Below are 60,948 nucleotides of genomic sequence, written 5' to 3'. Positions count from 1 at the left end.
AATTTTATTGTAATTTATATGTAATGATGTGAGCTATTGCTGCTCGGAAACCGAGTAGTTTTTTAGCCGGATTGTGTTTTATAAATTATATACCGATACTTTCACTAGTGGAAAGTAGTTGTGTATTGAAGTTTCTATATGTTTTTTTTTATTGTGCCTATGTTGAGCATCTCTCTGATTAGTTTTTTTTTCTGTTAAGTTAAATATCCTGTTGTTTTGTCAATTTCTTAAATGAGGTCTTCGGACTTGGAATTGGAAAGAATAAATAAATATTAAATATTAAATCAGATGTTTTATCAGAAATACAGACCATGTTTGTGGATTTGATGTAAATACGTCAATAATTAACTTCTTCATTTATTTGTGGAACTTTATAATGTGGATTTAATAGTATTCATTGATGCTGTTCGCTGACATTGTATATCTACAAAATTATAAAACATAGCTCTTCCAAACGTAGTTTCCGTATGCCATCACGCTGTTGTTTTTATTAGACTTATCTAAAAGAGAATTAACAATATTAATTGTTATAAACGACTTATTAAAAAATGTGTATCCATTTTCTCTTGTCATTTGTTTTTGAACACAAAATTTCCCTTCAGAGTATGCGTAGATTACTTGGAAAATTATCGGAAAAACGTTAGAGAATCTCGGAAAAAATCTGATATCAGAGACCTCGGCAAAAATTGATAGCTGGGTACTGTGCTTTAATTTTCTGTTGAAGTATAGGTTCATACCTGGCCGGTCGAATCATTTGTATATGCGTGCTATGAACTGCATGTGCTTGGGACATAGTATTCACTCAATCACGTCGCATTTCTTTAAACCAACGCGACATAGATTGCTGTGATAATCCTAAAATATGGTCTTGGCCAATTTGGTGTTAATAACCAGCTCGCCCAAGTAATTTCAAAGCAGCGGCCACTTTTATTGGGGTTGGAATTGCAGTGGACCTATTTGAACGATGAAGGTGTCTTTAATAGCGTTTAATACATGCATTAACGCATCCTTATTGAGACGAAAACTTTGTATAAATCTATAAAAAATGAAATGTTTGAAACAATTGTGCACAAAACTTGTCCTATTTTCTTATCCGTGGTCATTCAGGGAGAGTATATTTGATCGATCTCTTAGAATTATTCTCGTAATCCGTTCATCATGGTCAATTTTGTCCTCAACCCATAAAGCCCCGAATCCACAATTATTTATTTTTTGTTAATAAATGTTAAAAAGTTTAGCTTTCGCATCGAACTTGCATTCGCATCGTAATACAGAGTAACCCCCCAGAAGAGGCGAATCGAGAATGCCGTTTCTTTTTTCTGTCGGCAGTACCGAAGATCCTACTACACTACTCCTCCCCATGATGAGAAGCAGTTTTCAGTATCCAGCATCAACTCGTATTTCGAAAATGCCCAGTACCATAACATCATTACACGCCATACCCATATATATCAGTCTAGGGCTCAGTCATGGTGGATCTTGATCTATCGAAAACCTTCAATAACATCGACGCTCACCTGTTTGAAGGCATAGAGAAGACTTTCATCCTGTATTTCAGAGGCAGTTGCCGTTAATGTAGGCAGCCACTTCACTCGAATACTAGTGGCATATTGTACATATCCGGATATCCTGAAAACAGAAAAAGGAGAGGGAAAATCAGTTGTGTAGTAAATTACCGGTATTGGAAACTCCAACTCCACACCCCCAGACGTCATAGATATCGTGATATATGCGGATGATTGTACAATCTTGGTGTAGGACCCTATCGTTGATGACTCAAAATTAGAAATTTTCACTTTTCATAAAAAACTATACATAAAATCTTCAATTTTTTTCGATCGCTCTTCATGTCTTCAGAGTAAGTGCTATGTATCAATCAATAAAAGAGATTTATTTCTAGTTGCGCCCACGAGTTTCATGTATTTAGATCTCGAATTTTTCCCTTTTTATGTTATCAATCGCCGTCCGTTTTTTCAGTTAAGCGGGAATAAGTCAAAATAATATATTTACTAAAGCAAATAATTTTCAACAAAATGGTAGTAACTCGAAAATTGGTAAGAAATATAACCTGAATCTTCTGAAACTGTGATTATTGCACTTCATGATTAATATTATAGATTTTGTCTGTAATAAATATAATACCCAAAAATGTGAAATATATTTTAGGGTTATTTTATAACCTTAGGCGTTAATGACAATACCAAAAATATTTGTTCTTATTTCAATTTTGTAAGTTTTAATTTATTTTGTTTAAATAATTCCAGACATTAGGTTACATGAATTATTTGATTCTATATAGTATTATTAATATTTATGAATACAAAACACAAAACTAAAAATTTCAAATTCATATAATAATAAAAAACGACAGGTGCAGCAATATTTTCCCAAAGAAAAAACAAATCGACATCGATGTTTCCCTTAAATAACTTATAACTGTTTAATTTCTTCTGTACTGCGATGACTTGTGCTAATTTTAAGACCAGCTTTTCTTTTGCGGGGAAACATGTTTTCATAATAAAGGTAATTGCATATTCTCGAAAAAAGGGACATTGACATCATGGTGATGGTTATTGCATTGGGAACACTGCGCACTCATTTTATCTGCCGACGACAATTGGGTGTTATATTACTGACAATGTTTTCGATTTATAATTTGTCGATCGTTTTTTTTTTTAAATCAATACATTAGGATTATTAACTTAAAAAACAATAAAAGTCATCCACACATACACACTGATAAACACAACGCCAATAAAAATAATGTGGAAAACTGCTTTCAACAGTAATCCATCCCATTCTTGCAAATTGTGATTTTAAGATTAAATATGCGTGTGTGTAGAGCATGTGGTTGTGGGTACGAATATAGTGACTAAGTTTATGTTATGTTTCCATATTGTTTTCTAGGTTTCGCTTCAGCATTTTTTTAACAAGAGGTGATGATGGGTTTACAAAGTATAAATTGATTTAACATTTGAACCCGTTTTCACCATGGTATCCTTGTGTAGTTGATAATGCAAATTTTGACGACCCAAACGCAAAGATTCTCTCAGCTTATGGCCAATTTCAATGGCAGCTTCTTCATTATTGCCATTGGCAGTCCAAATAGCTAAAAACAAATAAACATCGTTAAGGAATCGGCTTTTGTGTTGTCATTAAACCATTGCCACAACTTACAAATTTTGTTCGCCTTTTGACGAATATTTACTACGGCACCACAAATTTGATCTGAATGATCGAATGCTTCACCAATCAAGCATAAAATCTAGTAAACAACAAGAAGAGATTTTATAAAATAAAAAACAGACAAATATTTGTTAATGGAAAAACCAAACAATAATAGAATACTCACCACATCCAACCACAGATTATCCAACTCGGCTTTGGGACAACGATTTAATGTTATAACCCAACGACCACCTTGTTTGTTGGCAGCATCTTCCCACATTGGCCGAATTCCTTTTTTGAAAAGTGAATAATCACTGCCCATTTTAATCTCAGATGGAGGCTTAATGTGATTATATAGGCTGTAAACGAATCGAAATGAAATTTACAAATTAAAAAGATGTCGATAAACTTAGTAAAGGTATTTAGGTATTAAATATGGATTATTTTAAAATTTTATTTATTTATTATTGTCTTTTTAGGACGAAGGCCATTATTTATGACGTTTTTAATTAATTAATTGGATTAATCGAGCTAACATGGCCTAAGGAGTTTTGTATTGAAAAATGAATTCTAGCGAAATATCACACACACAACCATTACGATACGATCGTTTCGCCCGGTGGTTTAAGCCAGGCTCATCAGGCGTATTTGAATGCTAATGGCTAGAAGACAAAGGCTGATTTTGATAACTTCTATTTATACAAACATTTTTACAAATTTGTAATTATGAAGTATTTATTGAAGTCTTTTTTCTTTATCAAGTCACCCTAGTGTCTTGTCTAGGAATAATTTTCTCAATACATACACATATACAATCGAAGGGGGGTCTCCTTCATGAATTGTAATGCCTTCAGTTTTTGAAGTTTTGGATATCATGTCGACTAGTTTGTTGATATGATACATTGGCATCATTATTGTAAAATAATTCAGCATAAAACTGCCAAAAGGGGATTATTTTAAAAAATAAAAAGGTTACCCACAAACTAAAAAACGGCGACAACTTTGTGAAATTTTTTAAACCTGACATTAATCTTTTACAAATTTAAAAATATATAGAAACATTGTGATGACCAGAATATTCAGATTTTTTAATTAGAAATGGCAAAGAAATGAGTAGTTGAATTTTATGAAATTTATAATGAAATAATTGGAAATTAATTTATTAAACATTATAAAAAGAGGAGATAATAATTTTTGTAACTATTCTGAGAATCAGAGTAGTTGTCATCCAATTTTATACATTTTATACTGTTAGATAATATTTAAACTGTTGAAGTTTTAGAAATGCAGTTGCATTTGAATTCGAAATTTGTAACTATATTACACATAAGTTATTTAAAATGGAATTCGAACTATGTAGTATACTAGCCATATATAGCCATTTGGCTTGGCTTTGAAATCAATGAAAATTGAAAAAAAAAAACAGGTTAAGGACTACATTATCATGTATTTAAGAAACTGCAAACTTTAAAGTAGATCGGTTCATAATATATTTTCGTCTTCAGAAATCCCAATTACAAGACAAATTTTCAGATAGTTCGGAACTCTTAACAAAAAATGTTGCATGTAAAGAAAACCTCATAAATGTTAAGATCCAGAAGTTTATACTTGGGGATATATAGATATATCGCGCGTACCCTTTTAGTGAATATGTTTAAACTTTTGTAGGATGGATCGGAAGGTGTACCGATGATAAGCACCATCTTTGCACTTTATCTATGATTTGCAGATATATTACGATACGTAAATATTAGGGCGGCCCAAAAAATGACAATTTCGTTCTTTTACTTTTCGTTCTTACATTTTTATTGTCCAATCGATGAAAAAATTTACCAGTTCAATGTTGTGGCTCAATAACTAATCCTACCGAAAATTGTGAGCCACAACAATGAACTGGTAATTTTTTCATCGACTGGATTTAATTTGAGATTGTACGTCAGTCACGTTTTCGTATAGATCCGGTTAACGGTTACAGCCAAATAAGTTCCAATTTTCCGCTTGGGGTGCTTACTGATGTACCAAAAAATGTATCATTGGGGCCCAATAGCCAAAATTTTAACTTTTTGGAGGGGTGCGGCCCCCAGCCTATTTTTTTTTTTTTGTACTTCTACCCTCTATTTTTTCATTTAATCCAAAAGTCTTACTTTAAAAATAATAAACAAACGTCTTATATGTGCAATTTTATGGCGATCGGTTAACGTTAAACAGTGCCAACCTAGCGATCTTTGTTTTCATAGTAATTTGTACTGCAGGCTCTGTGAGGACGAGGAAGAGACGGAGACGATTGAGCATCTCCTATGTCGCTGTCTAATGCTGGCCCGTAGACGGCATCCATTTTCCACCAAGTCTGACCACAACATAATCAGAAATCTAAAGTGGCTGGGACAGCACAACATTTTTTCAACCACCACTACGCAAATTTATTTAGAAAATTCTCCTTTTAAAGCGTTTCATTATAATAATTAAAGAGAGATTCCGAAAACATAACATTTCCAAATCTTTCAATATTTGAACTGGGTTGGATCAGACTTTGCCGGTTCCATGATCAGCCTTTATTTATTTTTTATTTATTTATTTCAATTCATATTTGCCTAGTCTTTCGACCTTAAGCTGTATACTACATTATAATGTTTATATAACAAAATTAATATAAAATAAAGTAATAAGTAAGGAATATTTAAACTACTCAAACTTTCATAAATATTTTATGGTGAACCATTCCAACTGATGAAAGGAGCTATTTTAAAGGAGGAATATAGCCCATCCGACATATCAAGTTTTTAAATCTTTATGGATATGCCCCATCGAAATAATGATTCAGACCAGACATCTATTTGGATCAAATGTTGTAATTAAGGAAGATTTAAGCATAACCTGCCCAGCTTTCTGTTGTTTCTTAAGATTTATAAAACCAGGTGATGAATCTTTTTTTAAATATTTTCCGCATTTCACTTGATTTTTCCTGTAGTCCCAAAAAGTTGCGTAGATTTCATTTAAATGTCATTCCGATGAAGTAGGATATATTTTTAAATTTCTTACTTTTTTCTTCTTACTCATTAAAAAACTTTTGCTTTAACTTATGTCTTATTGCTGTAACCTATGTATCTTTGGAAAATGGCATTGACCGATATCAATGACATTCATTCAGACGGTTAACCCCGCTAGCGGTGCATGCTAGAGATACAATCGTTTTTTCCATCAAAAGATGAACTGTAGTGCGATTCTGTAACTCTCTACCGATGTAATTAACGACAAATGTCGGTAGTTAGCTATATTTTTTCGGTAAGTGCTACTCTGTCGGTATTTTATGTCGGTAATTATCGAAAATCATGGGTCAGCAGTTATCGACGAAAAAAAAAGAGTCGTTAAGTCGACCGACATAAAACAATTGTCATATTTTAAACCAAAAAATCAATGAAAATCACATTTTTAAAAAATGGCGTTAGAATATATTTCATTGCAAATAAAAAGCTAAGAGGTACAATTCTTTACACATAAAAATAGAAAATTCTGCGACGTATGGAGGATCCTTTCGATCTAAGTGATAGAAAGCTTATGGCACTTTACAAATTGGAGATGGATACATTTTATGAAATAATTGATGAAACTGGGGGTCATTTGGAAACCTCCAGAATTGCGGAAAAGCCTTCGGAAAATAATAACTATTATATTTCGTAACATTCGCTGCCCATATAAAATGTATTGGTGGTATCGCATCAACAATAAAAGAAGGAAGAATATCACCATGGTCGCCATATTCCCTGATAATACGTAATTCTGAAATAACTGTTCAATATACAAATTCCTGTTCAACATACATATATGAAATGTTAGGGTTCTACATGTTCCGTTTCACTCTATATTTGATCGGAATAAAAATACCCCTCCACATCATAAAAAAACAATTCAACCAATTTGTCGAATATTGCACCATGTTTACATTAGAGATTGTCGGGTTAACAACCTTTATGAGAATTTATACGTATACGCAATGGATTGACAATGAAAATCCACTGGATTTAATAAATATGATTATATGCAAAAGGAACATTTATAGTTTTAACTACGATTTTTTAATTTTTAGGTTGAATTTTTCTACATGTAATTTGAAACATCATTTTATATACAATAGTAATTTAAATAATTTCATTAGAAATTTGAAGTGTGATTTTTCCATTTCTACTAAAAATAACAAGAAACGTTTAAAAAATTAGAATAATTTATGTACTTCTTATTGGCTTTTCATTTTGAAACGAAGTGCATCTTCCTTAAAATTCCTCAATTCTACCGATATTCGTCCCTAAATTGTTTGTATCGATAATTTTGATTTACAAAATAGCACTTTCGGCATTTCAACCGAACATGTTCGTTAATTAACGATATCGGTTCGGTAGAAAAAAAGTTACAGAATCCCACTACTGTTCTGTTACCTTCATGTTTTGCATTACATGTGAACTGAAAACATTATCGTTAATGAATTGCTTTCACTTTTCACAATTTCTTTCGGTTTCTTTTATTTTTACTAATTAACGTTGCATGGCACTCTCAACAATAATATAAATTAAATGTAACTTTCCTTTTTCCCAACCAAATATATCAACATTTGCTCGAATCACATTCACAATATCGGATCTTACCTCCAGAAATCTTCGACTGTATCGAAACTGGTGATTTCGTTTTGCATGTCTTCCCATGATTTTGAGCGGTCGTTCTCCAAGTACCACAATGTCCAGGTATTCTGTAGTGGATGTTTAATCAAGTGTTCTGTGCGAACTTCCTCGGTTTCTTTGTTATTTTCTTCCTTGGACTCAGGCCGTCCAGCAGCGGGTGTTGGCTGTGCAGCAGGAGCAGGGGAGTTTTCCTTTGGAGTTGCTGAAGTCTGCAAACAAAAAGCAAGGGGGGAAATAAAAATTGTGTCAGTGTCACTTCAACACAAGGCAAAAATGTCAAAAGCTGACAACCACCAACAACAACAGACCACAGGTGTGGCCGTCATCGATGGAAGATATGCCAATAAGATGAATGCATTTTCTTCTTACTTTGAAAAAATGTGGATTTGCAAAATTTTTCTTTCTATGAAAGTCGTTTTGGAACATCATGACACAGATATTATACCAAATATGCCGTCTGGGAGAACAATATTTACTTTGTTAAGCTAAATGAAATACAAACGCTCTTCAATACAACAAAATTCAAGGTGGGGTGGTTGTGTGCTTCTGAGTTCCAACCGAATACCCAAGAGAACCAGTTACTCTTTAATTACAGCAAATGAAGAAGAACTGATGCAGAGTGGTGACCAACAATGGCAGAGCATGAATTGCCAGCCAGCATACAATAATACACACAGTCAACTCACCCAAGTAGAGAGGGAGAGAATGAATACAAGACAATCAACGTAAACAACGGCAATGGAATAAATTGATATAGCAATAGCAGCTAGCTAAGCAAGAGTGGAAGCGAGAGAATCTGGGTGAGGGTGATTATTCACACAAATACATGTGTTTTCGCTTTGTTTTTGTGGATGATTTGTTGAATTTCTCTTATCCAGACAACAAATAAGTATGTGGGTATCCTTGATTAGTGAGATCGATGAAGTCACTCTCGCCGCTATTTCCGTTAACGCTCTCCTTTTTTTAAAGATGCTACTTCTTTTTGATCTTGGCTTCTTGCTGGCTTAACTTTGGTAAGGGGCATTAACGATTGAACAACCTTTGAAGATTCCGTTGGCAAAGGTACACAGAGTTTAGACTTTGTTTCGAGTAGCTTGTTTTTTTCGAAAGATGAAGATTAACACAATTTTTTTTGGTTAGGGAGAAGAAATTTTTTAAATGCTGGAACTATGGAAAATATGACCGTAGTTTAGGCGAAATTTTTAATAAATAAAAATAAATTTTCTGAAGTTTTTATTTCTTTCATTTGCATTTGTCACAAAGTTATTCCAAGGTAGACTTGATTTCATTCGACAAGTGTTGTGCTTTTTATTAATAATTTTCCAAAATCGACCGTTTGTTTGTCTTATTGTTTCGACGAATAACAAGAATACTGAATGTGTAAAAAAAAGAAAACAAAAATTACAAATCTGCTGATTTGAGAGTTAAAACAACTCAACACACGCTACCGTCCACCCGGTTTGGCGATGTGGAAAGTATGATGTGTGCTTTCCAACTGATACTGACTACTGTGAGTGAGCGCAAAACAACACAGATTTGGCAATACACATACCGTGAGTAAAGAACGTACGCAGCGGCACCAGCCCGTAACAATACCACACGAAGATGACGATTTCGGTGACTGACTAAATGGCAAAGAAGACCAATAACAACAACAAAAGCAGACCGACACAAAAAAATTACAAAAATAAAATGCCATAAACAAAAGAGCGAGGTTCAATCCAACAAAGTACTGAGTACTGTGCATATACGACGTAAGCCTATCTGACTGTTTTCCTGCGGTCGGACGGACTGTCTGCCATGTTGGTTTGTTGGTTGACTACTCTTTGTTGCTTGGTTTCTGTCTATCATGGCCGTCTGTCGTCTCTGGTTGGTTATATGTGCATATTGTAAATTTGTCGTTCTGCCTTTGCGAGTTGTTTGACTAGAGTTGAAATGAAAGTAAGTTGTTGTGCCGTTGTTGTATTCCTTTGGTTTTACTGTTAGTAACCGTTGTTTTACATTCGTCTTGTTGTAAAATATCTGGCATGTCCAATAGTATACCCCCTCTTAATGACAATTAGAATACGTCATATGTTCCACAATTTAAATTACGAGGAAGACATTTTTCCCTCACACACACAATAATCTAAAGGGCAATTGATTTGACTTGATGATGCCTAAGATCCACAATTGCTCCAAGTCGAACTTTTGGGGGAGGTGTATGTGAAACCGGCTCCAAATATAAATAAGGCTAAGGGTATAACACAATATTGATTGGTGCATATAGGGGTATATATATATATATATATATATATATATAAATGGAATATAGTCTTTATAAAAAGGCATATGAATATTCCACAGGCAAACCTAATGCCTACTAAGCGTATAAAGTGAAAAAAAATTGTTGTTGAAACCTAGAAGGATAGGTTTGATGCTGGATTGGCAGCCGCTAGCCGAAAAACTATGGTTTCGGGTCAACCCGGTACGTAAGAACCCGCTGCCGTGGGATTTGCAAAAAAGTTCCGATATAAAAAAGCTTTGTGGCTGTATGGTCTTTGGTATTTTGAAGTTAAATTGGATAATTAGTTTCCATCACGTGAAGGCTTATTTCTAAGAGGAGCAGAATGTGTTAATTTTTCCAATTAAAATTAAGTTTCAAAATACCTAAAAACAAGGGTTACATTTTATGAGGCCATATTAAGACGTGGACTTAAACATCTAGCGAGGAGTATATACCACATTTCAGAGACTTTGCTCCATCTGTAGGAATGTTTTACACCCTGAAACTGACTACCAGATATCTACCATTTTTTGATAATATGGCTAAAACTTTCAAAATACCGAAAATCGGATGGTACCATTATATGGACGTTATATGACAATGTTAACCTGTACCGACGAACACGAACATTTTATACACCAAACGAAGACTATATTCCAATTTTAGCCATTTCGATAATAGTTTCCGAGAAATTAATGTTCTTTCTCCAGATATTTACTAAAATATTTAAAAAAGGCGAAAAGTTCGACACGGTCGAACTTTATATATATATATATATATATATATATATATATATATATACATATATATATATATCCCCTCCACCACGAATTGTATTGAAGTAAAATGGAACAATTAGTTTCATTTCGGCTATGAAAGAACTAAACTCATTTGCCACGTCAATGCTTATTCGAGAACAATACAATGATTTATATCAATGAGACCTCGATGTTCATACCTAGTGAGAATTCGAAGTGCCAAAACTTGCAAATTCGTTAAATCGGGAGGTACCGTCATATTCAGAATTTAACAGCCCCACAACAATATGAATTCACCGCAATTTCAGTCCAAAACTAATGCACTTAAAAATTATTGTGAAGTGTAGAGTTTATTTTATCCTAGAAATGTCATTATAAATACATATTTCTACCTGAATGTTGCATCAAATTCTAATAACGTAAATAAGTTGAATGGCCGAGATTATTGTGGCTTCAAGGGGCCGTGAAATTTGGACATATCTGCCATAGTATTACTCCATAAAATGTTGTTTTTCTCATTGTATTATTTTGGGGGTTTCTTTGTTTTTTGCTTGCTTTCTTTGTTTTTTTATTGTCGTATAAAGTTTTGTTTGTTTTCTTTTTTCGATTAAAATTGATTTTTGATTTTATCTTTGCTTGACTGAGCAAATGCAATCTTTGTTCTCTCTGCTAGTTCTCGTGTTTCTTTTTTTATTTCGCATGGCCAAGTACAATGCACTTAGTCATTTGTGGAGTACAAACGATGTGATACAACAAAAACGTAGTCGATATATTTTTGAGTGATCTTTCAAAGTCTCAGTGAGAATAAGTTTGAATAAAAAATAAGTTGAAAAAAAAATAAAAAGAGTGTTAAGACCAGAGTTACCATTAGTTATCTGGGGATTTGATGGTAATATTCACTCGTTGGTTTGAAAAGTTTACAATAACAATATTTTTAGAACTATTAAAGAGTTATTGTGGAAAATCACTTGATTTGCTTTAGTTATTATTCGGGAAAATATTTCTTATTTACTTTACTGTTATCCTTTACTTCCCTTTAAAGACAGAAGGATAAAAAATATCTATGGGAAAATTTTTCTATGAAAAATAGGAGGAACAAGTAAAAAGTATCAGTCGGCTTTGCCGGCAGAAATAGTATATCCTCAGCTTGTGTAAGTCCCAATTTACATTAGGCGAGTTTACTTGCGGCAATTGTCAGTTTGATGGAGAGAGAGGTGAGGCATATGGTAACCCTTTGCCTCTCAACACCCTATCTCACCAACAAACTGACAATTGCCGCAAGTAAACTCGCCTAATGTAAATTGGGACTAAGTTGAAACTCGTTTTTCTGTTCCAGAATTGGTCTGTTCCAGAACTGCAAGAATCTACCTATTTTTACTATTTTTTCCGATAACATTTTTCCTATCGTAGTAAAAAAATAGTAGCTTCTTGCAGGTTCTGGAACAAAGCATAGAAAAATTTTCATGAAATATGGCGTTCCTAGGTCGAGTTCCCCACTACAGTAATTTTATCAAATTACTTTACTCTATATAAAAACGCATGGAATAATTTCATTAAAATCACTCTAGTGTGGACCGGGACTAAGAAAGTATCAGTCAGCCTATGATAAAAAAGAAGTAAACACAATAATTATGACCTATATAAAATATATTGATTTTGTATCACGAGTTTGTTTCAAAATACGTGGAATCTGTAGGTTCCGTGAGGTGGGTCGGGGCTATACAAATCATGGATATGTATCAACAATTTTTAGTATGCTAACTTATCACTATAACTTATTGAAATCAACGAACAATTAGTTTTATTTGATAGACAAGAAGGTTGTCTTCCGTAATAACAATTAAAAGTGCGCAATATTTGCATACATTAGCAAATGTACGGTTCGAATCCAAAAAAGACCAAAATTTATGTCGCAAAAGTTAGTATACAACGGAGAATCCTCGTGGAACTGTGTAAAAAGTTCTTGATATTTTTGAACAAAATGAAACTAAATCTCTACCTAAGCTCATAAAGAGTATATTAATTGGTTTTAACGGCAGTTATAGTACTTATAGTGACAAGTCCAACGTACACTGGATCGTAAAATCCACAAAAATTTGTCATCTACAAATACAACAACTGTAGCGACAAAATTCCGGGTGTTACTTCCTGTTTATGAATTCTAAAGCCGTGAAATGCTCAGAAAAGCTCTAAAGTTTCAATATGGGGTGATTTTGATCGAGTTTCGACTTGTCTTGTTTGAAAAGCCGGGAATTTCTTACAGGAAACCCATACTTTTGAGGCCATTGTCCTTCTAAAACATGCGATAATCCTTAATCCTTACAAATAAGGAGTTTCCTTTTGAGTTAATTCTCTCACAAATGTTGCCCCTTTTCGTATTCCCACCAAAAGTAAATAGTAGGAGAACCTCAAGATCCGTTGTAAGCCCTACAGTTATACTGTCCTACCGGCCTTTCAGCAGTATCGGACATGCTTCTCGTGTCCATAGTGTCTAATGTCTAATGAACTACTTCTAACTGATCCATTTAGTTGTATTTTGGTCCTAAGTGAAGCGAACACAGTTTTTCAGAACGTTTTTGCACAATCCATGCGTTATAACACCAGAGAAAACTCTATATTAAAATTTTAAATTAGCTATCATATCCTTCTGTGGTGGTGGAGTATCACTGTAGGGCTTACACCGGAACTCGAGGTTCTCCTACTATTTACTTTTGATGGGAATACGAAAAGGGGCAACATTTGTGAGAAAATTAACTCAAAAGGAAAGTCCTTATGCGTAAGGATTAAGGATTATCAAATGTTTCAAAATGACAATGGCCCCAAAAGTATGGGTATCCTTCAAGAAATTCCAGTTTTTTCAAACAGGACAAGTCGAAACTCGATCAAAATCACCCCATATTGAAACTTTAGAGCTTTTCTGAGCATTTCATGGCTTCAGGATTCATAAACAGGACATAACACCCGGAATTTTGTCGCTACAGTTGTTGTATTTGTAGATTACTAATTTTTGTAGATTTCACGATCCAGTGTACGTTGGACTTGTCACTATAAGTACTATAACTGCCATTAGAACCAATTAATATACTCTTTATGATCTTAAGTACAGATTTAGTTTCATTTTGTTCAAAAATATCAAGAATTGTTTACACAGTTCCACGAGGATTCTCCGTTGTATACTAACTTTTGCGATATAAATTTTGGTCTTTTTTGGATTCGAACCGTACATTTGCTAATGTATGCAAATATTGCGCACTTTTAATTGTTATTACGGAAGACGACCTTCGTGTCTCTCAAATTAAACTAATTGTTTGTTGTTTTCAATAAGTTATTGTGCTTTTTATCCTAATACATTTTGGTTTCAACGGTGTATACTAACTTTTGCGACAGACTGTATATAATACGAACATCTTTTTATTTTAAAGCATCTCACATTCATACAATATCGAAAGAAACACATTCATCATTCCCAGGACGGATTTCTTGGGTTATAAATAACATTATTGTTATGATACGACAAATCGGTATCAGGTATGGCGTTGAAATACGAGAAGAGTCGTGGCCGATTTTTTTTTAACGATAGCATATAAAAATAAAAACAAATTAATTTCAAAAGATTTTTTGGCAATGATTAATGTATTGGAAAATAGCTAAAATAAATAAAAAGTTTACTACTTTTATTCATTTTTGTATGACAAATTTCGTGTTTTTATCAGATGACAAATTTTCTATTGAAACTCTGTTAGAGTCCTCTTATAACGATTGAAGCAATGCCAATTTCTTAGTTCTTGTTGAAAAGATGATTTCAAACGAATTATTTTACAATTAAAAATATATACATATTTCTTTAATATTATAATTTTAATTTTATGCGCCAAACAATTATTTTGGTTGTAAAAACTGTAGGGTTGGTTTTTCTCCTGGATTAAAAGTTTAAACATGACTACTAGCACTCGTCCACAAGAAGGGTGATAAGACTGTGTGCTCCAATTATAGGGGCATAAGTCTGCTCCCTATTGCATATAAGATAGTATCTGGCATATTGTGTGAGAGACTAAAGCCTATGGTCAATGAAATTATTGGACCCTATCAGTGCGGCTTTAGACCTGGCAAATCCACCATTGACCAGATATTTACCTTGAGACAAATCCTGGAAAAGACCCAAGAAATGCAGATCGACACCTTCCATCTTTTCGTCGATTATAAAGCAGCATTCGACAGCCCTATACGTTCAAAGGTGTTCCAAGCCATGTCTGATTTTGGTATTCCTGCAAAGCTCATTCGACTTTGTAGAATGACATTAACTGAGACGAGATCCTCAGTTAAAATTGGAAAGAACCTCTCCGAAGAGTTTACTACCAAAAGAGGTTTCAGACAAGGAGACGGCCTGTCGTGTGATCTATTTAACATCCTACTGGAAAAGGTCATACGAGACGCGAAGGTCAAAAGAAATGGAACAATATACACGAACAGCCACATGTTACTGGCTTATGCCGACGACATTGACATCATGGGTCGATCGGTAAAGGAAGTAACTGACACCTTTGCAAAAGTCGAAAGAGAATCTGCTAAAGTTGGTCTGGCAGTAAACGGCGTAAAAACCAAGTTGATGGTATCGACGCGTAATATGTCCATAAACACCGCACCATCTGTGAATGTTGGTACCTATAATTTTGAGGTAGTAAAGGACTTCGTCTACCTCGGCACCGCCATAAACACAACAAATAACATCAGTTGTGAAATACGAAGAAGAATAGTGTTGGCTAACAGATGCTACTTTGGGCTGAGTAAGCAGTTTAGGAATAAAGCCACCTCTCGTCAAACAAAAATAACACTGTACAAAACACTGATACTACCCGTGCTAATGTATGGTTCCGAAGCATGGGTACTTGCTCAAGCAGATAAGGCAGTGCTTTGTGTGTTTGAGAGAAAAATTCTACGAAAGATCTATGGGCCAATCTGTGTTGACGGCGAATATCGGCGTCGTATGAACATCGAGCTGTATCAACTATACAATGACATCAATATAGTTGAACGAATCGAGATACAACGATTGCGATGGCTAGGCCATGTTATAAGAATGAGTGATGATTAGACAGCGGAATTTTATGCAACCCCTATTCTTGGTCCGATTCATGCCAAATTTTGGGACTGGGCATATTTTTGGCTTCTGATTACATTGCAATCGAAACATATGACATATGCAAAATTATGCAAAATGCATAAATTTTTGCATATGCAAAATTAATGCATTTTACATATTTTCTTATGCAACAAATATTTCAATAATAGGTACAAAAATGTCTATGTGTACAATTTTTCTGTTTAAAATTCTCTTCAGACAAGTCAATAAAATAGAGAAATGTATAACCACAGCCACAACCTTCAAAATACCGAAAATCGGGAGGTATCGTTCTATGGGGGCTATATGAAGGCCTGAACCTAAGCCGACAAATTTTAGGTGGAAAGTTTTATACCCCCAACGAAGACTTAGTACCGAATTTCAGTCATTTTGGAGGGATTTTGAGGGCACATCCTTCAAAATACCAGAAATCGGGAGGTACCGTTCTATGGGGGCTATATGAAGACGTGGACCTATACCAACAAATTTCAGGTGAAAAGTTTTATACCCACAACGAAGACAAAATGACAAATTTCAGCAATTTCGGTGGGATATTGAGACCACAACCTTCAAAATACCGAAAATCGGGCGGTACCATTCTATGGGGGCTATATGAAGACGTGGACCAATACCGATAAATTTCAGTTGGAAAGTTTTATACCCCCAACGAAGACTTAATACCGAATTTCAGCCATTTCGGGTGGATATTGAGGGCACATCCTTCAAAATACCAGAAATCCTGAGGTGCCGTTCTATGGGGGCTATATGAAGACGTGGACCTATACCGAAAAAATTCTGGGAGAAAGTTTAATACTGCAAATGAAGACTAAGTACTAAATTTCAGCCATTTCGGTGTAATATTAAGACCACAACCTTCAAAATGCCGAAAATCGGGAGGTACCGTTCTATGGGGGCTATATGAAGACGTGGACCTATACCGACAAATTTCAGGTGGAAAGTTTTATACCCCCAACGAAACTCAAATACCAAATTTTAATCATTTCGGTGGGATATTGAGGCCACAACCTTCAAAATACCGAAAATCGGGAGGTCCCATTCTATGGGGGCTATATGAAGACGTGGACCTATGCCGACAAATTTCAGGTGGAGTGTTTTATACCCCCAACGAAGACTAAATACCAATTTTCAGTCATTTCGGTGGCATATTGAGGCCACAACTTTCAAAATACCGAATATCGGTAGTTACCGTTCTATGGGGCCTATATGAAGACGTGGACCTATGCGGACAGATTTCAGTTGTAAAGTTGCATACCCCTAACGAAGACTTAATACCAAATTTCAGCCATTTTGGTAGGATATTTAGACCACAAATCCTTGAATATATTTGTGCATATGGTTTTGCATATGCTCTTTTTATGCAGATATGTACAAATATGTCAAAATATGCACGATATGCAGAATATGCAAAATATGCAAAAATTTCTGGGCCTAATTCGTTTTATTTTGTAATAAAACGAGTTTCTGTCTAATCAGATTTTCTCTGCGACCATCCTAACCATATATGCATTTGCATAGGATTCCGCAGTCTAGTGATGATGAACCCGCTAAAAAGGCGTATAAATACGGGCCGCATGGAGGTTCTCGCAGATCTGGAAGGCCAAAGCTTCGTTGGAGCGAACAAGTGAAACGAGATATCACAAAGCTACATATCCCAGATTGGGAAAATACAGCAGCAAACAGAGAGGATTGGAGATTTTTTCTTAGTTCGGCTTATGGAACAAATGTTCTGTAAAAGGCCAGCTAAGTAAGTAAGTAAGTACTAGCACTTCTATTAATTTTTGTCACCAAAAGAATTCTTTCAAATTTAATAATTTTGCTTTTAGGTACGAATACATTCATAGTACCAATCAGTCGTTTCGGTACGTCAACTTGCAATTTTGGATACGACTACGCCAACCGTAATAAGGCTGAATAAGATGATATGAAACGTTTGGACCAGTCTCGTTAGCCTAAAGCCTGACATTACAAAAATTGTGTATTTAGGGGGTTTTCAGAATTTTGGACGTGTGAACTTGCCTTCAAAACTGTGGATTTGGATTAAAGCTCAAAAGTGTTGCGGAGGAGGTACCTGAAGGAATGGACCGAAATAGTACATTTTAGATGTTTTTATTGTACACACCCAGAAAGTTGGAAAGACGAAAAGATCTATGAGCCAAATTGTGCTGACTGCGAATATTTGTATTGTACGAGCTAATTCACCGGCAATTAGTTTTTGTTGTTGTTGGAACATCACGAAACCTACGTTGAAGCATAGGTTTGATGCTGGGTTGGCAGCCGCTGGCCGAAACACTATGGTTTCGGGTCAATCCGGTACGTAAGAACCCGCTGCCGTGGGATTGACCGGCAATTAGTAGGATTGAATTGCAACGATTATGTCATGTCATGAGAAGGAATGATTAACAAAACAAAAAAAAAAGGTATGTGAACACTTTTGCTAAAACAAGTAAACGACGGGGCTTCTTGGATGTTTTGACAGATACCAGGGATCATGTTAACAACGACATCATTTTGTTTTCTTATTTGTTTCTTATTTTAAAGTTCCGTGAATTCACTTGAACATATGTCATTATTTTGGAAGACATTTACAAACTATGGGAAGATCCTGATCACGATGATATAATAATTATTCGTGACTAAGTCATGTTACGATAACAAATGAAAAGGTATGTGAACACATTCCTAGAACAATTGTATTTTTCTCTAGATATTGGACTTTATAGTACTGTAATTATTTTATTTTGGAAGACATGTATACAATTTCGGGAAATACTGATTACGACGACATTATTTATTTACAGATTCAAACACATCCGACGCAATAAGATAAAACATGGATAATATGAAATTCCTTTTGAAATAAAATTAAAGCAATAAAATAAAATTGTTGTTCATTAATCTAAGATGTTACTTTGTAATATTGCTCATTTACTCAAAGAGTGGCATAAGTAAAAAAATGCGTCTTCTGAGTTAGCAATTTCGACTTTTTCTATGACTTCTACTTTATCTTGTGTCAAATTTTCATGCTGATATCTCTAAAACTCGACGAGTTACAGCTCATTTACTACGAGAATCGCATAATTCAACACAAAAGTTTTTTGAGTTTATGAAACACTAAAACAAATCATGCTTGGTCTTGCACAGAAACATAGCACTGGTATCTGGCTAGCTGTTTGCAAAATATGGTTCAAATACAGTTGAACCTCGATTATCCGTGAATCGATTATCCGGGAACCTCCATTATCCGTGATAGAAAAGAAATGTTGGAATTTTTACATTTCTTCTATTTTTCGTTATAAACTTCATTGCCCGGGAGTAAAAACACACTTTCCAATTAATTTGATTAAGCAAACAATAGGTAAACAAACGAAAACTGGAAATTCTCCCGTATTACACAATTTGTGTATTTATGGTATCACAAAAACCATGGGACAAAGTCAATTCAGATGAATCTGATGTTGATGATATTATGTATCCTTCTAAAATTTGGTGGATTACCTTAACAAATTTAATAAAAATTGCAGATTTTCACATTATTGTACAAAATTATGCCATTTTTACTTAAAAATATGTTTAAAAACTGCATAAAAGCATTGCCTCCATTATCCGGGAAAATCGATTATCCGTAATGCCTTCGGTCCCGACCATCACGGATAATCGAGGTCCGACTGTAGTTATTTTACATTTTGTGTAATCCGGTTAAGTGCAAACGGGGTATGTGAAGCACTAAAACACTTCAAATCATGCTTGATCTTGGACATAAATCTAGTACTGATATCTGGCTAGCTCCTTACAAAATACGGTCCAAGTAGTTATTTAACGTTTTGTGTAATAATCTTTGTAAGTTAGGAAGTAAAATTTCAATCACCAACTTAAAACGTTTTTTTCTCGAAACTGTATTTTTTGAGATGTGTCACTCTTTGGGTAAATGAACGACACTTTTGGTTTTAATGTTACGCATCAATATTCAGTTGCAAACGGTTTATATGAACACAACAATCTTTTCCGTCATATATTTTTAAATATATCAAAATATAAAGACAAAGCGTGACGTAGACAACTTTTTATTGGAATTCACTTACTATTTATTATTCTACTTTGGTATTAAGTCGATGTGCAGTGGAATGTCAATATGTTGATGGCAAATGAGATTCCAATAAGAATGGGTTCTAATGAGGATATGAATGGTTATTTGTCGTAGAGCACACTATTATTGCAATTTCCAAATGTGATTCATTGAAAGATGAATATTAAAATAACAAGAAATCAACGCCTAAAGCAACACATTGAAATTACTGACCTATAAGGAAGTACTTCGAATAGAACAATTATCGTCTGCAGATACTTCTCAGTACTGCTTTCAACAGAAAAGTAAAAAATGTCAACCTTCTCTTCGGATATCAGGCAGATGATATGAGCTAAGAAGCTAGAGAAGATCCAAGGGGGCAGGTGAACACGCATCGCATTGCTTATGTATAGAAAAATTCCACGACGTCTAGGTTTCAGAACAGCCAGCCCATAAACACACTTTTCTCCAATAAAATCTTACCTTTTCGCTTTCGGTTACAACCATGATGTCAATGGGATTTGTCGCTTTACTTTATTCTGGAATTATTATATTTCGTTAAGCACAATAATCGTAATTATTGTATAAATTTCAATAAATTTTGCTTTTTTCTATTAACAAATTTTAATAGACGACAGTTTGACACATGGTATCAGAGCACCAAGCCAAACAAAGAAGGGTTGCTGACGGCGACGGTGTCGTTGGTATTGGGAGGCGGCTGATGCTGTTTGATAAAATTTTTTTTATATTTGATAAAATTGATAACGTGTTTACATCGTACTGGATTTAGTACTTGCTACACATAAGCTGTGTTCCTTTACTTACATGAGGTTACCATTTCTTACCATTTTTAACCTGTAAAGTGTTCCCTTACTTTTAATAGCATATAATTTATAGCTTCGTTCCCGTACTTTTTAATAGTAAAACTCGTAAAAGAGAGAAAGAGAGAAAAATTGTTGTCACAAAAAAGTTTTTTCAAAAAGTTCGGGAACGGAAAAATGGAAAATACGTCAAAAAAACTGGAACAAATGTCAAAGTCGGCGTATCAGCCAATCAGACGCCGGCAACCATGATACTATTTTTTTACTCGCCCAAATTTGTCGTGTAAAAAGTTTTTAAAGAGAGCGTCATTCAGCGCCATTTTTGTTTAAAGAGAAGTGAACATTTTACAACTTTTTTGGATACGGGAACGCTTTTTCGAGTAAAATGTGTAAAAGTCGTAAAAATTGTAAAAACTTTTTAGTTCTGGAACACAGCTTATATGATAGCAGTTTACCACTTTTACCATTTTCTGCCACTAAAAGTAAAGGAACAAACCAAATTCAATTTTGCTGCACGCAATTACGATTTTTATCGGTTTTGCAAAAAAGGGATAAGGGGAAGGAAATAACACAACTTTTAAGCACAAAAAAGGGAAGGAAATTGTACGATAAAAAACTTTTACTATGAAATCGTAAATTAATGTCTGTTGCAGAACCTGTAAAGGCCAGAACAGAATCAATCGTCGCTTGCTTTGCTTGCTTTCCAAATGTCAAATTATAAAGGAATGCCAGAGCCTCCTAAAGGAGAACGCAGGCGGATTTGACAAAAAGGCTCTGGAATTCCTTTATAATTTGACATTTGGGGAAGCAAGCAAAGCAAGCGACGATTGATTCTGTTCTGGCCTTAGACTATGTTTACATTTACGAAATCCACTCGACTTCATCTGTCAATTCCTTTGTGTATACGTCAAATGAAAACTCATCTGATGGATTTCATTTAACGTTTGAGCAATGGAATTGACAGTTGAAATCGAGTGGATTTCGTAAATGTAAACATAGTATTAATGTCATGTTCATACTTTACCCTGCGTTTACACATGACAGGACAGTTGAGTTCATGTATTGATTGTCAAAAACCCAAACTTACCCGTGTGACGTAGGAGTCCAGACAACTGCAAAAACAGTTGTAAAGTTATGAATTAAAATCGTCAATTTCTGTTTTGTTTTTCGTTCACATATTTTGTTTTTGCTCATGTTCTTTTGTTTTGAACACATTTCAATTATTATCTCATTTATTTTTACGAAAATGCCAAAAATTTGTTAACCCGACTGTCTGTGAAAAAATGATGGACAGCTGGAAGACAGACGACGAATGTATGTATGTGTTAGTAAATCAGAGTTGTATTTCGAGACAAACTATCTGGTGTAAACGCCTAGTTAATTACTTTCATGGCAGAATAATACAGGTACAATTGAAAACAGCTGATTTTCACGCTAGTTTTCAAAACGCATTATTGTGAATAAAATCACATACAAAATGTAAACAAGCAATTCACAGTAATGCGTTATTTTGAACAAATTTGACGTTTGGTTTGGTAAGGCCGCCATCAGACCATCTGCTTTTTCACATGTATAAATCAGCTGTTCTGTATATTAGTATACCCAAAGTGACAACATACATATGAAAAAGCAGATGGTCTGATGGCCGCCTAAATGGCACAATTATTGTTATTTATAGCTCTGTTCCTTTACGCGCAAGAATCTTAAAGTTTCACCACTTTTTACTCGAAAAGCGTTCCTTTACTTCAGACACCATATAATTCATATGGAAGCAGTTTACAATTTTTACTATTTTTGCCGGTTTTACCATTTTTCAAAAGTAAAGGAACAGACCAGATGTAACGCCTTATTATCCCACCATGATTACTTTGGCAACAAATCAAGACATCAGTTGGTATTATGCGGGGCATACATTGGGATCGTTTCGTTATTTCAAAGTCGTTTCGTGATTCCGCGCGGAATCAAGCAAAAGTTATCATGATTTCGCATACAAAAATGAAATCATCTCATTTCGTGATTTCAGCGAATTCAACGGCATAAGTCGGGAATACGAGCGCATATCCGATTTCTTTCAAATTTTTACCACAGGTAGGTCTCGCCGTCCTGAACACAAAAATATATATACCATCTCTGGGAAGTAAAAATTTAAAAAAATCGGGTGTGCGCTCGTATTCCCGTCTTGTTCCAAATCCACATCGAAATCACGGAACTAAAACCCTAAACACATCCAACGTTTGAGTAAATTTTATGCCATTTCTGGTAGATGAATAAAAAACAAAGTGCTGTCAAATTTCAAATTTTCTTTATTCTTCTACCTGAAATGACACAAAACTTTACTCAAACGCTGGATGTGTTTTCAGCTTAATGATATACAATCCTGTTTTTGCCTGGTACTTTTTCACCATTTGTAGATCGATTTACTCGCCTTAACGCAAATATAGAGCGCTGAGTTTTAAATGAGGAATTCTTAACGGTATGTATGTCTTCTGGGTTCTACGCTATGGATGCCTAAATTATTACGAATAAAGACGAACGAACAACAAAAGCTTTGTTCCTTTATGGCCCCGACACATATGGCCCGTTGTACGTCGCGTCGCGCGTTGAGAACAACAACCACATGAAAAAAAGTGTAAGTGATGCCAAGTGTGTTCTTAAAGTTTTCATGTGGTTGATGTAACGCGACGCTCTAGGCGCCGTATGTGCCGGGGCCATTACTTTTTTTCCGACATTAGTTGCGAAATCGGTACAAAATCTGAACTATTTCCGCTCGAAAAAATCGTTTAGAAATCGGAACGAAATCTGAACGACGTTGCTTCCGAAATTGTTCAGACGTGTCGGACATCCGACATTTGGTTTGCTGGGATGGTGGAATAAAGCGCTCGGCACATACGGTGCGTTGTGCGTTGCGTTACAACAATCACATGAAAAAAGTGTAAGTGAAGCCAAGTTTTTTGAAAAACAACAATATGGCTGACGCATTAAAGTTAAACATAATTTAACTGTTTTGGGACAACGCGTGTCCCAACGTGTCACTAAACGGACCGTATGTGCCGAGGGCTTAAGATTGTATGTGATTTTACTCACATTTTGTCAACTGGTATGAAGATCAGCTGTTTCTGCCGCTGTACTTGTATTATTGTGCCATGATAGGTATGTCATTATTTTTATAAAGCCTTTACCTAATTAACTGCGTTTTGCGTGTGCGTTCAAAAATACAAAAACAAAATACATGTATTTGTTTTCGTTTTCAATTTGAAATACATGTATTTTGTTTTTGTATTTTTGAACGCACACGCAACACGCAGTTAATTAGGTAAAGGCTTAAAACAGGGAACAGAATAGATGTATCATGGTACAAATACACAGGTAGCCGCATCTGCAATTATTGGTAACATAAGATGTCAAAATTTGACATCAATTCAATGCAATTGACACATTATGTTACCATCAGCTGGCCTGATAATGCTACCTGTATTATTGTACCATGAGATGTATGTACATATATCACCCTTATGTCCCCGGCACATACGGTACGTTGTGCGTCGCGTTACAACAACCACATGAAAACTTCAAGAACAAACTTGGCATCACTTACATTTTTTTCATGTGGTTGTTGTTTTTAACGCGTGACGCAACGCACAACGTACCGTATGTGCCGGGGCCATTAGTCTCTGTTTATACAGGGAAAGTTGATGGGAAAGAAAATTGAGTTTATGGGCGAGGGAGTAGAGATGAATAAGAGGGGGTACACACACCTCTGTACTGGCAAATTCTGTTTTGTTTCGTTTTTCTTCGTATACAACCTGAAGTTGGCTGCAGATTTGTTTTTGCATTTTCTTTCATTTTATTTTCTCTGTCGAGAAACAAACAACAGCGGAGACAATTGAAAAAAGCCATTTGGAGGAAAAACTATTTTTTTTTAGCAAAAACAATTCGAAATAAGTGGAAATATCAAAATTAAAATGCAATTCAAGGTTTCTTTTAATAATTAATTGTTTATCACACACGTCCATTTTTACTTTTCATTACAATTTTGCCTTGGCTTTGTTTTTGAACGGCGCAATGAGAAAATGAGGGTGAAGAAGAATCAGAAAAATTTTATAATTCACACAAACATGATTTCCGTGTCTAAACAACAAGGAAATTTTAAAAGAAATTGAGAAGAAAATTGTTCTTTCCAATTTGTATGTCTAAACACGGTCTTATCAATAAGAAGATGTTAACAACGCGAAGAAAGGGTAGAAACACAATGAAATACGCCGCTTTTTCACGCTCAGTTTTGTATAAAGGATTGAACGCCAAATACTACCTAATCCATTTATAATTTTATCAAATTATTTAATTATAATATTCGTCAACTTTTTTCGTCAGCAGGGTTGAAAAATAGTACTAAATGTGATTTTTGGACGTCTAGCTTTGTTCCTTTACTTTTTTAATGGTAAGGGTGGTAAAAGAGAAAAGTGTCAAAATTGCTCAAAATTGCTCTCTCATGAACATTTTTACCAGAAAAGTAAAGGAACGGAAAAATGACATATCTGGCAGCATTGTCAAAAAGAAACATATGCTTTGTTCCCGTACTTTTTAATAGTAAAACTCGTAAAAGAGAGAAAGAAAGAAATTTTGTTGTCACATAAAAGTTTTTTCAAAAAGTTCGGGAACGGAAAAATGGAAAATACGTCAAAAAAAACTGGAACAAATGTCAAAGTCGGCGTATCAGCCAATCAGACGCCGGCAACCATGTTACTATTTTTTTACTCGCCCAAATTTGTCGTGTAAAAAGTTTTTAAAGAGAGCGTCATTCAGCGCCATTTTTGTTCAAAGAGAAGTGAACATTTTACAACTTTTTTGTGTACGGGAACGCTTTTTCGAGTAAAATGTGTAAAAATCGTAAAAATTGTAAAAACTTTTTAGTTCTGGAACACAGCTATAAAAAAATCAATTTTCGTCTTTTATTTCACAGTTTTTAATTTAGTGTTGTCAGTGTTCGACTTTTTCTTCGGTTTTTCGTCCATTTTGTGAAATAATCGTCAAACAAAAGTCGAAAAATCAGTTCTGCCATTTTCTACCTTCTAGAAGAGAAAGCCATTTTCGCTCTCTCTCCCCTCTCACTCTCTTAAAAATTGCTTCCAGTTTTGCCACTTTTCGGGGTTAAGGAACGCTTTGCAGGTTAAAAATGGTAACAAATGGGAAAAATGGTAACCTCAGGTAAGTAAAGGAACATGCTAATGTCAAGTTTACACTAGCGCTCCATAATCCACTGGATTTCACGAAATCCTGAAATACACCCCGGTGTTTACACTTTTTTGTTGATTTCAAACATATCACAATGATCAAGGTGGATGGATCGAACATGAATTTTCACAAGTTGTTGTAAATTGAATTAATCATCAAAAATATAGAACTTTACAACTTTATTTGGAAAATTATCGTAAAATTATCTATATATTGTATTAACTGTGTATAGTACTAACAAATGAAAAAAATGATTTTATCGTTGAGACATCATAATAATAAATTTTAATAGATAAAAGTTCTGCTAAGAACCTGCACAATATTAGTACTTGCAGTAGTTTTCCCGTTTAGTGCTAAAAAACTAGCAGAAAGCATGTTCATTGGCATCTAATATGATAGCTGATTTTGACATTTAAGCAGGAGTTTTTGCAATTTCCGTCATTTTTCCGTTCCCGTATTATTTTAATAAATTTGTATGGGGAAGGAATTTTTGACAATTCGCTCTTTTTCTAACATTATAGCTCTGTTCCAGAACTAAAAAGTTTTTACAATTTTTACCACTTTTACACATTTTGCGTTCCCGTACACAAAATTTATATGAAAATCGTTTACGACTTTTACAACTTTTACGATTTTTACCACTTTATAAAGTACGGGAACAGGCCATATGTGTGTTGGTTTACTCAAAATTTGTACAAATTGTTGAGTAAACGAACACACCTATTACCATTAAAAAAGTACGGGAACACAATGAAATATAGCATTTGGTCTGTTCCTTAACCCTGCGTTTACAAATGACAGGACAGTTGAGTTCATATATTGATTGTCAAAATCCCACAACTTGCCTGTGTGACGTAGGCGTCCCGACAACTGCAAAAACAGTTGTAAGATTTTGAATGAAAATCGTCGATTTCTTTTTGTTTTCCGTTCACATGTTTTGTTTTTGTTCATGTTCTTTTGTTTTCAAAACATTTCAATTATTATCTCACTTATTTTTACAAAAATACCAAAAATTTGTCTTCTCTACTGTCTGTGAAAAAATGATGGACAGCTGAGAGACAAACGACAAATGTATGTATGTGTTAGTAAATCAGAGTTGTATTTGAAGACAAACTGTCTGGTGTAAACGCCTAGTTACTTTTAAAAATGGTAACAGTGGCAGAAAATGGTAAAAGTGGCGAATTGCTCTCATATAAATTGTATGCTTTTTAAAGTAAAGGAACACTTTGCTGGTTAAAAATGGTAACCTCAGGCAAGTAAAGGAACAGAGCAATTGTAACAAAGTAATTTAATATTTTTTTCACATTTGCTATGTTCCAGAACTTGCAAGAAGCTACTATTTTTTACTACGATAACATTTTTTCCTTTATTTTATCGGAAAAAATAGTAAAAATTAATAGATTCTTGCAGTTCTGGAACAGACCAATTGTTTACTAATTTTGATGCTAACATTTTTTGTTGCAGCAATTGACCATCTACCTTGTTTATTGTGATACGTGAAAAGTGTTGCAACTTTTGGTACTTTTTAGGCAAAAACAGGGTTGTATATCATGTGTACTGTGATTTCGATGTTGATTTCGCTGAAATCACGAAATGAGATGATTTCATTTTTGTATGCGAAATCATGATAAATTTTGCTTGATTCCGCGCGAAATCACGAAACGCCTTCGAAATCACGAAACGACGCCGAATGTAAACTAAGCATAATACTATGTTTACACTTACGAAATCCACTCGATTTCAACTGTCAATTCCATGGATTAAACGTCAAATGAAATCCAGATGAGGTTTCATTTGACGTTTGAGCTATGGAATTGACAGTTGAAATCGAGTGGATTTCGTAAATGTAAACCTAGCATAAGTTTACATTTACGAAATCCACTCGATTTCAACTGAATAAAGTTTCCAATTTTCTGGTTACCAACTAGTGGTCAGAAGAGAAAATTGGCTCTGGAAGCCACAATATATAATTCACACCCTTTAAAAGTAAGAAGGACCAATAGAAATCCGTTGCGAAAAAAAAGATGATATGTCCGTTTAAATTTGAAACTGTAAGAAATTCAGATTTTCAATACTTTTACCGTTATAAAAAATAAAACGAAGTTATACAAACGAACTAAAGGTACTGTCGTTGTCCTTGGATCTCAACACGATATAATTTTGCAACAGAACGCTGAAATGTTTTTCTGGTCAACTTTTGCCTGAAGGAGCGTTCCAATGCTTTTGCAATACACTAGAGAGTTCTTAACCACTGTCATGGCTACAATTGTTGTCCTTGTGTTCGATCGAAAATCTCAATGGTTTGGCTGTTATATGTCAAAATGTCCAAAAAACGTTGATAAAAAACTTAAAGTCAAAATCGGGAGGATCGACTTTCACGATAGACCTATGGTCTAGTAGACTTTTTTTGCTCAGTTCAATCCCAGAAATATGAAACGCGTAGGGCCCATTAAGGTTTTTTTCCTTCCATACAAATCGCCCCGGCCTAATAAACCTACAATAAAACATCGACTTTTATTTTCTGCACTCTAGATCTGCATTTTTTCCCACTGTGGGGTGGTGTTATGGTTTGGGAGTGTATGGCAGCTTCTGGACTGGGTCAACTTATATTTATTGAATCGACAAAGGGCAAGTATGGTTAACTAAACATCTTGAAACATAATTTGAACCAAGGGGTAGAAAAACTTGGCTTAGCTACGACATTTTGGTTGCAACAAGATAACGTTTCAAAGCATACTACTGAGATTGTAAGACTTTGACTTCTATATTACGTCCAGATCTGGGTTTTGACGTAAAAATTCCGGTTTGTTTTAGTTAATTAGCACTCTCTGTATGGACTAATATTTTCTACCTACAGTTTCACCAATATTTTGATAGCTCATCCATAATTTACCTAAAATTTTCCTTTTATCAATGCTAAAATAATTTGTCGCTTAGCCTCAATAAATATATTCTTTCTCATGATAGAATCTCTCAAATAAAACGCTTGCATTTAAATTATGAATGGGCAAAATTAAACGGCAAGCGTTTTATTTGAGAGATTCTATCATAAGAAAGAATATATATATATATTGAGGCTAAGCGACAAATTATTTTTTAGTTTTAAGTGCATTTCTAAATAAAACACTGAAAATTAATTTTTTTAAATTATCTTTTATTTTTAACTTTTTAGTAAATACATTTTCTGACCACTGAGAACCCCAAATGTCGAATTACAGTCCATTTGAGCAGAAAATGTAGATTAAAATGCTTGAAATTGGGTGGTACCGTTATATGAAGGCTATATTAAACCTTACGTCCACCTACGTCCACAATTTTTAGTGGAGAAGTTCCTGGACTATTGAGAACTTCAAATGCCAAGTTACAGCAAATTCGGGCAAAAAATGAAGACAAAATCCTCAAAATACCAGAAGTCGGGTGATACCGTTATATGAGGGCTATAGGAAAAAATGGACCCATATTGGTTTTGGTTTCATACTCATGTATTGTCATCTGAATCTGAAAAATTTGCAAAGTTTTTGTTCGATTGGTCAACTGTAACCGTGCTAAAAATCAGTTACCAGATTTTAAAAGGGGTCAAGTTAGACACCGTAAAAATACTGTAAGAATGGACCAATATTAGTTTTGATTTCATATTCATGTATTGTCATCCAAATCTGAAAAGTGTGCAAAGTTTAAGTACGATTGGTCAACAGCAACTGCGTGAAAAATGAGTTACCAGATTTGAAAAGCAAAATACCGGAAATCGGGTGGTACCGTTATATGGGGGCTATAGGAAACAATGGACCCATATTGGTTTTGGTTTCATATTCATGTATTGTCATCTAAATCTGAAAAGTGTGCAAAGTTTTAGATCGATTGGTCAACTGCAACCGTGTTAAAAATCAGTTACCAGATTTGAAAAGGGGGTCAAGTTAGACACCGTAAAAACACTGTAAGAATGGACCAATATTAGTTTTGATTTCATATTCATGTATTGTCATCCAAGGCAAGTTAAATAAAACACTGTAATAATAAAACACTGTAAAAAAACCTAATATTTTTTACGGATAGAAAACAGGGTTAAGAAACTTTTCCTTGTTATTCTCGCTTATATTGTTGTCAAGGATCCATGTTACAAACATTTGTTAATTGGCACAGGACCAACATTTTTTTTTTTAAGTATTTGGTTTTTTGGGTATTGTATAAGTAGGATACTTTGTCCCTCAACTTCCCCTGCTCGATCAATCACGTTGTTGGTTTGCTCACTTTGTACACCGTACCCAACATACCAAAAAAAGCTTGAGAAATATATTATAATAAGCTTACCAACATAAGCCTTAAGCTTATGAAAGACTTGAGAAATTGGTTGTTAAAAGCTTATGTCATAATTGTAGAATAATCGAAACGGAACCCTTGTGTATAAGCTTACCCTTGTAATTGTATAATAAGCTTATGCAATTAATATTGTCTTAAGCTTATCTTTGTAATTTTAAAACAAGCTTATATATAATTTTTTTAGTTTTTATTCAAATTTTTTAATTTAAGTAATATTTCTACATTTTTAATGACTTGACTTATTTTGTTGTTATTTTTATGAAAATTAAGTAATTAAAATGTTCAGTTTATGATACCATTAAATAACTGAATTTTATATTTGCATTTGCGGTTTTTACATATGTTTCGCATCATACTTTTAACGAACTGGAAGAATGTTTGGGTCCAACGAGTCCACAGCTGCATCTATGAAAAGTAGCAATTTAGTTATATTTTTTCAGTTAATTTCTAACTTGAACTTACCTGCTATGCCATATTTGGTACCTTGGCACGTTAGTTGCCAAACTGAATTGCAAACAAAATCTGTCAAGCAGCCCTCCGGTGATTAGTGCACACATTCTCAACCTGCTGCAAGCGGGATACTTCGAGCATCAGTTTTCACACATTTTTGTAGAAATACGAGTTTAACGCATAAAATGTTTAAACTTTAGACATTTACCCGCATTTCAACAAAAATTTCTAAAATTGAGCGCATCTGTGCGGCATCTTATTGCAAAAAGATTAGAATGCAGTTACCCAACTCATCTTGAATATTGATCTCTTTAATTATATAATTAATTGAAGATTCATAACTTTCACTTTGTTTATTACAACTTTAAGAACGCGAAATATTGTTTTTATCAGAACCGCTACTTATAGCACCACTCTTGATTTTTTCTCGGTTTTATCTTTCTTGATTATAACTTCTTTGCCAACTTTGTCTTTATTACAATTTTATTTTCAACACTTTTTACATTTATTATTTTTTAACACAACGCGGATATGAATTAAATCACATAAAAATGGAAAGATCGATGCAAAATACGAAAAAATATTTTTTATGAAAACTAATTGATCAACAAATGTCAATCAACAAAATGTGTATAGAAATAATTTTCAGGCAGACTTTAGAAAAGTTTGTGCCAAGCATTGTTACGAATTGATTGTGAATTTTCTATTTTTATAATATTATTCTCATGGTACAACAAGAAAGGTAGTTCCATGCTAACAGCTGATTACAATTTTTTTTAAATTTTTAATTTGATGTACGGCCATTGTCAAATTGATTTTGGCAGAATGCTTATGTATGTGTACACATGTATACCTACATACATGTCAGTTAAAATTAAAATTTCATTCGAATGAAACGAAAAAATTGATATTGTATAGTTTTGTTCTTTCCGGTGTCGTGTTCCCGCTGTTGGTTGGCACTAAAGACTGCTGATTTTAATAATAAATATCGTACCAAACCTGCAAAGATTCGGGCAAACGTTAAACTGTCTTGAGCATCTTAGAAGGGTTATTACATGAACATAACTACAAGAAGTTTGTTGATGACAAAGCATGAACAACAAATCGTTAATCCGTTTGATTCCCACAAGAACTTCGGAAAACGGGCAAAGATGACCAAATGTTGCAAGTTTTGTGGCTGTTCCGTTGGTGTTATCAAGGACTTCGGTGAATGCACCAAAGAAACTTATTGCATAATAGAAATAAAAACAGTGAAATAACATATTTTATGGATAGAGATGTTTTATTAATAAAATTAAATAAAAACAGAAAAATTAAGATCTTTTTATTCGTTCAATAAAATTATGATGCCAAAAAGATCATTTTTGCGGAGTATTTTAAAATATCTTAATACAGTTTATTAGGATTGGGTTTGCAGTTGAAGGAAATCGTTTAGTTGCTGCAAGATATCTCCTGCTGATGTTGCCTGTTGTTGATGAACTGAAGGATGCAACTGTTGCTGTTGCAGTTGAGGAACTTTGGTGGGGTGAGGCTCTTATCGTTTTGGGTTATTACTCCTTACTGTTGGAAAATCGAGAGGCATACCAACATCAAAGAAATTGTTCTACATATAAACATCAACACCTTTTCTGATGTCGATATGATGGGTATTGTTGTGGTATCTGGCTTTGTAGGAAACAATAAGTTTTGCCAAGGGAGCATTTGTTGTAAAGACGGTCCATGTTGTTGCTCCTGTTTGAGCTGCTGTTATTGCGGTTGATCTCTACTCCACAGCATGAATAGCCGGATGATTAGACGGAATATTTGTTGTTTCAAGTTTTCATAAACACAAATTAATAACAAACTTATTCTGTTTTTGTTATGAAATGTTATGACGTATTACTGTTGTTCTGTACTTGACATGCTCCAGTACAGACATATAGAGTTGTATTTACCTATATTTGACAGATGCGACTACCTTTTATAATTATACCATGATTATTCTCAAGTCCTATTACTTTTTATTTTTATTTGGTATGTTGGGTACTCTTACTGGAATAATTTGTAATTGTAATAGTATATGACATCCAAGCTAACAATTTTTTCCGAGGGTTCTGTTTTCCGATTCTTTCTCAGTTTTCTGAATATTTTTTTAGAAATTTGCCGATTTCTTTAATATTTTCCTAGAAATTGGACCGATTTTCTATAGTTTTTTTTAAGAACCTCTGAACATTTTCTGAAGAATCTTAAGAATCGTCATTCCGAATTCGTTCCGATTTCTCATCGATTTTCTATGGGATTTTTTAAAATTTTTTTTAATATGAATGCAACATAGCAGAATTTCTTTTCGGACCGATTTTCTTAAGAAAATCTAAATTTTTCGCCAAATTTTTCCAGAACTTTCTTCCGAATTCGCCGAGAAATTCTAATATTTTTTAAAAATTTCTTTAGAAAATTCTTTCCGAATTCGTGACCACGTCTATACAACTTTCGTACCGAATTCGGCATCAGAATCGGAAATTTTTTCAGAAATTCTGTCCGAATTCGAAACTAATTCGGAAAAAATGTTAGCTTGGAGGGAATACTCTGCAATCGCTTAGAACCTCTGCGTTCACTTGTTATCTAGCATTTTCGAAGAATAACGTATACGCGTTAATACTAAAAGGCCTCTGTCGCCACTATCACCGATTACAAAAGATAATCTATTTTGTTGTATGAAAAGAATCACAAATAAACTTCCTGCATATTATTATATTTAAATTGATACTGCTTGCGTTTTTACTTCTTTGGTTCTTTTCTCTCACCACTGATCATCATACGGTATCCTGAGCTATCGTTGTAAATTTTCCCCTACCTCACCCAAACATTTGGTCGCATCGAGCCGAATAGAAGCCAGCCTTGTTTTTGTTTCCCCTCTGTTGAACGAGAATTGCAGCTTAAATTTGTTGTTGATTGGATTGCATAAACATTGAACTCATCAGAGAATGACTTCGATAAAAAATAATTTCATCATACACGTTCAACTACTCGATTTTTTTCATAGCTATGTATATTGTGCTTGATTTGCAAAGAGTGATTATTATCGAATGGGCTCGAACAGAACGCTCATTAGTGGGATTCTCTAGGACATTTTTTGGTTACCGACAAAAATCGGTCAAATTAAAACGCAAAATTATGAATGAAAAGTTAAAATAAAATTTGATATCACTGTTGCTATCGGTAGAACTTTGCGACTACTTTTCATTGGTCGCTAACTTACCGAATAATATCGTTAATTACGGAAATTATACGCATTTCAATTTTAAAATTATTTTCGATAACCAAATAATGCGTTAGAGAATCCCACTACAGGTTTGATGAGTTTTATCCGTATACAATTTTATCCGTACCGAGCGTGTATGGTTGTGTGTTTTGTTCAGTAACAAGGGATGACAAATTAAAAATCGGGTATCGGTTTATGGGGGCTATATCAAAACTTCTATACCAAATTACAAAGCTCTATCTAAAAAATTGCGAGCTGTATCTTGGACGGACGGATGTAAAATTCCGTGCGGAATTTCTCTCTTTTCTCTTCTCTCTTATCACAAACAAAAAATCCGCACGGAAAAACATTCCGATGGAGAAAAAGTAGGTATCATTAACGCTCTCAAACATGTGTTTTCCTCCAAAAAATCTCCCTTGCAAAACTGAAGGGATTTTACAAAAAAGTTGGTATTTCCCAAAAATTTTGTACAAAACATGCAAAATAAACAGTTTTGTTGGGTTTTTATACTAAAATCTTCAATTCGCGGTTGGAAATTTATTAAAAACTGAACATATTTTACAAAATAATGCTAAGTTTACATTTACGAAACCCACTCGATTTCAACTGTCAATTCCATAGCTCAAACGTCAAATGATACCTCATCTGAAATCCATTGGATTTCATTTGACGTTTTACCTATGAATTTGACAGTTGAAATCGAGTGGATTTCGTAAATGTAAACCAAGCATAACATTAGTTTGCAAACTCATTCACTCTCAACTTTTTGTACCGATCAAAAACACTGGATAAATGCATATTTTCAATTATTTTTGGCTTAAGATGAGTTTAAGCATTAAGCTCGGATCGATACCAAATTTCCACAGGTAGGTCTCGTTACCCTGATCACAAATATATATAAAATTTTTTGCGGAAGTCCATACTTCTCGAGATATGGGCCTCCGAAGTTCCGAAAATTCCCTTGTTAAATGTCGGCTACTTAGAGAAAATTTTTAATTTAAAAGAAAATGTTGCTCCGGTTCCCTAGATTGGCTCCTGTCCATAGCAGAAAGTCTTAAATCCCCGGCCGAAGGCCGGCTATATAAAAAAATTATAATTTTTTCCGAGCTTAATGCTTAAACTCAACTTGCTCCTTATTTTTATTTCAAAATTCATATTTTTTTCAATTTTTGCCATATTTTTATTAAAAACGCTCGTTTTTGATACATTCGTGATAGTGGCAGTTCCATAGCAAAACGCACTGTTTTCTTGGAATTTTCCAATCTTATTTGATGTTTTTCGTAGTAGCTAACGTCTTCTGAATATCTTTGATGTGTAAAAGTGTAATTTATTTGATTAAATTTGTTTATTTTAGCCCTGTTCCTTTACGTTCAAGAATCTTCAAGTTTTACAACATTTTACTCGAACTTCTTCAGACACAATACAATTCATACGGGAGCAGTTTTCAACTTTTACTACTTTTGCCGGTTTTACCATTTTCAGAAGTAAAGGAACAGACCATTTGTCTAAAATCACAAACACTTAACATTTTCTCTTTGTTTTCAAAACAATTAGGGCACACAAGGTATGAAAATGACCCTTCAGTGCTGCCAAATTCAATGATTATTTTCCCCCAATTATTTATGATAGGAGGAATGTTCTCTCGAGAAAAAGATATTCCGCGAGAACTGCATTCCGCAAGTATATTCATGATTGGGCTGATATATCGTCACCATAAATGCCCGTACGTAACCGACATGAAAATCGAAATTCGTTTTTTGACGTAATCTGATACATACAGCTAGAATACATGATCTGGCAAAATTTCAAGCTTCTACGTTCAAAAACAACGATGCTATTCAATAAATGGCATTTCGGAAAATGCGACAATATTGCAGATTTTGTTGTTATGGAGGATCTCGAAACTAAGCACTTCAGCTGTTTTGGTTTCACTACTAATTCCCCTTCGTATATGAGTGATAATATCCCATATACTCGCCTTCATAAGATTAATATTCCATAAAACAGTTTTTAATTTTATAACGTTTTTTGCTTCTCCTGTAAAGTTTTGGTTTTGTGGGTTACGTCTTCGGGCATTTATGGTGACGATATACTTTATAGGGTCTCCGATGAATATTTCGATGTGTTACAAACGGAATGACAAATTTAATTATACCCTCCATATTATGGTGGAGGGTATAAAAACATTTAATTGTTCTGAAAACGCTTCTTTATGCTTTTAGCAACCATTTGCAGTTTATTTGCTTTGCTTAACTTATACATTTTTATACCCTAGACCACACTGTGGTAAGGGTATTATGTGTTAGTGCATTTGTATTTAACATGCCTAAAGAAGAGAGATAGACCCATAGTTCCTTCTAGGGATATGCATATAATCACTTTCTGAGTCGATTTATGCATGTTCGTCCCGCCGTACGTTCACAACTTACAGGTCGCATTTGTTGTCCGATTTGGCTGAAAATTGAGCAAGATCATTTTTTTAGCCGTCGGATAAACGATATTGCTTTTGGTGAAAATCGGTTTAGATTTGGATATAGTCCCATATATATTTTCGTCCTATTTGAGGTATTTGATGCACCAAACACGCTATAACTGTCCAATTTTGATGAAATTTGGTGTTTATGACGGAATTAGGTTAAGGGCGTACTTCATGTGAGTTTTTGCAAAATTGTCATACAAAGCATCATTTTAGAAGACTGGCGTCAAAGACAAAAATGTTCTCTGCCAAATTTCACTATAAGTTATCAAAGAAATGAAATCTCTATTTGCATTACATACCAAGGAAATATCGGTATCAATTTTGCAAAAAAGAAAAAAACAAGAAACTAAAATGGGGTTGCAAACTTCTACCATTTCTATAGTTTTGAAAATATTTGAGTTGGGATCACTTGGAATCCTTGCACTTTAGGTGTTTGATGTATTTGGCAACTTTATTGACAAGAATGTGAGGAATATTTTTCTTAAAAAAATTAACCCTCGTGCGAGTCATAAATGGGTCTTTTTGGCCCCTTTTTTCACAAATCTTTAAAATCTCCTATAAAATGTGATGGATTCAGATCAAAATATTCTAGAAATTTGTTCGCCATAAAATTTTACTATAGGTCCTAGAATACATCAAAACTCTAAATTATAGCCAAACGCCAGAAAGTGACAATATACTATATTCTGCCATTCTGGATCAAAGAAAATCTGTACATACTAATCTGCAAGGCAAAATGCCACGTAAAAAGGAAAAGTGCAAATATGTGCAGAATGTTTCGATAGAAATTGGTAAAAAACTCTTCCCATTTTTATGAAATGATAAGATACACAGCCCAACTCCATCTTACTCACAGCTTTTTTCTTAATTTATTGTGAAAATTTACCTTGAAAAAATCAACAAGTGCAGACATCAATTTAAAAAAAACACGCACTTCATTGGCTATACTGAACAATGTAAATACGTTTCACATACCTTTCATTACAATTACAAGAAATATTAAGAATCCGCTGTTTATTTTGGATATTATCATAGTTTTATAAACAACTTAATAATTGAGACAAAAAAAAAATCCAAGTATATAAATAATATTTGACACTAGGTCTGTACGATAACTTCGCAAGTGAAAAGTACTTGCAAGTACTGAGCAAGTTCTCAGTAACGTCTCCCCACCAATTTTACACTCTCTAAGCTAAAAATTTGCAGATTGTTATCGAACAGCAATTTGCAAAAACTTGCAAGAAGTCAGGTGATTTTAAGAAGAAGAAGAATATGTTGGCGGAAAAGATTAAATAAATAAATAAAATAAAAAAGTAGTCACCACAAACTACAAAATAAGTTATTTTATTTACATTCTCGTTCTCCATAATTTATTTAATAATTTTTCCCTTTTTTATTTCTATTTATTTTAATAACCAAACGTTTGTTTGTGTTTTTGCCAAGAAGTCCGCCACAAAACATTCGAATTTAAATCAGCTGATCAAACTTGCAAGTTCTTACAAGAAAAATTTTCCTTGCTAAAACTTGTAAACAAAACTCTCCAAAATTCTCTCACTATTGTCTCCAAATTCGCTCTCTTTTACTTTACAAGTTTGTAATCGAACAGCATTTTGTAAAAGTTTGTGCAAATTTGTACGAACTTTTGGGTTATCGTACAGACCTATAGTATTTCTGTGAATTGCTTGTTTACATTTTTATTCACAATAATGAATTTTGACAACTAGTGTGATAACCAGCTGTTTTTGTCGCTGCACCCGTATTATTGTGCCATGGTCCGTTCTGAGCATGGTACAATTACTTAGGTAGATGCCTCAGCCTAGCTGATCGAATCTAAAACGTAAAAAAACTAGGAATTCGCCATCAGAAATCAAAACAGAAACCATATGATTTGGTAAGTAAGAGATAGAATGTGTTCGCTTTATAGACAAACACATGCGATAAAAAGAGACAACAAGAGACCATTTGGCGAAAATTTTGAATTTTACATTACAAAAAAAGTTGCTTTGTTATAGCAATTCGTTGATGCATCTACCTAAGTAATTGTACCATGGCACAGTAGCCAATTTTCAGAAAAACCTAGCCTAAAATCGATGAAATAAATTCATAAATTTACACTAAATAGTAGGTCTGTACGATAACCCAAAAGTTTGCACAAACTTTTACAAAATTTGTTAACAAACTTGTAAAGTAAAAGAGAGCGAATTTGGAGACAATAGTGAGAGAATTTTGGAGAGCTTTGGAGAGTTTTGTTTACAAGTTTTTGCAAGGAAATTTTTTCTTGTAAGAACTTGCAAGTTTGATCAGCTGATTTAAATTCGAATGTTTTGTGGCAGACTTCTTGGCAAAAACATAAACAAACGTTTGGTTATTAAAATAAATAAAAATAAAAGAGGGAAAAATTATTAAATAAATTATGGAAAACGATAATGTAAATAAAATAACTTATTTTGTAGTTTGTGGTGACTACTTTTTTATTTTATTATTTATTTATTTAATCTTTTCCGCCAACTTCTACTTCAAATCACCTGACATCTTGCAAGTTTTTGCAAATTGCTCTTCCATAACAATCTGCAAATTTTTAGCTTCGAGAGAGTAAAATTGGTGGAGAAACGTTACTGAGAACATGCTGAGTACTTTTCACTTGCGAAATTATCGTACAGACCTACATATTATTTTGACCAAATATGACGTTTGGTATGATGTAATAGCTCTGTTCCTTTACGTTCAAGAATCTTCAAGTTTTACCACTTTTTACTCGAAAAGCGTTCCTTTACTTCAGACACAATACAATTCATATGGGAGCAGTTTTCAACTTTTACTACTTTTGGCGGATTTACCATTTTCAGAAGTAAAGGAACAGACCAAATGTAACACCTTCTTATTCCACCATGGAACGGACCGTACATGTCGAGACCTTTACATGCATATTTGTATGTATAGAAAGTTAGGCTTGAGTGTACACAATTTAAAAATCATCAACTTTTTTACATTAATTTTATTTAAATATTTCTCTTGTTTACGAAAATAGTACATTGCAATTTATAATTTTTGAATTTAGTTTAAACAATAATGGCGTATAATTAAAAGGAAATAAACATAAAATTATATTATATGCAGTTGCATACGTTTCTAAGATTTAGAGGTACATACATACATACGTATTCAACAATTTGAAAATATTGTGCATTGGTTGTTTGTTTTCTTTGCTTGTTCTTATTTTGTTTGAAGGTACTTCTAAATACAATTGTTCAAATTAATAATAACAATATTTATTGAACATATCTAGTGGTGTTATAGCAAGAGTTAATTTATGAAAAAAGTATTATGTTTAAATAAATATTTATTTAGTGGCTGTTTGTTGTTGTTGTATTTTTAATATTATTAACTTTAAATAAAAAAAGGTTGAATTAGGAAATATAATTGTTGTTTTTGTTGGACTGGAAAACAAGGAACACTCTTTTTCTTCTTAAACAATTCAATTGTTAAGAGCCAGTTTTCAAAGACTTTTACAAAGATTAAATTTTGGAGGTATAAAAAAGAAATTAATAATAAAACACATTTATGAAATAAATATTAAATAAAGAAATATACAATTAAATAATAGTTTATATAAAGAAAAAACTATAACCCATGGTTAGAGAAATAAAGAGTTGATTTTTTTTAATTTAAATACACTTTTAATAAAAATTATTATGAGCAAAATTAAAAGAACTAAATGTTTTTGTATTATTATTAACAAATACATAGACTTGGTCATACAATATCTGTAACTGTGTACATCTTTATTAACGTATGTATGAATGTTGTAAATTCATTAATTCATTCATACATGTTGGCGTTGTTGCATTGTTTTTTATGCAATTTACAATTTGTTGCTTGTTTAGCGGCGGCGGTGCATGGATTTCGCTTTTTTGTATGGAAATATTTTTGTTGTTTGTGTTTTTAAGAAATGCAATCTATTTGAAAGGGAAATAAATCCATAGTTAATAAATTATTAATTTTTGTGTGTTTGCTTTGCCTTATTTATGTTTGTTATTTTGTAAAGGGTTCAATTTGTTTCTGTTTGTAAATTTTCTTAATTGATTTTTGTTATTCTATTTTTTACAGTATTGCTCCAATAGTTGCTGTCTCGTATTTCCTTATTATATTCTAAAATTTTTTCATACTCTCATTGACTGACTTGTTCGTAGCGTATTTTCATTAAGTTGCACATTTTACATGAGCTTCTGCTTGGCACATTCTGGGCAAATAATATCGGGTCCATCAGTGATGAAACCACGTCCGACTAGACTAGTCTTGCAACTGGCACAAACGAAACAGTCATGATGCCAGTGGCGATTTTCAAATGAAATAAAGCGTGTGCCACCAATGCCTGAAAGAAAAGTAATTTGAATAAATATTTTAGTGGAAATTAAAATTTGTTTGTTTAAACTTACCAGTTATGGGCTTGACACAAGAAGTACAGCGCTTGGCAAATAGTTCTCCGAAACATTCAGCACAATATGGCTTCTCGTCGCGACTAGTGAAACGTTGACCAGCCAACGTAATGTTGCAGTGGGTGCAAGTGAAACATTCACGATGCCAGGGTTCATTCTTGTAGGTTACACCACCAGAAGTAATAACCTAGAAGTAAAGAAAATAAATGGATACATTATTTTTTTATTTCTGAAGTTGTAGACAAAATGGTAAAATGTCATTATTATATTCGGATCTACAATCGTCAACGTTGTCCACACTATACAGTATGCAAATTTCATATTCGTACACCTTTTAAAAATGAATAAAATCTTTATTCATTCCATATTTTGTATGGAAATATAGCTTCGTTCCAGAACTGTTTTAATAATAAAAGTGTCAAAGAACAAACTGTCGAAAATGTGTTACACATACACATTTTTCCAAAAAGTACGGGAACTGAAAAATGGCAGAAATGTCAAAAAAACTGGAACAAACGGGAACGCATTTGGGGAAAAAATGTGAAAAATGTGAAAAAACGTTCGACACCTCCAAATAATAGTTTGCTACTTCTGAAAAGCGAGTTTTGCAGGAGAAGCTCTCAAAGTTTGGAAATTTTTTTGAACTTCAGTGCTATGTCAATATTTGTTTATAACTTCTGTTCGGATTGTCCGATCATTACCAAAAGTTGACAGAATTTAAGTAAATGGACGTTAAATATAAAAATGTAAAGAACTTGAAAACATGCTAAGTCGACTTAGCATAATATTGTTTGGAGGCGTCGAAATGAAGAAAGATTTAAAAATAACAAAATCATTTTTTTAATATATTCCGTCATTTATGTATAGATTGCGCCTGTGTGGGTGGCAAAATTTGTATTCGTACACCTGGAAGCACTATATATTTGTGTTATTAAAGGATTTTTAAGCAAAATGCCACTAATTTTTGTTATTTTCTTTTTTTAGAGTGCCTCTGCTATAGAAAAATGTAAAAAATAACGGTAATTCATAAATTTGGATTTATTCGACCTTTTTCAAATGTATGTTGACCTCAAGCTCAATAAAGATTTTTATTTAAACCATAACGATAATTTAATTTAAAATTTTGCATGAATAAAACGTCGGACGAACACCCGAAATACTTAAGAAAAATGTCATAGATAGCAAGTTATTATCGAATTTTGGATGAAAATAGCTAATAGCAGTGCTTCTGCAACAATATTCAAGGTCTACTATGAAAATAAATGTTGTCAGCGTTTGGAAATGCAAATTTGGAAGCGTAATTTATCCGGACAAAGGTACCGTAAAAACTTTTTTTTGGTTTGTACATGGTAAACATGAAATGAAATTTTACGCTTATTAAAACGAGGGTTATGATAGATAAAATTGCAAAAGTAATGGTTTTTACTTCTAGAAAATTATATATTTTTTTCCAAACGATACAAAATGAATACATGAATGTGAAATCAATTGGCCAGGAAAAAACGTGGGGTAACCTATTGAAGAAATGCATTATTTTCGGGGAAATTTACGCCCTTAATAATCTGTTTTTTCTCATAATTTCCGGTATGTCTCGACATAACATGATTTTCGAAACTGTATTCTAAAATTACAATAAGTTTTATGCTTGGTTTACATTCGGCGTCGTTTCGTGATTTCGAAGGCGTTTCGTGATTTCGCGCGGAATCAAGCAAAATTTATCATAATTTCGCATACAAAAATGAAATCATCTCATTTCGTGATTTCAGCGAAATCAACATGGAAATCACAGTACACATGATATACAACCCTGTTATTGCCTAAAAAAGTACCAAAAGTTGCAACACTTTTCACGTATTACAATAAACAAGGTAGATGGTCAATTGCTGCAACAAAAAAATTTAGTATCAACATTTGTAAACAATGTGAAAAAATATTAAATTATTTTGTTACAATGCAATTTTTCTTTGTGCACGTACTTTTAATGGTAATGTTAAAAAAGGCGAATTGTCAAATATAGCTTTCCCATACAAATTTCTTAAAATATTCGGGAACTCAAAAATGAAGGAAATTCCGAAAACTCCAGCAGAAATGTCAAAATTAACTTATCAGCCATCGTATTTAGAAGCCAATAAACATACTGCTAGTTTCTACTAGGCAAAATATCTACAGCAGAAAACAACGCAGTTGCCAAGGCCTTAAGCAATTATAGTGTGAATAAAGTACTCGGAGTACATCCTCCATCTATCGCAGCTGAGGAGCGTCAGCTGCCACGACAAACCAGAGTAGTTTTGGCTCAACTACGCTCGGGATATTGCACGACGCACAACACCTTTTTAACTGCCCCGCCAAACCTACCCATCTAACTCCACTGGATCTGTGGCTACATCCCATCGAAGCAGCCACTTTTCTGGAACTGGAGATAAACCCAGAGCCAGATTGAAAAGAGGAACGAACATATAAACATAACAAAAAACACTGTTACAACAACAACAACAACAGCTATTTTTATTTAAAGAGAAGTGCAAGTCTTACTATATTTAGGAGTACGGGAACGCATTTCTAGCACTAAATGGGAAAACAACTGGAAGTAGTAATATTTTGCAGGTTATGAACACAACTTTTACAACAACAAAATCATTTTTTTTTTTCATTTATTCGTATTATACATAATTAATACGATATATAGATAATTTTACGATAATTTTTGGAAATAAAGCAGAAAAGTTCTATATTGCCGTATATTTTTGATGTCTAATTCAATTTACAACAAATTGTTTGAAAATTCATATTCGATCAGCTGCGCATATGCATCTACCTTGATTATTGCGATATGATTGAAATCAACGAAAAAATAAATGTAAACTCCGGGGTGTATTTCAGGATTTCGTGAAATCCAGTGGATTTTGGAGCGTAAGTGTAAACTTGGCATTAGACCAAATACGAAACGAAACATTACCAAATACGAAACGAAACCAGAAATGACTTTAAGTTACCTTAGCCGGGATTACGTTTCATTGCTGACAACATTTAAATTCATAGGAGACCCCGAATATTGTTCCAGAATGACTTCTATTATGCTTGGTTTACATTCGGCGTCGTTTCGTGATTTCGAAGGCGTATCGTGATTTCGTGCGGAATCAACCAAAATTTATCATGATTTCGCATACAAAAATGAAATCATCTCATTTCGTGATTTCGGCGAAATCAACATGGAAATCACAGTACACATAATATACAACCTTGCTTTTGCCTAAAAAAGTACCAAAAGTTGCAACACTTTTCACGTATCACAATAAACAAGGTAGATGTGCGAATTGCTGCAACAAAAAAATTTTAGTATCAAAATTTGTAAACAAGTGAAAAAATATTCAATTACTTTGTTACAATGCTATTTTTCATTGTGTTCCCGTACTTTTTTAATGGTAATTTTAGAAAATAGATCGAATTGTCAAAAATTTCTCCTAAAAAATACGGGAACGGAAAAATGACGGAAATTGCAAAAACTTCAGCGGAAATGTCAAAATCAACGTATCAGCTATAATATTAGATACCAATGAACATATGAACATGCTTGCTGCTAGTTTCTACTGGGTCAAAATTGTATGGCAGAAAACAGGAGAAGAGGGTGTTATTCGGCGCTATTTTTGTTTAAAGAGAAGTGCAAGTCTTGCTAGATTTCGGAGTATGGAAACGCATTACTGCAAGTACTAATATTTTGCAGGTTCTGAGCACAACTTTTATCTATCAAAATTTATTATTATGATGTCTCAACGATAAAATCATTATTTTTTTTTATTTTTTGGTACTATACACAATTGATATGATATATAGATAATTTTCCAAATAAAGTTGTAAAGTTCTATATTGTCGTATATTTTTGATGTTTAATTCAATTTACAACAACTTGTTTTGAAAATTCATGTTCAATCAGATGCGCATATGCATCTACCTTGATCATTGTGGTATGTTTGAAGTCAACAAAAAATAAGTGTAAACACCGGGGTGTATTCCAGGATTTCGTGAAATCCAGTGGATTTTGGAGCACAAGTGTAAACTTGGCATTAGCTGTTTTCATCCAAAATTCGATAATAAATAGTCAGAGTTAATCGTATCTATCTATGGTATATGTAAAGAGGTAGATCTGGATGAAAACAATTTATAGAACCCTGTTTTTTTGGGTGCCACCGTGGTGTAATGATATGCACACCCGCCTTGCACACTAAAGGTCGTGGGTTCGATTCCCCGGCCAGGCAACATCAAAAATTTCAACGGTGGCAAAATACCTCTCAGTAATGTTGGCAACATTTCCTGAGTATTTCAGCCATGTAAAACTTCTCTACAAGTGGTGTCTTAGGACACGCCGTTCGGACTCGGCAATAAACAGTAGGTGCCTTATCATTGAGCTAATATGAATCGGGGTGCACTCATTGATGCTCACTCATTATGCCAAGTTTGTTCTTGAAGTTTTCATGTGGTTGTCGTAAAGCGCCGCTCAACGGACCGTATTTGCCGCAATCTTTATAGTGCGTTTGCATATAACCAGATTTAAAACATCCAACGGGTTTTTTAAAATATCTTTTACATTGCATAAACATACGTCAAATAAATCCTCATAATGAATGTTAACCCGATAAAAACATGACCTTTTGCCATATAATAAAGTATGGGAACAGCCCAATTATTACATAGAAACCTATAGTAAGCTACCATATAACCAGTCTTAATGAAACCACTGGATTTCAAATGTCAATTCCATTACTTATAAGTCAGATAAATTCTTATAAAGAAGGTTAGAACGCAATACATATTAGAGTTTCTTGTCCGGTTCATCTTCATGAGAATTTATTAGACGTGTACGCAATGGAATTGAGATTTGTAATCCAGTGGGTTTGTTAAATCTGGTTATAGTACGGTTACATTAGAGTTTTTTGTCGGGTTAACCCTCTTCATGAGGATTTATTTGTCGTTTGCGCTATGAAATTGACATTTGAAACCCAAACCCATTGGGTTAATCCGGTTAAATGTTATATCCAAAAATCAAATCAAATCCAGTGGATTTAAGTTGTCCTGTTCATTCAGTATATGTCAAATAAATCGAGACAATGCACTGCGGTGCCAGACCGCGACAAAAATAAACAAATCGATGTCTACAAATTATGATGTTTACTCTTCAAATCTTTCCTAGACACATCAAATTTTAGTATTCCGGCTTTCTTTTTACAACTTCTAACGGTACTTGCTAAAGCAGAGCGACAGAAGTGAACACTACTAACAGCCTGTTTCACTATGTCGAACGAAAACGTAAACGAAAGAAAAACTACTTAACTCGTGTATGATTTTCAAATTTTGTAGTTGTTTCGAAGCAAAAACAAAGTCAATAAGTCTGTCTGGTTACTTTCTCAGCAAGAATTGTCCAGCAAGAACTTTCTCAGAGAGTAAGGGGTTTTTATTCTCTTTTACTAGAAAATTGTAAAAAGTAAACAGACACCTTCCCAGCAAAAACCAGCAAGCAATCAGCTGACTTGCCAAAACAGAACAATTTGTCCGCCAACAAAGGAAGCAAACACGTTGTATTTTATTAAAAATAAAAAAGAAAATGAAACAAAAAAGTATTTTTCCACTTTACAAATTTGTTCTCCATAAAACAATACAATTAGACTATGTTATTTCTACAATAAAATTGTTTTTAATGTTCACAAACATAAATCAACAAAAAACTAAAAACGGCTGATTGATTGTTTTCAGGAAGAAGAAGAGCTTGCAAGTGCTTGCTAGAAGAAATTTGTCCAGCAAGAATTTGCAAGCTCTCAGTGAAAGAACTGTCAAAATGTCTCTCTCGAATCGCTCTCTTTTGCTGGTTTTTTGTGTTAACAGACGACTTCCAGCAACAATTGGTACAAATTGTTACAAATTTTATGGTAACCAGACACAGCTAATATTACCTTGAAATGCAAAGTTTAGGTGTTTTTCGTTTGCATTCATTTTTTTCGACATAGTGAGACGGGCCCTTAAAACATTATGCAACCCTCTAAATGAAGATATCCTGTATATACAGGCAATCGTTTCGATCGTTTTTGTTTTAGCTTCATCAGATTTCGATCGATTTAGTGAATTCCGAAAATCGTATTATTTGTATAAATATGGCAACATTAGAGGAATCAAAAGAAACGAAACAAAAACATATGATTAGAAAACAGTGTAGAAGTGGGAATTGTGAAAATTTTGTGTTTAAAGAAAACTTTTTTGTGCGAAAAGAATGTTAATTTCTTTATTGAATTTTCAATTTATCTATTGTTTCTGTAATTGAGGCGCAAAAAATCAACGTAACATTGAAAAATACTGTGCTTGCGTTTTTTCTTTTGTTTTATATTATCATTGTTTTAATTTATCATTCGTAATGCCAGATTGTTTAGTTTTTACAGATTTACAGCGAAAAAATTATGTGGCAATACATTGTTAACTTTTTTCGTTGATTGAGAAATAATGTAAATGTGCGAATTTTTTAAAGAAAATGATAAAAAAAATATGAAATTAAATGTGATTTTGTCAATAAAACAATATCTTCATTATATTTAAGTTTTGCAGTGTTTTAAAGTGAAATGTTTCCAAAAAATACAATTCCACTTGAGAAACCAAAAGTGGTTTCATTCCGAAAAAATTTTCTGAAGAAGCTAAGTACGGAATCAATTCCACTTTCGATCGGAATTGGTTTCTGTGACATGCCTGATAGTTTTTATTGTAATATATACCAACCCATATTTCCGGTTTGTTTACATCTAATATAATCTGGTACGTCCTTGGTCCATATGTTAACCCACCTAGTAAGAATATTCTGTTCCTTCATATTGTTGATATTTGCTACCAGATAATCGTTGTCAAAAATGAGATTCATAAAATGCCATGATTTTTAAAAAACGTTTTGCTAAAAAATGTATACCATATACTTAAATATGTATGTCAAATATCTGGAGTTAACATGATATAAGACTACACCAAAATGTGGACATATGTTAATAGATTTTGGCAAGAATGTTCAATACAGATTATAATCTGGAAATGTCTATCTGCAGCACATTCGATTGGAAAATATGGCCAAAATCGTTAAAATTTAAAAAAAAAACGAGAGGTACTTCTATATCGGGAATATACCAAAACATGGACCTCTATCGATCATTTTTTTTAAAAAGGTGTAATACCACCAAAAAGCACAAAATTTCAAAACAAAATTTTTAAAAACATAAAAACTGGAAGAACCGTTATGGATGTCTATACCTAAACTTGGACCAATCATGACGATTTTTTGGGAAAATTATCGTCTAATCCCTACGAGTTTACGGTCAAATTTTCAGATCAATATTTTTTTGTCGCTTTCCTCCATACAAGCTAAACCACGGTGCGTGCAATGCGCTGAATCATCGTATAGGTGTATAATCTAGAAGGCGTTTTAACTTAATAAAAAATCTTACCTTGTTGCATTTAATGCATCTAGTAGCGAACTTCTCCTCATAGCATCCAGCACAATAGATCTCCTGTTCTCTGGGGATGAATGACTTGGTGCCAATGGCCGTTTTACAGACACAGCAACAGAAACAATTTTCATGCCATTGCCGGGTCTTGTATTCCATCTTCTTTGTGCCTAAAAGAATACAAGAAGAAGAAGAATAATAACAAAATGATTAATAACAATTGTTTAACTGAATTTGTAATATATATAAAATGCATAATAAAAGGTACTACTTATAGATACAAATCTAAAAAAAGTTTATTAAGTGAAAATATAACTTTAATGCCAACCATCATACCCTTTACTTCTCTGTGTAATGTCAAATATTTGCGCCAAAGTTTGATATTACCAAGTGGTGAATAATTTTCATAAAAATTGCAAAAAAGTGAATTCTTTCATTTTTTCAATTGTTTCAATTTAAATGGCATGGCAGCCGATCCAATTGAGTTTTTGTTTTCTTTTGTTTAGTTTATATCTTCAAGAATACCTTTTTCCCATTGATGGCGTTGCATGACAAGGGAAAATTGGCATTTATCACGCGACCGTCATTCGGAAAATATAAAAGACAATCAACGGAATATTGGGATTTTGACATTGTGCCATTGACACAATAATAGTTAATGAAATCGAAATTGTCTTTGTTGTCTATGAAAAAAGTTACTTATATATATTAGGCATAAGTTCAATCACATTACATTATAATAAGGATACTCAATTTGCATTTACGTTAAAAGGTTAACTGTTTATTTCTTAACATTTCAAATTTTCTTTCATTATTTGGATTTTTGATGCAATTTTCTTTGGCAGTTAAGGGCGGCTTTATGAATAGTCAGTGCAAAATGTAGCGAATGACTCGTAAGAAATGTTGTAACTTTTGCTACTGTTTTTGGAAGTGTTCATAATATATTTTTCTACAAATAGCGTTGCAGGACTGTGTCGGATTGAAAACAAATCCAGTCAATATGAGGATTTTGTATGGTAAAACGTCGTAGGCATTAAAGCTTTTTTTCTTTATTAGTATCATGGTACAAAATACAGGTAGCATTATCAATCCAGCTGATGGTAACATAATGTGTCAATTGCATTGAATTGATGTCAAATTTTGACATCTTATGTTACCAACAATTGCCGATGTGGCTACCTGTGTATTTGTACCATGATTAGTATTTACTTTGACGTATACGCAATGGAATTGACATTTGAAACCAAGTGGGTTTATTAAATCCGGTTATATTAAAACTCACTATTAATCTGGCAGATTTAGCAAATAAATCCATATAATGCGTTAAATCCGTACAAACTTTTACAAAAGCCGTTCGGTAACAAACTTGTTTGTAAAAGAGAACTGAGAAGTACTTGCAGGAAATTGCAATTACTTTTTACTTGGGAAGTTATCGAACAGACCTTTTATATTATATAACCCCAATGGGTTATTTATAGCTATCGGAATCTTCAGCGAAAGTGAAATGGACCAATTGAGAATATGGAAAAGTCTTATATTGAGCATATGTTTAGACCTTTGCTCAACCATTTGAGATGACGGCACCTACAAAAATATATGATGGTTTTTAGGTTGAAGAATTTATAGAAATACATATATGTTCTATTTTTGAAATGTTGACAATAAATTTGCGAAAAATAATAGATTCTAGCAGGTTCTGAAACAGAGCAAAAACCAAGGCATATCGAACAGGTAGGTAGTGGCATCGACATATTTGTAATATGTTATTTCAAAATTTTCTTTATGTTATGGGGGAAATTACAACAAAAATAATTTTTTACAATGGGATTTGACACTTAATACTCGAACAGCTGGTGTGACACCACTACCTTGGTAATTGTGCAATGGCAAAAACCAATTATAAAATAGTTTCGATCCAATTTTCTTAAAATAAGTATTTCTTAACGATTACAAAAAAAAAAAACAAATTTACTTTAAGTTCAACAGCCTTTTATGTTCGTGCATGCAGCTAATTACAAAAAATATTAAAATAATCATTTTACCCGTTTCAATACTATCTGCAAATCAGAATACCGGAAAAAGACAATACTTTATAAACATTGTTCCATTTTCCACTCGAAGTGAATAATAAACGTGACACACAACACAGAAAATTATGGGATTCCATAAATTATTGTGAAAAGTTGCTAGGAAAATCATAAACGCAACAGTTTTGTCGTTGTTGCTAGTTTGACTCACACACAATTGATGACATTCTAATAATCACTACAAATATAAATATCTAAAACTTGTATTCTTGTTTGAATATTGGTATACAAATTTACGCGGAATGTTAATAAATAATGACAAACTAGTCTAGTCGTAAACAATTTTCATAATTTTTCAATCAAAAAAAATATCAGTGACAAATAAGCAGGTTAATGACTTTTATAGATAAAGGAGGAGAAGAAGAATAATAGGATGACAATAAATAATATTTAAATTCGAAGTACATTAAATAATAAATGTTTTTTTATTATCAAATAGTGCGGCTCGTAATTAACGATATTTATGAGCAATTTAGCGAAATGCTGTTCGATAACAAACGTATTCAATATAGGAGAGCTAAGAGAACTTGCAAGTTCTTTTTACTTGCGAAGTTATCGTACGGACCTATTGTAAACATACTTGCACACTATAAATTTAATAACAATTCTTGCCAAATATCGCGTAATTTCGAATAATCATAGTCAAAAAGTCAAGGTACAACTTTGACACTAATAGGTTATGATATTGTCATCATCGATAAAAGCATTTCATCAACAATTTGATTAGAAAGGTGTGGATTTCTGATATCCACACTTTCTAATAATTCAAAGGTTTAAAATAAACTATTTTTATTTATAATGTTATCTAGTTCATTCTTTGATTCTTGAGCTATAGAATTAGCTTGGCTCATAGGGCTGGCTTGTTCAAGCCAGATGTTAATGGCAATTTGCCTCTCCATGATCTCATCACATTCAACGGCTATCAATAACAACAAAAATGAAACAAACTACAACTTCTTGAATTTTTGAAGAAAAAAATGTAGACGTTTAATATGATGCATAATTGGTAGTGGGAGTTTATGTTTTTTAACAAAATGCTTTTGGGCATCATTTAAATAAGAAAGCCAAACATGATTTTTTTGTTATCGCAAACTAAAAACTAAAGAGTGAAAACGAAAAGAAAAAATGCTTTTGCTCACGTCATTATAATCTCCCTGTCGCCAGAAATATTTTTTGACAATTTTTCAAATGATTCACCATTTGATGTTTTGCTGGGCTTTGTTGTTATAGGTGTTAACTATACAGTGATGCCAAATTTAAACTATGTAATTACCTTGACAATTAACAATATAAGCAAAAATTTGTCATTTCACTGTCAGAAAATAGAAATAAGAATGACATATATACATAATATACATTATAACAATGACATTGAATTGTTCGAACTAGAATGGAATAGGAATTCTGGCGCACAACAGCCGCACGATAAAATATGTATATTTTACCCATAGAAGATAGGACTTATAGTACGTATACATATAACTGGATTTAGACAATCCAGTGGGTTATAATTGTCAAATGCATTGGATTTACGTCAAATAAGTCCTCATAAAGGAGATTAACCCGACAAAACAAAATCGAATGTAAACATGGCGTTAGGACCTATAAGTTGTGGATTTGGAAATGCTCTTCAAAATACAAGTTTATCAGGAAAGAGTGAGTTAATACAATTTGTAGCATTATATTGGTAACAATATAAGACCAATTTCAATCCGATCGAATTTAAGTTGAAAAACTTATTTTAGGAAATATGCGGAAAACATCCTACGTCTGAGTATAGTTTTGCGTCGTTTCCGATAAAAGAATAAATAAAAATTCGATCTACATACATATGTTGCCATTGTCTCTGCTGTCTTTCATTCTTTAACCAGAAATGAAGCAGAACTTTACTCAAACGTTGGATGTGTTTATGGTTTTACAGAAAACCAATTTAGCTTTTTAGAAGGGCCCTGCAAGATAATGGGTACTTTACACGGCATGTTTTTTACATATGAGTTGTCACTTCTCCCATACAAAATGTATATGCAAAGTGACAACTCATATGTAAAAAACATATCGTGTAAAGTACCCATAACGCAGGCAAGTTGGAGCCAGCATTAAAATGTTAAGGGCAAAGCTAAATGTATGTTTCTTGCTTGCTACGCTTTCTTGGCTGCCATTTCTGATAAAAGAATAAAGAAAGACTTAGACAAATTCCAGCCAGATTGCCCTTTGCCTTTTATTCTATTACCATGTTATTTCTGATAATAGAATAATAGGCAAAAAGCCACCTAGTTCGATTTAAGCAAATCAGAAAAAATTAGCGAAGAACTGAGTGAGTTTTGTCTTTATATTAGCTTTGTTCCTTTACTTTTTTAATGGTAAGAGTGGTAAAAGAGAAAAGTGTCAAAATTGCTCTCTCATGAACATTTTTACCAGAAAAGTAAAGGAACGGAAAAATGGTAGATCTGGCAGCAATGTCAAAAAGAAACATGAAAAAATCAATTTTCGTCTTTTATTTCACAGTTTTTAATTTAGTTTTTTCTTCATTGTGAAATAATCGTCAAACAAAAGTCGAAAAATCAATTCTGCCATTTTTTACCTGCAGAAATTTGTCTGGTAGCCTGTGGTAGAAGGGAAAGCCATTTACGCTCTCTCTCCTCTCTCACTCTCCTAAAAATTGCTTCCAGTTTTGACGCTTTTCGGGGTTAAGGAACGCTTTGCAGGTTAAAAATGGTAACAAATGGTAAAAATTTTAACCTCAGATAAGTAAAGGAACACAGCTAATGTCAACATTTTTTGTCAATAAAGTACCAAAGTTCATATGTCAGCAGTTCTTTCGATCACATTCAAAAGTTCCTTTCAGTGAATGGATCAATTGAATTAGTATGGCGAACAATACAATGCATTCACATCAATTTTCAATTACATACATATTAAATACATTTCATATTTTCTTCAAACGTGAGTTCTTTATTTTTTTATTATTAAAATGTGGCTAATAAAATGTACATCTTATATCTTTATTTGATACTTTACCTGCTTTTGTTAACTTGGGATCACCTAGACGACAATAGTCACCTAGGGCACAATAGAAATTTCGATTTTCTTCTCGTGCAGATGCATTTGGCAGGAACATGCTCAATACGGCAATATCTTCATTATTTTCTTTGGCTTTTTTGATGCGATCAGCTCCGATTGTTTTTGTTTGTAGGTGTAAACGCGATTTCATACGCGACGATAAAACATCAACATCGGTCATATTGAGCGTTTATTTGTAAAGAGTTCTTTATTGTATATCTTTTTTGAATTAGGCAAGCTTTGCACTTGTATTCAAAACACTGTATGGATATTTATAGAATTATGGCTATCTATCCCTTTTGTTTTACTCTAAGAAAGCAATTGGGTATTTTGGAGATTATGTGCGTGTTTCAAATTTACACAGATGTAAAAGCAAAAATGTAATCCAAACATGTTTCAAGGGTGAAAACGCCCCTCAACCTAAATTTGGCCTACTTTACGTGAGTATTTTCAGCCAAGTTAAACTTCCTACTTCTTTCTTCTTTGTGGAACAGATCAAATACCACTAATGGTCATGGAAGTTCCCATATCATTGAGTCCAATCCCAATTTCATTTCACTTTAATTTGACAATAGATGGTATTTGTAGATGACAAAAAATAAACACAACCGGCAAATATCTCATTAATAGTCCAGGCATGATTGAAAAAACGTAACGTTTAAGAACTTAATTAAAATAATTAAAAACTGCTGACCAAAATGGCAACAATTTCCTTAGATGTTGGCGGGGCAAAATACGACAGCAATTACTCTGATAAAACTAATTTCCTCTTTGGAATGTTTTTTTTTGTGATTGAACATTTCAAACGTGTTTGACATTAGCTAGAATTGAACATGCATGGAGTTCTTCCAAAGCAAACCAAAATGGTATTTAATTTAAGAAATAAATTATTATCTGTTTTTTTGTTTTGTTTGTTGTTTCTTTACGTGTTTGTTCTTTAAATGGTTGAAATCAAGGCATATTTATACAAGGTAAAAGTGACAATCAGCTGTATTCTTACTTTTTTTGTAAATTTAGTTTTCAAAATGTAATAGGGTCTACTCATGAAATTTGAAACTTCAAAATTTGCTACCATAAAATTCTTCTTTTCACCGGAAACGTATAATAACAATGACATACGACAATTTTGAGTGTTTTATAATTACATTTTGATTCAAATTTGTCCTATTTTAGAGGATTTTCAAAATGTATTTATGTGTTTCCTGAATAAATTTTTGGAACGACCCTATTATTCAATATTTATCTTTGACAATTAATTTTCAATAACAACAACGTTGTTTTTGTAAATTTGTTAGTTGTTGTAATTCATTCATTTACCTTATATGAATATACCTTGGTTGAAATGATAAAAATCTTCTTAGTGCAGCTTAACAGAGGTAAATGAATAGCAGTCTTCACTTTTGGTTATGATGTCATTCTTCTTAAATCATTGTACAAGTTTTATTATGATGGATTTTGCTAGACGCGAAGACTCCACAAAAAAACAACAATATTTTATAATGGAATTTTAGCTAAGTATTAGAAACATATTTGGCAATATTGGGCGATTTTTTATACATGTTGTAAAGCAAATCGATTATCGGCCTAATGCTAATTAATGTGTTTTATAGCCCAATTAGTTTTGACCAAATAAAACTGATCTATTTGTATTAATGTAGCTGCGCTATACAAAACATGTGTTAACACACATAATTCAAGATTATTTCGAACCATTTGTGGTAGATAACTATGCGTTGAATAATGTTTCGGAACTTTACTGGATAAAGTAATATGCGTATCAGCGTATCATTAGAAAAGATTTCCCAGAGAGATAAAAATCATTTCAAATTGCGTTTTTAATGAAATACTATGTATCAAGGCAATTTTGAGCGAATTTAATAAATTGGATGAAATCAGCTGGCCTCATTGTTCCACCTTATGTATTGCACCATGATCTGTTTGTATTATCACACGTTTTTTCAACTAATAGTGCGTTTGCATATAACCAGATTTAATAAACCCACTGGGTTTCAAGTGTCAATTCCATTGTTATAGTACGGTTACACTAGAGTTTTTTGCCGGGTTAACCCACTCCGAGAGGATTTATTTGACGTTTGCGCTATGAAATTGACATTTGAAATCCAAACCCACTGGGTTAATCCGGTTAAGTGTAACCGGGGTATTAGTTCGTCAAAATAAATAAAAGAAGATTACCCCGGCAAAAAGCTCCAATGCCAACGGTGATTAAAATAAATTCGTACGCTTGGTTTAGACCACTGATGGTCAAGCATTGCAGCGACATTGTCGTTTACGAAGTTTCGCAGTAGAAACAAAACCACCACCATTGCTTTTGCCCACAAATTTTAGTCACATAAATAAACATTTTGTACGGGAAGCTGCGTTAGCACAGGTAGCATAATTTCCTATGCTTTGTGTCTTCTGGTCGTCACTGGTTTAGACAATACACTTATGCGATGATTAAGTGCATTATCTCGATTTTTGACATATACTGATTGAAAATGGCAACATAAATGCACTGGATTTGCTAAACCAAGCATAGTCTAAACGTACTGTTAGACTGAACTAATCCGCCTGCTCATTTAAGTGAATCGTTGTGCATCACTAAACATTTGGTCTGTTCCTTTACATTTGAAAATGGTAAAACCGGCAAAACTAGTAAAAGTTGTAAACTGATCTCATATAATTTGTATTCTATTACTAAACCCATAACACAATTACCAAGGTAGATGCATCACCCCAGCGCATGTCACAATAATACAGGTACTACAGCAAAAACAGCTGATTATTGTTATAGTTGTCAAAATACATTATTGTGAATAAAATCATATACAAAATGTAAACAAGCAATTTATAGTATTGCATTATCGTGATCAAATTTGACGTTTCATCTGAATTTGAGCTACTGATGTAACACCTTCTTATTCCGCCATGGCCCAACTGATCGAATTTAAAATGTCAATGTTGACTGGAATTCGCCGTGAAAATCAGAACAAATACCATATCATTGATTCAGTTATTCTGGGTTTTGATTGGTTAAATAAATTTGCCGCAAATTTCATATGGCATTGTTGTTTTGTTCTTCGCCTTGTTTACAAATTTTGACATTTTACATTACAAAAAAATCGCATTGTTGTAGCAATTCGCCGATGCATCTACCTTGGTAATTATGCCATGACTACTACATCCTTTAAAAACTTTACGCTATGGTTACATTAGAGCTTTTTGCCGGGTTACGTATACGCGAACGAATTTGCATTTTAAAACCAGCTATATGTAAACGTAGTATTAGTACATAAGAAAGTACCAAGCAAAACAACCGGAAGACACAAACATTTTAATGTCCATGTCGGAATCTGAACTGGTTATAGGAAGACAATAAGATGGACCTTATGGATGATGAAACATCTTTAGACTTATTAAAACACATTCCGAAGAATGCCTTTAAATTCAATCCTAAGCATCAAAAGACGTGCTGTGGATGCAAAATGTAGGGCATCTTAACCGTGTACTGTATATGTAAAATGGACTGCTTCCTAGCCGCGTATTCTCTTGTAAAACACATTAGTAAATTCGTAGAAAAAGATGTAGTGCATCGTCACTTGTACTAGCTGTAAAAATGTTTGTTTACATTTTCATACATTTCATTTACAATAGTAACAAATTTGACAAATTGAGGGAAATCAGCCGACCAATTTACGTAATCTTACTATTGCATCATCTGTCTACACCACAATTAAAATACTATAACTGGATGAACAAATCAGCTGCAGAGTTTTTTGGGTGGGATAGCTTGTTTCGCATGATAGATATTTTTGAAAGTCATTTGTTAGGTTTAAAATTTTCAACAGACACTGACGGCAGTCTGTTACCTGATCAACACAACAGGCTAGACATAAATACGCCTCTGCAATGGTCAACATACATACACATCTACGGATAAAAAACTCAAAAAAATACGCTGATGACCGGCATTTTTTAAATCAAATACCTGTTTTGATTTGAAGTATTATAGCCGGAAACGTAATTATTTCATAAGAAAAAAATTAATCATTGTTAGAATATTTTTGTATGAAATAATCTCAAAAAAAGATCAACTCATGTCAAGATCAAATGAAGGTGGCGTGGAACTAATAAATAACCAAACATGGATTGATTATTCATCGAGAGTGACTTAATTCTTGACAATATAAATAAGATGAAGTTTTGTTTATTAAAAACTAGCTTTATAAATATTAAAATATTGCAAGACGAGTGGTATAAATATTGATGTCACTTTTCTTTTGTAATTTAATGAAGAGCCACCTCAACCGCTTTTGTCAAATTTTACACAATTCACCATAAAATGCCGGTGTATGCACTTTCACGCCGTCCATTTCCATGCAGAAGCGTATTTACTTTTCACGTTGGCCATTTATTTGAAAGTTAAAACCACTTTTGTTTCAGAATTTTATGGGAAAAGTTGACGGCAAAGAGCTTGGCTTACCATTAAGCCACCATTGACACAAATACTTCAATCATTTCGAGAGGAAATAACAACGGAAGTTCTTACCAGCATTTGCTGTTAATGACATTTAATTGTTTGTTTAATACACTTAAGTGTTGTTGTAATATACGGTAAAATAATGTATAAATTGTGAAATTAGGAATTCATTTGTTGTGTTTTATTTCCACTAAAGCCAACTTTTCTTAATCTCCAGGTTTAAATTAAGTTTGCCATTACAATTGTAACTTCTCAGGAAGGTATTCAAGCCACATCTAAAACAAATGCGTCATTTACATTGTCAATTTTATTTAATATCTGTGAAATAAATAACCTGCACAGTTGTTTCAGTTGGGAATGTAAATAAGGTTCTAGTACTTTTTTCAGATATTTAAGACTCCTTTACATCAAACAGGTTTTTATACTATGTCCATATTTACCTTAAGCACATTTCCTTGCTGCAATTGTCAGTTTTTCAATGAGAGACGGTGTTGAGAGGCAAAGGGTTACCATATGCCTCACCTCTCTCTTTTATAAACTGACAATTGCCGCAAGGAAAATTGCTTAATGTAAATTTGGACTATGCGTCATTTATGTAAATTCCATTGAATGTCTATCTAGGTGCCAGTGTGAATAAGGCCGCCATCAGACCATCTGCTTTTTCACATCAGCTGTTCTGTAGTATTAGTATACCAAAAGTGACAACATACATGTGAAAAAAACAGATGGTCTGATGGCCGCCTTAGGACTCATAATATATGTATGTAACGATATGTTTACATCAATGTGTCTCAACTCTGTCTTAGAAAGCCAACCAATTAAATGTTTGTTTTCGCAAAAGCAACAAATGCGCTACATGTTTTAGTTTTGAATATTATTTAGGTAATTATGTAACAATAGTTATCTAATAAAATATTGATATTCAATTATTTTTTATTTTAATAACCAAAATATAGGCGCTTAACACCGAATTTGTGTCGTTCACTTTTTAATCGCCTTAATAAACGAATCTGTGCACGTACATATAAAAGTTTGTACATTAGAATGGGCCTGTTTGATAATAAATTTTCAATAAATATTTTTTATAACATTTATTTCCATGGAATGCAGGTACAATGTTCGCACATACGTGTACATACATATGTAAATCACTGACCCTGCGTGGGATAATTTTGTAGGTTAAGTTATAATATTATTTCGATTGGTTAATGTGGCTTTTTTCTACCCAGCTTATATTCTGTCAGTACAATGTGGGCATACCAGACCACAACGCTTTACTGCACACATCATATTGCAATTGAAATTTAATTTTTAACGTAACAAATGTAACCTATCATTTTTGTGGTATTCAATATTAATTATAACCAGTTCATAACCATCATTGTTGTGTGTTATGTAGGAATAATATTTAAAACCATACCAAGAGAACTGTGTAAATAATTTTGTATTCATAATTAAAAAATTATGCGCGCATGTATGTATGTGCGCGCAGTTGGATTGAAATCAATTTGGTGTTAAAATGAGATTTTCAATGTTCGTTTGCAACTTAATTGTGTTGTTCTGCAAGCGAGAAAATTGAAATTAGATACAGTAGTGGTGCCAATATTTAATTTGTGTGTATTAAATGTTGGCGTTACAAATCAATAAATCTCAACTGCACAGTCTTACGCTGAAAACACAACCAACGTTTGAGTAAAGTTTTGTGTCATTTCTGTGGTGTGATTCTTTAACTCATTATTGAGTTACCGATAAATATCGGTAAAATTAAAATGCTTATAAACGCCCAAAACACCTGTTTTAAGTGCAAGTGTAAAATGCGTTATAGTTCCTCTAATTCTTAATCAATTGGTTCAATTCACCGATTCTGTGATAAGAGGAACTGAACTAGTCCATAAAAAGAGGGAACGAAGATAAACGACTGCTCCTTATGGTATGTCAAAAAAAAAAAAAAAAAAACGAGAATAAAAAATAGGAATTGACACGTAAAGAAATGTCAGAAAAATTACGTAAAGAATAAGAAGCATATAAATTTTGTGTAAAGGGGAGTACACACTATCAATCAAAAATGACAGCCAACGCACTTTTAAGACAATTTTCCGGCAAATAACAACTTTTATTTAGCGAAAAACCTTTTAAATATACGGTATTATTTAGATATTACAAAAGAAATTTTTCAGTTAGGCTTTGATATTTACGAAATAGACCTCGATGACTGTCAGTTTTGCTTGTCAATGTGTACTATACATAAGGGAACGCAAAATGTTCTGGAACAGAGCTTATGTGTAATTGCTGACATTTGTATTTATGCTTAATTATAATAGGCCTGTTCGATAACATCCCAAGTAAAAAGTACTTGCTAGTTCTTGCAACCACTTGCAAGTACTTCTTATTTCTCTTTTTCTGAACAAGTTTGTTATCGAACATCATTTTGTAAAAGTTTGTACACATTTTTGGGTTATCGAACAGACCTAATAATATATAATTAAAGTTCTGACAATGGGAGTGAAACTGATAATCCACCACAAATACACTCAATGAAAAAATCGGCAAATATTAAAAAATTTAGCTTTTTCCTTCCTTCGACATTTTAAAGGCATGAACATTGAATTCTATGTGTCCGTTCATTGATAACTTCCTTGTGATTGTGGGATTCGATTGTACTCGGAGGCTATTATGTACAGTATGCAAAGTTCATATTCGGAAATAAATTGCAATAGTTAATCATATCTAGCACATTTTTCTTAATTATTTCAAATATTCGTCCGACTTTTTATTTATGTAAAATTTTTTAATAAAGTTACCGTTATTTGTACG

At 33.2% G+C, this 60,948-nt stretch overlaps 2 protein-coding genes across 19 annotated transcripts in view; both read right to left on the bottom strand.

Moving 5' to 3' along the window:
* Nucleotides 1-2,209: 2,209 nt before the first annotated feature.
* Nucleotides 2,210-20,768, bottom strand: eIF4E1 (eukaryotic translation initiation factor 4E1). Of its 5 annotated transcripts, none has more exons than XM_073986083.1 (6): nucleotides 9,391-9,811; nucleotides 8,208-9,210; nucleotides 7,806-8,047; nucleotides 3,353-3,527; nucleotides 3,178-3,265; nucleotides 2,210-3,109 (listed from the first exon to the last, which is right to left on the bottom strand). In XM_073986083.1, the coding sequence occupies exons 2-6, from the start codon at nucleotides 8,265-8,267 to the stop codon at nucleotides 2,949-2,951; spliced, it is 726 nt and encodes a 241-aa protein (XP_073842184.1). In that variant the 5' UTR covers nucleotides 8,268-9,210; nucleotides 9,391-9,811; the 3' UTR covers nucleotides 2,210-2,948. The 5 variants fall into 5 exon arrangements, with proteins under 5 accessions (XP_073842184.1, XP_073842187.1, XP_073842185.1 ...); XM_073986086.1 differs by lacking the exon at nucleotides 9,391-9,811 and adding an exon at nucleotides 9,244-9,350 and having other exon boundaries at nucleotides 8,208-8,323; XM_073986084.1 differs by lacking the exon at nucleotides 9,391-9,811 and adding an exon at nucleotides 9,287-9,350.
* A 19,761-nt stretch (nucleotides 20,769-40,529) lies between these two features.
* Nucleotides 40,530-60,948, bottom strand: part of Lmpt (four and a half LIM domains protein limpet) — a 437,156-nt gene continuing 416,737 nt past the window's right edge. For 9 of the 14 annotated variants that reach the window (XM_073986055.1, XM_073986054.1, XM_073986058.1 and 6 more), the window contains 3 exons: nucleotides 48,508-48,677; nucleotides 41,042-41,228; nucleotides 40,530-40,977 (listed from right to left, as the gene is read on the bottom strand). In XM_073986055.1, the coding sequence (XP_073842156.1) occupies nucleotides 40,820-40,977; nucleotides 41,042-41,228; nucleotides 48,508-48,677 (515 nt within the window). In that variant the 3' untranslated portion in view covers nucleotides 40,530-40,819. Of the gene's footprint in view, nucleotides 40,978-41,041; nucleotides 41,229-48,507; nucleotides 48,678-53,612; nucleotides 53,964-60,948 lie in introns of all 14 variants that reach the window. The other 5 variants (XM_073986062.1, XM_073986066.1, XM_073986064.1 and 2 more) reach the window with 2 other exon arrangements.

Source organism: Musca autumnalis, unplaced genomic scaffold (genome assembly GCF_047663935.1).
Source record: "Musca autumnalis isolate F117 unplaced genomic scaffold, ASM4766393v1 scaffold_4, whole genome shotgun sequence".
In the NCBI taxonomy this organism is placed as follows: domain Eukaryota; kingdom Metazoa; phylum Arthropoda; class Insecta; order Diptera; family Muscidae; genus Musca; species Musca autumnalis.
The sequence above is the reverse complement of the archived record's forward strand: the minus strand, read 5'-3'. Positions and strand labels throughout refer to the sequence as shown.

Bases quoted from the DNA above. Each gene is read 5' to 3' on its own strand.
- eIF4E1 (XM_073986083.1), bottom strand. From the start codon at position 8,267: ATGATGTTCCAAAACGACTTTCATAGAAAGAAAAATTTTGCAAATCCA. The intron at 8,048-8,207 runs GTAAGAAGAAAA...TTTTGTTTGCAG, and splicing joins CAAATCCACATTTTTTCAAA to ACTTCAGCAACTCCAAAGGA. The intron at 3,110-3,177 runs GTAAGTTGTGGC...ATTTGTTTTTAG, and splicing joins TCAAAAGGCGAACAAAATTT to CTATTTGGACTGCCAATGGC.